The sequence below is a fragment of the Ruditapes philippinarum genome, unplaced genomic scaffold, assembly GCF_026571515.1.
Source record: "Ruditapes philippinarum isolate M1 unplaced genomic scaffold, ASM2657151v2 ctg9789_1_1_1_1, whole genome shotgun sequence".
Taxonomy (NCBI): domain Eukaryota; kingdom Metazoa; phylum Mollusca; class Bivalvia; order Venerida; family Veneridae; genus Ruditapes; species Ruditapes philippinarum.
Genome location: NW_026857762.1, coordinates 1 through 59,370, shown reverse-complemented (window position 1 = coordinate 59,370; position 59,370 = coordinate 1). Strand labels below are relative to the sequence as shown.

The 59,370-nt window shown below is 31.9% G+C and overlaps 2 protein-coding genes across 2 annotated transcripts; one reads left to right on the top strand and one right to left on the bottom strand.

The window, feature by feature from the left end:
• Positions 1–11,044: 11,044 nt before the first annotated feature.
• On the top strand, positions 11,045–33,623 carry LOC132750850 (U2 small nuclear ribonucleoprotein A'-like). The gene is made up of 8 exons (XM_060740906.1): positions 11,045–11,239; positions 15,413–15,453; positions 15,795–15,854; positions 27,656–27,849; positions 28,686–28,788; positions 29,577–29,729; positions 31,609–31,708; positions 32,599–33,623. The coding sequence occupies exons 1-8, from the start codon at positions 11,158–11,160 to the stop codon at positions 32,637–32,639; spliced, it is 774 nt and encodes a 257-aa protein (XP_060596889.1). The 5' UTR covers positions 11,045–11,157; the 3' UTR covers positions 32,640–33,623.
• An 11,719-nt stretch (positions 33,624–45,342) lies between these two features.
• On the bottom strand, positions 45,343–54,746 carry LOC132750852 (heat shock 70 kDa protein 12A-like). Its single transcript, XM_060740907.1, has 8 exons — positions 54,457–54,746; positions 51,604–51,690; positions 51,500–51,570; positions 51,214–51,365; positions 49,758–49,955; positions 49,392–49,548; positions 46,775–46,909; positions 45,343–46,415 (listed from the first exon to the last, which is right to left on the bottom strand). The coding sequence occupies exons 2-8, from the start codon at positions 51,675–51,677 to the stop codon at positions 45,484–45,486; spliced, it is 1,719 nt and encodes a 572-aa protein (XP_060596890.1). The 5' UTR covers positions 51,678–51,690; positions 54,457–54,746; the 3' UTR covers positions 45,343–45,483.
• Between the last annotated feature and the right edge of the window lie 4,624 nt (positions 54,747–59,370).

Here is a 59,370-nt window from a genome sequence, read left to right as displayed (position 1 = left end):
TAAACATATTAACACAGGGATATAAATCAAGATCCCGAAAAAGTGTATGCCTCGTCTATACGGTACATTCCGGTGGCGAGGACTTTCCATCCACCAACACAAACGCACGCACACAAGCACACACAATATGCTTTAGTACATTACAAACCCTGTACGTGTTTCAATGATTTTGCAAAATATGTGTTTCAAAGCTTTTCAAAAGTATTTCCTGAAATGCATGAAAATTGTTTGTTATTCGGCAAGATGTTTGCTTATAAAGTGAAAAGGTAGTTTCAATGGAGCTTAATCTGGCACATTTGTTTAGAATTATTCAAAGTCCTATGGAATCAGTAAATGTATATTATTATTATTATTATTATTATTGTTATTATTATTATTGTATCATCTTATGTTTGCTGTAAAATCCATGTTTTGATCTCCAAACATTGTATATAATACACTTTATACTTGTTATAAGCATTATATTTTTCCGTTATGCAAATAAACTATTCGTATTCGTTTTTTTTTAACAAACAAACAAATAGATTAATCGAGTTATATATACACTGCATAATGCTTAAGAAACGCCCCTTAGATGATCAAATAACATTCATTTGAGTACAGAAGTAAAAGAGACTTTTAGTGAGTATTAGTAAAAATTTAAATTAAAAGACCTTAACTAGGGACACATGTGAGCAAGTCGGATTGTCAGTTTATCAGTCACAAACAGAAAAGGCTGTAACCTTTGCAAATTGTTTATTTCAAGCAAATTATGCAATATTGGAAAATACATATACTATTAATTTCTGAAAGCTAATGATTTAAGACTGTTTCCAAATATTACTTTTCAAAAAGTTTTTTGTACTTCTTATTCCATGCGTGCAAAATATTTTATACCCTGCAACAAGAAACATCTAAAAAACTAAAGAATATACACTCGTACAATAATCCGTTTAACAACATAGATAACAAAGGTTATCATAAGTGATTGTCACTGTAGTACGTATATGTAAGCATTAGCATTCGTTCGTATAAGCTACACAAATTTCATTACAAATGCCAATGCTATCTCTCATCTTTGTCCTGATGGCGTTTGCTACATCGGTAATAGGAGAATAGACTGTAATGGTCGAGAAGCAATACAAGAAAATCATTGATGCAAAGCATCAAAGGGCGACGCCAAAAGAATTTGATCCAGATTTGCACCTAAATACTTAACAAAAGATGTGTACTTTATAGCAGTACCATTACATGTGACCTGGAGGCTAGGGCCAGTTTAAGTTGAAACTTAAACCAAAGAAGAATAGACTCTGTCTTGCCAAGATGCAAAGACAATTTATAGTCAATTAAGCAATCTTATAAGACTTATGCTATAAGAAAGAATTTCTTCAGATTTATTTATGAGACACAAGGATTCCTGAGTCATCAGCATATAATCACTGGCACGAGTATCGGACCTGGGAAGAAAAAATATGACCAGATGACCAGATTGATAAAAAAAACTGTGTTTATAAAAACCAAAACAAAAAATGTAAATAATGATCCCCTTTAAAAATATACTATCAACTTGAAGTATATTTTTAAAGGGGGTCATTATTTACATTTTATTTTGGTTGTTGACACTTTTAAGATGAACACAGGTTTTTTTATCAATCTGGCCATATTTTTTCTTCCAAGGTCTGATACTCGTGCCTGTGCATTATAATAAAAGCTTATTGCTTAGGGTTGAAGACATGTAATTGACATATATTAGACATAAAAGAGGACCTAAAATGAACATCAGGGGGACAGCATAGGTACTCCCAGAGCAGTAGTAGAATGAGTACCAGCCACATCAACCAGCTACTATCAGAGATAAGACTTAAACCATGTAAGAATGTCATTATATATGGCAGATGCTTGAAGTTTCATGAAGAAGAAGAAAAACAACTTCTTCATCCCAGATGTGCAGTATAGTGTGTTCAACTGTATCAAATGCCCTTTGTAGATCTAAAAGTATCATGCAATACTGCCTTTGTCCATTTCAAATAATGCAATCTGTTAAATGAATCAAACATGTGTCAGTTGAAAAACCACTTCTAAACCCTGACTGAAACTGCCTGACCATGACTCGAACCCATGACTTTCAGAAGACCAACTGAGCTATCCGGCCTGCTACACATTTTCTCTTTAATAATGAAACAGTTCTAAACCACAACATATTTCCCCACTATATCGATTTGTGTTCGTGAATTTCTTATGTTACAGAGCATAGGAAATTGAACTCATGCTTATATGCAGTCACAGGATGAGAAAAACTTTGAGCTTGACCAGAACTCAAACCTGTGACCAACATAAGAAATTTTACGAAGGCTGATTTGTATTTTGCATCAAGGGCACCGGGCAAAAACATGAAAATGCAACAAACAAACCACTTTGTGGTAGATTGTATTTTCATGTTTTCATCTGGCGCCCAGTTACTTTTTATACTATGTTGGTTTTCATGTGGCACAAATCACCCACTATAAATTTAGTGCACAAATTTATTCAAGGGCAAGTAAACAATCTACTCTATGTACAGTCTGTTGTCGGGTTGACTCAGGAGACCTGGAGGTTGAGACCGGTGTCTCTTCATTACAAATAGATAAGACCGAAGCTGTTTTTTTCAAACTATGCACATGTTAGAAAAAAATAGAATAACTATTCAGAATATGATTTTTTTGAGACTTTATTAATTACATTGCTTGATCCAAGTTTAAGGACATTTTCAATCAATACATGTTTTATCATTTATAACTTTAAATGAAAGTCTCATCCCTTTAATAATAATGACATAACTGTATCTCTTTAAATGCAGAAAATATAAGTCTCAACATATCAATATACTTACTGTCTAAGATATACATGTATGCACATAACATTAATAATTCCAGTTTATATTAAATAAATATGAAATCCTAACATTAACATGCTTTTGATGACCTTACAACTGGTGAATTATATACAACAAAAATAGTATTATAAGTAATACCTAAGATAGACAGAAAAGAACAAATAATTTAGTAAACATGAGTTACTTCCCCTTAAAATAAAGAAAACCTGAAACCCAAAAGAACACCCTAAACAGCAAAATTATGAAATGCTTGCAGGTTCAGTTTTATCAAGCCATGCAAATTAATGGTAATGTATTCATAAAAAAATAGATGGCCATGTGTCAGCAGTAATTGCAGAAAATCGGATAGCTTTCAACATCCGGATACTGGTACACTTTGTAAAAACAACCATTCTGCGCAACAGATAAATGTAATAAGGATAAAATCAATAGGATAATCGTTTACAACAGTTCCATTACCTATCCTTATACTCAATTGCAGGTGAACTTTCTTCTTGTAGGAAAATTTTGAAAATGTATAAAATGAATGAATGAACTGATACGGCCTCAATCTAGACCACAACGATATTCGAAATCCGGGTTTAGTATTGTCATTAAAACTAAGGGACAAGCTGTTAAACTTAACCTGAAATTTCGTGAAAATAATATCACAATGCACATGCTTTTTATAAAAAGTTATTAAATACAAATATAATAACACATTTGTTTACTTGATTTTTACGAATCAAAATAAAAAAATTAAACACAAATAATTAACTGCTAATAATAACGCCCCTTCCATAGGAAAAAAAACTTTTGGGGGTACGGGTCCCAATGATGATTTTTTTCTCAAGAGGTATTGTTGTTTTGTTTATTATAGTGTAATCCGGATGTTGTAAAATTAAAACATGAATTTTTAAAGATACCAAAAAAATAAAAAAAAACCCTAAGAATCAGAATATTAAATTTTTCATGAAGAATAAACATTTTTTAGATAGAAGCAAAATAAAATACCCTTTTTTTTTAAACATCGGGCTAGGTTTCAAGTTAAAATGATGTACAATGACGGGTTCAGTCGGGAAAGGTATTATTTGGTTTGCGCCACATTTATTTTAAAAGTTTTTTAAAAATGAAACCATTTTGAGGGGGTGGAAAGTTTTCCCCTTAATCACATTCCCTTATCCCTTAAATTACATGATTTTTAAAATTTTTAATTTGAATTTGCAAACAAAAAGGGTTTGGAACACGGGAACCTTTATATGTTCCATATACTCTGTCGTAAATTGAAATTGTTTTCATATATTTTTTGGGGAAAAAGGTGTTATACGGTCTTTTTGATAATCATTATTTTACTAAAATTGGTATAAGAAAATTCTTATCGAAAACCCGACTATTTTAAAATTCCCCCTCATGGCTTTGTAATTATTTTTTTTTTATTTTATGTCTGATTTAAATACTTTGTCCTTTTTAAAAAATGGGGGTTTTTAAAAAAGGGTAAAAAGCTTGTAAAAAAATTTTAATTTTTTGCATATTCAATCTTTCAAAAAAAAGGATAAAAACAAAATTTTTTAAACAGGGCTAATTTGTATTTAAATGTTCCCTTTTTTTCATTAAAGGGATGTTGGAAAAGGTTAAATAAAGGCATTTATTTCACGTTTAAAAGTGTGTTATTGTAAGGATTAAACTATTTCTGTAGTGTACGGTTTAATCTCACTTGGTTAAATGAGTGATCACGTTTGTCAGAGTTTTATCTGTCGTCACAAGTCAATAATCTTTGTTCTACACATTTGATCATACAAAAAAAAAAATGGCAGATTTTTCTAATGTAATATCAATAACTAAAATCTCCAAATATTGTATTATTGCATAGAACAGAATTTGTTTAATGTGACCTGGTCCTACAGCCACCTGGATATATCCTTTCCATTGAAAATAAATATCTTGACCAATATTGTTAAACGATAAAAGCTTCTGAATAACCAACTTAATTATTTAAATTAATGATTTGGTACAAAGTTCCTTTACACGCTTTAAATCATTGAGATATCTTTTATAATTTTTCTTATCTTAAAGAGTTTTTATATACATGTATAAAGATAAAAAATGTAAAAATTATCATAATAAGTATTTCAAAAAACCGGACAGTGCAATTCTTTAAAAAAACAAAACAATTGAGTTTTAGTATTTATATATATTTAAAATATCATTTAAAAAGTCTTCCGCTTCATTGTAAATTCCTGTTTCCTAGCTTATTAGTTTCCCTAATTGCTATACACATAATATCTTAATTAGGCATAAGGTGCACTCGTTCTTTTTCTAAGTCCATTTTAAATACACAGTGACATGCTTGTGATAGGAAGACTAAAACACACATTTGGAAATATGTAATAATAAAATCTCTGTAAACGGTTTCAATTTTATTTGGAGAAGCTCTGTTATAAGGGTGAAACGATTCCTCAAGCTTTGGCACAGAGTCTAGCTTACTAAGGAAATTACAAACAGCGAATGGGATTTTTTTATGACTCATCGCAATGCAACAATTAATACAAGAATCTGGGGATTATGTCAAATAAGTGCATAGAAGCTGACATGAAAAAAACTTGATCCTTTTTTTGATTTTCAGCACGCCCAATAAAATTTTCTGCAAAGAAAATTATTTTTTACTTTTTAAAAAAAAAAAATCGTTTTTTGTTTCCTGTCAAAAAATTAGAACAAAGTAAAAAAGCAAACGAGTTCATTCTAAAGAGCCCCCACAAAAGCCCCCCCAGAGGGGACCCAATTAAAAACAGGGGGCAAAAAGGGGGAAAAAGATATTTTAAAAAGTAAAAGATGAACAAAATTCGATCGGGGATAAGGGAAAAGGGTTTTGGGGCGATTTTTTTGGGGGACCCGCCCAAAAAAAGCACGACGGCGCGTAAAAAAACGCGTCATCTCGGGAAAATACCCCGGCGCCCTAAGCTTTTGGAGGGTAGCATATTTAATATACTTGTATACTTTATACGCGATAGTAGATCAGTGCATAACTACAGATGCTTTCAAAAAATCTAAATTTATCGTAAAACAGTCATAACGATAGTTCTTAACACTATCTATAAAGGTAACTTATAATGTTTTCAGTATATTTTCACTAGCTCATTCGATGATTGAATGCTACAGTTCAGGTCTAAATTATTACTTTTATGTAGATCTGATGACGACCGTATATGTTTCGCCTTCTTGATAATTCGGATTTCCAAGCATGCAATTCAAACCGGTTCTTGCATAGGCAATTAGAAGATCTCGAAGCATCAAAAATAACCGTTATCCGTGGAAGTTAAACAAATTGTTGATTTTTTATTGTAAAAAAAATGTTTGAAGTAATTTTAAACAATTTTTAACATGAAATAATAGAGTCAATTTTATAATGGGCAAGAATTGTACCGATTTTTTGATGTCTGTCCACATTTTAAGAGATTTGAGAATAAATATTTTAAAACGCATTACGGGCCAGGGGCCGGATTTTTGGAATAAAATGGGGTTTCCAATTGCCCAAAAAAAACCTACAAAAGTTTATTAAATTTAGTAATTTTTAAAATTTGAAAAAAAAAAAAATTGGGGGAAAATTTTTTTAAAATTAGAATACAAAATTTATTGTTAATTTTAAATGGGGTTAAAAATATATTTAATGAACTTTTAACTTTTTATTCACTTTACAAAATCATGAAAACTTTTTTTTTAAAAATTTTTCATTAAACAATCCTTCTGAAAATGTAAAAATTTTATTATGAAAAAAAATGCATTTTTTTTTTGCTTTTTTTTTTCTATTTTTTTTGTTACACTGTAAAAAAAAATTTTGAAAAGGCTAAAACTTTTAAACATGTTTAATGCTGAAAAAAATTTTTCGTTTCGATTCTATTTTCCCATTTTCCGGGCCGGGCTTTTAGGGCAACCCATGTTGTTTTCCCAAAACGGGGGAAAATTACCTACACAGTATTTTTTTCCCCGGGTTAAAAAAATAAAAAACCCACTCATTTTAAAAAATTAAGACAGCTCGTCGATGTTTGGGCTGTGTGAAAAGAAAGCAAAAATAAAATGACTTCGTAGGGGGCCCGGGTTGATCTAAAACGGACCCGTTTTTTTAAAAGCAAATTTTTTAAAATAAAGTTTTGGGAAATTTTTTTCAAAATTCAAATTTAATATTTTTTTGGGATAAACCCTAAAGAGTCAGTAGGCCAATAAGAATCCCCAGTTTATCCCGGTCCCCTCTATTTTTAAATCAGGCCCTCAATTAGGGGTTGGTCCTTTGGGCCGAGACCATTTTTTGGAAAGGCCCAACCAAATTTTTTAAAACCCACTGGTCCGTCGGACCACTTGAATTTTTCTGGTTGATACAAGGCTTATTTGGGAGAATGGCGATTTTGGTCAAAAAACATGTTATATACTTTTGTTTAAAAATCATTAATCTATGTCCGATGTACATGTATAGGTTCATTAATCTCTGATTAGTTACAGAAGTTCTTAAGTCATCAAAAACTTTCATTTTAAAGTCGCCTAAAATTTTGTTTATGCAAGTTAAAGAGTTAAGAATTTGTGATATAAATTTAGGTACAAAATTCATTCAAATGGTGCTAGTAATTATGCCATTGTCTGATTACCACGGCGGAACCATTAACATTTTATGTTATGTTACATATTAATCAACCCGGAGTATCCGATGATGGTAATTATATGATATTGGATAAAACTTAAATTTCAGATATTTGAATAACGGCAGCAAACCGAAAGGAACTGGAAAAAATACATCTAGTAATTCTATGCTATTTATCTTTATTTTAACTGTTTAACGATAAGAGATCTGTTTCTTCTAGAGTTAAAATTATTTTAAAAGGTTAAAAATACCTAATGTCAAAAATGAATATCAAAAAGCAAGCAACAGGGAGGTAAAATTATGTATTATAAATATGTGAGAAAATATAAATATCTGAGAAAAATAAGATAAGTTATAGTAAATAATAACGTTGTCATTATTTTAATAATTTAGATATTTCCTTGTTTTCAAAGACAAGAATAAGATAATTTATTAGTTCCATTAAAAATGTTAATCTATAAAAGATGCTATGTTATTTATAATCATGATTATAAGACATACCACGTATCAGCAATGGATATTTGAATAACAGTAAGAAAATAACAGACACAAATGGCTTCTCTATATTACCTAACTTGAGTTGAGGGAGAAATCACATTAATATAAAAGTTAACATAAATAAGAGCTCTGCTGTGTATTTTTGACTCAGATAAAAACAAATAAACAAATAACTCTACGATAAAATACCTACTGACTTGCTCTCCCTTTTCTGATTAGATGAAAATTATATATCTAAAAATATCTGCTCTCTTTAAAGGTTAATAATACATCTTTGTCATAAAGTTTAAACATTTGTTTGTACATTTGCAGTAAAATGATATAATAATGATAACTGACCACCTGACTTCTGGAAGGACCACCTAACTTTCAAATCTAGTGGTCCGGCATACCACCTGCTAAAAAAGTTAGTGTCGAGGCCTGTTAATGTATAGAAATTTTAGCGCAGATGTTTATTAAGAATACATAGAATTTGTTTGTACGCACGGGTGTACAGGAAACGCCTCGTTACGCCCCTGTCAATAGACTATTGACAAAACATCCTATTTTTTTCTAAAATTAGTTTATTCAATGAGAGCAGTGGCCTAGTGGTTAAGGTGTCTACTTCTCAATCCAGAGATCATGGGTTCGAGCCTTACTCGGGTCACGACCATGTTTCTTCATATATGACACCAGTACTGGTTAATTATATATAGTGTCAGGAAAGTGATTAATATAAGTTGCAAGAACTTTTGCAATGGAGCTTAAATAAATATGAGTGAACCAATTCAATATTATTGAGTACACTGAATTAAGTGACCATTCACCTAATCAGATACTCTACTGTAGACTAATAATTATGGTAAATCAGACACATGTGACGCTTAATTATTATCTTTAACTTTAAACATCAACACTATCAAAGGCAAATGAGGCCCGAAATATAAGATGCTAGTCGTTTACTTTTTTTCAGAAACCTGTGACACTTTTTTTAATTGTCCACTTTAACACCTTCAGTCTAATGTCGGGTAGTACATCAGGACAGAGACGTTTTCTATGTCTCTGATCAGGATTTTCCCTTAATCATTCCCCAAGAAGTGAATAAGCTTTAAATATAACCATTCAAACTAGAGATTGCATTCAATCATGTTTACAAAATATGAAAAACAAGATCAACAAGGAAGGGCGGCGTTTAATGAATGCTACTTCCACACGACCCAGCAACACATGTAGGACTACCGGCGAGGAGCACCGGTCTATTTAGGTGTCACCCCGACACGGAATAAGGCACAACCCGTTGTAGTTTAGAAAGTAGTTATTTTAAATTTTGAAGTCATCCTTGGTAAGACTGATTTAATTTTAAGTATATTTTTTGTAAATGTGTACATGAAGTTTCATTTCTGAGTACACTTTAAAGGTTGTTTTTTACGGAAGAGCATTGGTGCCAGGTGTGTGTTTTTTTATTAACCCGAAATTTCGAGTTACAAACTCGAAATTTCAAGTAACTTATCTCGACATTTTGAGTTACATTATCTCGAAATTTCGACATACTAACTCGAAATTTCGATTTACTAATCTCGAAATTTCGACTTAGTAACTCGAATTTTCGGCTTAGTAACTCGAATTTTCGGCTTAGTAACTCGAAATTTCGACTTAGTAACTCGAAATTTCGACTTATTAACTCGGAATTTCGACTAAGTTACATTACTAGAATGCCCAAAGTTATGAGTTACCAAGAGTTAAGATAATATGAAATATAGGAGGGAGTGCGATTGAACGATGAGAGATGGAGAACCGGGTGCCTGGGCAAACTATTAAAGTTAACCTTTGACAATGGCATGTACACGTCCGGCCTCAAAAACACAATGCTTCCTTTAATTTGTACTTTCAGGCGTTCTTCAGTCGTTGTATTGTAACCCAACTGTTCGAACATATCTTTTCACTAATCATATTCTTCTCATCCCTGTGAATAAAACAATCCTATACTTCACGTACATCTGAGGAAAGTACCGCGGAGTGGCCAAAATAGGGCGTTCTGATGCCTATGTCAAACTTGTTTGGCTGACTATGTTTCTTTTAAAATCGGATGCTTCAATATTATTCCTAATATTACATAACAACAAGTTCCACTTTTATAAATTTTTATCAACACAATATGAATCAAAGTTTGAGTAAATAAATGAATACCGAATATTGACAAACATCTTTTAAAAAATGTTACAAAAATATTATTAGTATAAAGAAACGTGATAGACTAACTGGCTTAAAACTTAATTAACACGTGAATATTGCACAGTTTACAATAGGGTGGGTTTTGGACTTGTACGTATCTCCACATGATGGTTGTATGTGTGCTTTAAACACAAGAAACATTCGGTTAACATGGAAATGTGGAAAGTATGATTTTATCTCCCCCCACCCTCCCCAAACAAAAAAGTAATCACAGAAAATGGGAAGGATATTTTCTGTCTGTGTGGACAATTTGATCCTATTAATTGTTCTGTTAAATACATAGGTGCTCTGTCAATGTGCAAAAGCTACATATGAAAGAAAGTATCTTGAATTCAATCCTTGCTTGCCCCGGCAACCAATGTAAGTCGTGATATTTAAGTCGAAATTTCGGGTCAATTAGTCGAAATTTCAAATAAGTAAGTCGAAATTTCGAGTTAATAAGTCGAAATTTCGGGTTAGTAAGTCGAAATTTCGAGTTAATTAACTCGAAAATTAGAGTTACCGTAGTAAGCCGAAATTTCGAGTTAGTAACTCGAAATTTCGAGTTCATAAATACACACACCTGGCACTTATGCTCTTCCGTAGTTTTTGTGTATCTTTGAGGATTCTTTTTCTTGGTCAGAATAGGCTACACCCCAGTTGTTATTTGCATGGTTTATTTTATAGTGCTTACACATATTAAAAGCTGCAGAAAAGTCCAAGGGCTAATGTATTATTTTTTGGTGCTAAATTTAGTTGGATAGTATTGTTGTTGAATGATACAGCCACCAAATGCCTATCAGAATTTAGTCTTAGATGTGATGGATTTACTATAGGATAAAGAGTACGAAAATTCAGTAGGCCGTCTCCAGTTTTGCCAGTCGACCGGAGAACGGCGGACGGGCGATTAGTATATTCCAACAGACATGCGCAGAATAGAAAACTCGTGTTGCCGAAAAATCAAAAATACTCATTAAATGTTTACTTTTATATTTGATTTCTTTTCAACAAAATGGTGAAACTCACAGCAGAACTTATTGAACAGTCCGCCCAATACACAAATCCTTTACGTGATCGAGAGTTAGACCTTAGGGGTACGTTGACAATACGTGTTTCTATTATTTTTTGTGGGTGGGGAAATTAATTGTTTAATCAGCTTATGTTTGTCTAGTCCAATATATTAGACGTTACAGGCTTGTTATAGTTTATGTCGGTCAAGCCTGACGTCTAATAGTTATTGCTCGAAAACGCATAGCATCATAAAAAATTAAAAAAATGTCTATTGTCTTGCCTTTCAAGCTTTATTCAAAAGCTTATCTTCTTTTCTTTCAATTTCATGCTCAATCATACACCAAAACTCTCAAACAATGTACTTATCAATTTAAAATAAAATATAAACATCAATCTATTTTGTCTATCAGCCATACTGGTTAAGCAAGGTGCTTTACAGATTAATTCCAAATTTTTGAACGGAAAAATATATTCGAACACACTGACGGTGCATGGGCAATTATTTCGTTAAAAAAATATTCCGTTAGATTGTTCTGACTCAATTAAACGCTTGCATTTGAATTAGCCAATCAGATTTCGCGCACTTTATGGCAGCCATTTGTTTATCGGCTGTAAAAAGAATTGAAATACATGAGAGGATTTAATCATGATTTTTCGGATGTGACAGTTTAATTATTTTGATAAAAGGTATTTATTTTTTAGTTTTGTTCATAAATAGGTCAAAACTTATGTAAATACACGCTGTCTTCATTGTTTTTCGTTCCGCCCGATTTTCTGGCGGAACATGCTATGGGTTTTTGAGCAATTTCGATATGACGTTGCTTTGCCCAGAAGCAAAAATATCTCAAAGCGACGTCATATTTATAGGACTAATGTTTGTCTTAACTTTTATTCTTTAAACGAATTTTGTCAGCCATGGAACTCAACAAAACATCACATTAACAAACTACTGAATTACTATAGATCAGTTAAATCTTATCAGATGCTACTGAGTGGTCCAACTCAGACTTCCCGAAAGTTGAAAAAAACTGTCAGACATTCGGTCTGACAAACCATGAAAATCTGTCGGACCAAATAAAAATGATCAAAATAAAAAAAAAAACTTGCGTTAGTATTTCTTAGACATTTTCCGTTTTTTATTTTTTCACCGTAAAAATCGGCACAATCCGTACAGCTCATTTTCATCTCCTCTCTGTCATACACCAAAGATTCATGGTTCTGCCTCCATTTTACATTAAATTTTATCTCAGGTCTCTTCTTTTCATCCTTTTATTGCTGTTCTGCGCACTCTTCTGACGTAGAGTTTCGGTTTTTCCCAGGTTTGACACCTTTAGCGACGCCATTTTGTATACATGCGGCTTGGATAAAAGCCGGACAGTCGGACCGATCCGGAATAAAAAATTGTCGGACCTGATCAAAATTTATCGGACATGTCCATCGGACCGACATATTTCGGGAAGTGTGCAACTTAAAGTCCAGTTTATCAGACGTTACAGGATTGTTAACTTATAGTTTATGTCGGTCAAGCCTGACGTCTAATAGTGGAATTTGGAGGTTACGTACCATGGAGGTTACGTACCACTGCATAAATGTACCATTTTTGGAGGTTACGTACCACTATAGAAATATATAATAAAGTAATAAGGGATAAGGTGTGAAACTATATCACGTTTATTGTTCAAATTCGCGCATTAATTGTATTTTGTAATGAGATTAAATATGTATGAATATATAAGAATAAACAACAAACCGCAATTAACGATAATAACAAGTTTTATTTACAACACCAAACTTAAAATAATTAATAACACTAATATAATTACACGCACTAAACTGAAATGAACAGTACAATGAAACAAACCACAGCTAATATATAAAAAAACAAACATTTTTTTTTCATTTATAGTATTATTCATTTTTTTTTGTTTTATTTATACGCATTTAACTGAAATTAACTGAATAAACAAAATAATCAAAAGCAATAATAATATGCATGTTAATATACCGGACAAAATTACTTACCTTGAATAAAAAAAACTAAACACGTGTTACATATTTTATCATTTATTCATTACATTAAGTTTCATTTACACGTTAACTGAACCGTGCATAAAATGAAAATAACAATAATTATGTTACACGCTCTGAAATGAAACAACAATACACAATTAACAAGTATTTTTAAAAATATGTGCCAGCCGTTGCTCGACTTCCATCATGTCAGCTACAGCACTCGTAGTGCCGTGTATCATTACTGGAACTTAAAGGTGGTCTACTTCTTATTGCGAGTTGTCAACAACCTGAAATTAAATATTAATAAGTTTTCTTATTAAGAAAGAAATTATGCATGCATGCTTTCTGTAAAAGTTGATCGCCGCAAAATTTCATTTTAAAAAATTAGTATTCTACTTAACGGAGACTTGCAATTATAAATCAGTGTATTCACTCATGCGTGAATAGTTTGTAATTTGTTTGTGATTTGTTAGATTACTCATTTCTGAATGTGTGATAATCATACATAGATATCGGTAAAACGTTTGCATTTATATTAATTGCTCTTATGTGATTTTTAAAAAGTAATATTAAAGTTATAATTCGGTCCTTTTTTATAATTGTTATGCTCTATATTATTTGTATTTTATATAAATTATATATATGGTACGTATCCTCCAAAATATATAAGTGGTACGTAACCTCCAAAAATGGTACGTAACCTCCTGGTACGTATCCTCCGTGGTACGTAACCTCCAGTAATCCTAATAGTTCTTTCTCATAAATGCATAGCATCATAAAATTTTAAAAAATGTCTACGGTCTTGCCTTTAAAAGGCTGGTGAAAATGCCAGATCGAGCTTATCAAGCCTTATGTCATGAAAAATCATATTTCTAGAAATGAAATAAAGATATTTCTTTTAAACTTTGTTTGTTTATTGAGAATAATATTTGACATAAACAGAAAGAAAAATATTCAGCTACTGTCACTTTTGTGAGAATTATTTCCTCTTTTTCATATTTTTATAACACATAATTTTTGAAGTCCTTTAAAAGTATGTTACATATGCAAAACTTGTGTAAAACAAAATAAGTTAAATAACTTCTTGATGCTCTAATTCATTGCGCCAACACCTGTTAGCATACATTTCATTCAGTTTTCAGGGAAAACTTCAAAGTATAATGTTCAGTGTCAAAGAATTGTCAAAATATAAATGCTAGAAACAGAATATTTAATTCAAATATATAGAATAAAGGTACTGGCCAAATTATCTAGAGTCATATGAAGTTGTTGGACACATTTCTATTTTCAATTTTACATTACAATATAATTTTTATGAACTTCAAATATTTTGTTTCTAGTAAATGGAAAAATGGAAATAGCTCTATGAAAATGAAAGATAACCAAATTATTTTTATTTTTGATTTATATCATATATCAATGCTTAACAAACAAAACAAATGAGAAAGAAATATATTAATTATTTTTCTAGAAATATGATATTTTATGTCTTACTCTTAAGCCCGATTGAGCATTTTCACCAGCCTGTTTAAAGCTTTATTTAAAAACTTTTCTTTCAATTTCATGCTCAATCATAAACAAAAACTCTCAGACTGGTCCCCTCTCAAACAATAACAATGTTAGTTCTGGCTTCCATTACTTTTAATGTCGCTTTTATTTTGACATTGCGACAGTAAATAGTACTATAAAACCTGTTCGCTGAAGTTTCTTTAGCTATGACAATGTATGCCTTTTTTCTTATACATTCGTGCCCTCTTAAGTGGTAAATCAGCGCATGTGCAGTAAATGTTTACTACATGAAAGTAATTTTTGGTCAAACATGTAAACTCAACTTTCATTTTGGTTATTTAAATTCAAAAAACTTAAAAAAACAATTATCTAGTTTTAATGTCTTACAGGGCTCTTAGTAGGATCAGAATTTCATGAGTCAAAGACTCTTTGACCAAAATTTTCATGAGTCTAATCAGTTTTTGCTTGTGTCATTTGACTACATGAATCCTTTGTATGTTAAAAAAATATTGTATAGGAAGTCCTTTTTCATTGAAAAAAAACATGGAAAAAATGCCTAACAAACAAACAAACAAAAAACACTTGAATTGCACCTTATCTGTGAAAGAATTTCACAAAATTCTAGCAGAAATTAATCTAAAAAAAAGAATGACATAAACAGAAACCTCTTTTTTGTTTAACAGATGTATATCAATATGAACATTTAATTTGAAATGTCTGGTTATCTTTTTCAGGGTACAAAATTCCTGTAATTGAAAATTTGGGAGCTACTTTGGTAAGTGAGATGTCTTTTACATGTTTATATGCCATCACAAAACAGAAGTTAGAGATCACATATACAGATATATAGCTCAGAAAAAAATTAAAATGAATTTCTTGATTGACTAACTCAGTAACTGTATATGCAACAATTGTCTTTTGAGAATATAGTGACCACTTTGTCCTTTCATTGGAGCATGAACTGAAGTGTACAGTTTGTCGTTTGTTTGGAGCAGATAGTGACAACTTTGTCCATTCTTTGGTAGTGGCCACTTTGTCTTTTCTCTTTAGCAATGATATTCTTTGACTTGTTTATTTATGGAACTTGAATACTTGAATATTGTATTATTTTTGCAGGACCAGTTTGACACAATAGACTTTTCTGACAATGACATCAGGAAGATTGATGGCTTCCCATAACTTACCACAGGTTAGAAAGCACTGATATTAAAATAATAAACATTGTTCAGTTGTGTAAGCTGTAGGGTATTTTGATTTCAAACTTTGTTATATTGTGCTAGTGGCCTTGATATATCAAGAGTCACTACGATCCTCTTCTCCTAATGTGTCTCTTCTTATTATCGATTTGTAACTTATTTAATTTTTCTTCATCTACATATATACGTGGAAGAATCATTTTATAGCGAGTCATCTTAATTTCAACAAATATCAAAATTTAGTATTAAATGCAAATTAATAATTCACTACGGAAAGAGTTATACATATTGGCGATTTATTAGATATTTGCTTACTAATCGACTCTAATGATAAATAACATGCTCGATCTATTTATTCGTTTAGAAATCAACTATCATTTCATAAGTTTTATGAGTTAATTCTAAAAATTTTCGTAGTTCTCTTCTTCTACATATTTATCAATACTGAAATAGATTAGCAATGTTATTTTATTCTTTTTTAGACTCTGCGTAATTTTATTCAATATAGCTTGAATGTAATGTGTATTGACAGTTGGTAATTATTGGATGGCATTCTTTTAACAAGATCTTAACATCTTTTCTCATCTAGAAATCTGTATCGTACAGTCTAAGTGATGTGATTGTTATATCACTATATACGATACTTTTCTTGTTACTAGTGAGTTTATATAGGAATATGTAACTATGTTTTAGATTCAAGAATTGTTGACTAAATTCACTGAGGATAAGGGCATACAATAATCTATAATCATATACAATCTTAGTCATTATTAAAAGAATTATTAGGTTATGTATCTATTACTTATACAGAACTAAAGAAAAACATTCGATGGGCTTTTTAATAGGCATGGGTTCTTTCGAAATCGTCCATTCAATGTTACTTTTAGCATTATCGCTGAAAACTGCAAGGCAGTAATATTACTTGTCATGTGAAATGGAATATATGATATTTTACAAGTACTCTCTGTTAGAAAATTACATTTAAATATGCAAAATAATGCAAGAGCATTTTTATTGATCATAATCGTTGTGGTTACTGAATGAAGGATAGCCATGATAGTTATTATCCAAAGGATAGGCTGCAATGTTACGTTATTTGGGTTATACTAGGTATATTTCGAAGAGTTATCCTAAATGAATTAATCATTAAGAAATAAAGATTTTTGATTGCTTGTTAAGGTATTTTACATTTAATATCATCCTTTTTGCGGATAGTCTCATCTAAATAATGAATGTCAATAGATAGACTGAGTCAGAATGTAGTATTATCATATATGGATATAGTGGCTAACAATATTAGATGTTTAAATGGATGTCTTAAACAAAAATGGAATCAAATAAATGAGATTGTTGGATAATAATTTTTGAAGATGATTAGAGAAAAATATTTATATGAAAAATAATTAAGGCTTCTCACTAGGAGTCAAAGTTGGATGTTCGCTAGTTTTGTATTTATCTTCGCGTTGTGCTATCATACACAAAGATAAGAAAGCTTACAATATGGGTCAAACCACAGATCAAGATACACCATGATTTAAACATAATAGCAGCATTAAGTATATCAGTAATTGACAACATCTATTAGTGCGCAAAACGCATTAATTATATGCTACGTGTACTGGTGTCGGTGTATAGGTAATGCTATATTGGAGGGTCCCAGTAATTATGATGAGTATATACATTTAGTTTAGTACGCATTAGGAGTTTGGTACAGCGTTACAAATTAGAATTATGGTTCTTTAATTTATAGTTTGCGCACAAGTATAATAGTACTTATAAGGTTAAAGAAGTTGAAAATTAATTGCATCGTTTTGATGAGTTTATTCTTTAGTTTACTAGGATTCCATTAGTACAAGTATAGTATTGCAAAGCTGGAGTGATTACTGTGATTCTATATATCATGCATTTATTTGTTTTGGATTACCAAGAATTTATATATCAAGTTTATTAGAGCTCTAATTTACCGAAGGGGAAGATTGGTTCAGCCATGTCTTTACATTTTCATAAGGAGTAATGTTCTACCTAATAGGAAAATGACAGTTTCAAACATATACGGTGCAGTGAATAATGGCGTTTCACGTCTCTTGTTTTGAACATGAAAGAAGTGCACAGACTATATGCATAGTACGGTGGGAAACCATCTAAACAACAAGTGATTGGTGACCAGACGTGAAGGTATTCTGTTTGATTTATCGCTACTGAACATTAGATATATTATCACGTGTCAGGTTTCAAAGTCGTTAAAAAAGGGTAGCTAAGCATAATATATTTAAGTGCATAAAATAGGATGTGTCTAGATCTTTAAGCATATCATTGACTATGGTAGACAACAAAAGTCATTAAGTGGAGAATTTAAATTTACAATTGATGATATATATAGTATCAACTAGCGGCAGGGCTTTCACTGATGATTCTCATCTTAATAAGTAAAGGTGTAATGGATTTACTTCTTTATTGTTTATGAGGAAATTCGTTAGAGGAATCTAAATTATGATCTAAAGAATGATATGTACTTATCTATATTGTAAAAGTGTGTGGTAAAGAGATATTTGTTATTGATTCTGTGAGGAGTTATAAAAGCTGCATTTTCATCATAAAATCATTTTATAAAATATTATTCCCTCTGTTTAACGGTAAATTTATCAATGAAGGATTTCCACTTATCTTCAACTTATGTTGTTACCAACAGTAGAGATAAAAATTCCTTCCATGACTTTATATTTAAAGATTCCCATATAGAAAACATAGCCAGACAATCATCTTTCCGAATATTTTGATGTCTTCAAATTTATTTTATTCCTATACAATCATGAATCCAAGGTGTCTCATTGCATTAATAATAAGGACATATTCTAAAGATACAGCATTTATCCTCGGCTTTCACTCTTATAAAGTACTCTACCATGTAAGTGTAAGGCTGGTAAGAAGATGTAGATCAAACCATTTTTACATGGCTGCTGTCTATAGAGAACGCACCATATTCTCCCGAGCAAGTATAGAAGGAAATCAAACACGCATAATGTTTCCTTGCTTTGTCTGAAATTGTATTATTTCATGGTTTCTTTTATCTTTAGTCAGGGATATAGTTGATTCCATGAGAAAATATTATTATCGGGTACTCTATATTAATCAAAGCGTGTAGGAGCTAGGAACGATACAACTGTTACATTATTAAACTAGGTGATTAAGTGTTCTATGCTCAAGTTTTAATATTCTGTATTTGTCTCACTCGCTGTTAAGATTAACTTTTTGCCAAATAGTCAATACGTCTGCTTGGTCTATCGATTGTTTGACATCTATATAGTAACTTTGAATACATTTCTATATGATCCCAAAGATTTTCCAGCTCTCGTTACGAAAAATAATTACCCTAAGGAGTTGTAAACGGATTTCCTTTCAAATTAGTTTGGCATAGTGTCATTCCATGGTTATTATTTTTCCATAATCCGATCCAAACTGCAGTTTGTTTTTTCAATCATTATACATGCAGACCAGATATTTAGCATCAAATTTTATGACCTCTTCATATAGGATTATCTCGATTTTTTCTGAACCATAATTAACGTGTCAGTAGATCGTACTGCATACTGTGATATTATAGCATCTTCCTTTTCTCTTTCACGTCTTTAGAATATTCTGATTTGAGCTAGCATGACAAAATTTTGATTGTCAGGGACTGACATAATAGTGCGTTGATTTAGGTGGCTTCACCCTTGTCTACAGCCTCTATGATGACGGAACCAGTTTGGCCATTACAGTGACAGCAAGTACGGAATGTCTATTGTAGAAAATTTTTATCCATAGACTTGTAATGCTCTTCTACCAAACATTAAAAAAACTCTAAAACCTTTGACATAATGCCATCGAAAGAATCAAAGCTGTGGCAATCAATAAGTAAATATCATTGCGTGGCACGTCATTTTTGTTGCAGTACATTTCATTAGAATAAGTCTATTATCTAACGCTTTTCACAATGGAACCGACTGAATAAATCCTGTTTGATCTTTGCTTATTAAAGACAACTACATAAAAAGGTTTATTCTGTTAGACATTTTGGCAGCAGAAAGCCATTTTCTATTGGACATTTAAAAGTGATATAGGTCTCCATTTTTTATACTTTTGTTATCTTTATTGGTGTTGTTAGGTGATCACACCTTGTTTTGGAGTTGAATAAACTCTCACCCTTTGTAAAAGTGCTTCATTGAACGGGGTTTAAAAATTGACAAGGTTTTTGACCAAAATACTTTATTAAAAGCGCAGTAAATTCCCAAACTTGCGCTGGTGCTGAATAATTTGACATGTCTTTTAACCTCAATAATAAATCATTGATTTAAATGTCCTTCCAGAGATAATTTCATTTTCTGATAATATTTATTTTTGAATTAAGGAGAATGATTATGTCAAGATCTTATCTTCAGTCTCTTTTTACTAAGCATATAAGTTTTTGTAATGATTTTCCGTTTCTCTCAAAATTTCATTTGATTTTGTAACAATTTATGTGATATCTTAGAGGTATATCGATCTAGTTTTGAAGTGTAAATTTTCTATTTTTAAGTACAAACAGATGAGTTGGTTTTTCACCTTCTAGAAGTCCATTTGTGCTCTCTGACCCTTATGTAGTGCTCCTTCTAATTTCTCTTTTGATCTATTTATTCAAACCAGTTCTTTCTTTTTCTTCTTCTAGCAGGTTAATTACTTGGAATTTGAATTTTGGAGCATGAAATGTCTTTTTCAATTTTTGTAACGTCCCTTTGGTCTTTAGTTTTTTTTGTAAGAAATATTGCTCACTTCGGTTTTGCCCCGTTTTCCACAGTAAATGTTTGGCAAAATATTGATCCTTATATCCTCAAATAATATCTGTATCGCTTATATATCTGGGTGTCTAAATTTCAGATGTTTGAAACTCTGAAGTATATCTGACTTCTTAAATTTAATCAGTTATTTATTCAGAAAATATTGATGATCTTTAGCAGAGAGTTATTAATTTCCATAAACGAATTTACCTTTTTTAAATTTAACAAGATCTAACACTAGAAACTACAAGTAAATGAATCAATACCTATAACAGGAAGGATGTCTGTGCTGTTTAACACTTTATATAAATAACTTGAGAATTAAAAAAGAATCAGACGGCTTTTTTCGACAGGGTTATTTTTGACCTGTATATTTAGTTAAGTTCACAGGTTTTTCTTCTCTCAGTCAATCAGTCTTTTCCAAAGTGTCTGTAAAACTACTTTATATAGACTTTTAGGGATTATAGTATTGATTATGTAATTAAAAAATCTATTGATGGATCTAACGTATAAAGTTTATTAATACCTTTCCAAGTATACAAAAGATCAATGTGGTATTAAGTTTTCTTGTATTTGACAATTAAAAAGTCTGGGTTGTTCTATTCTGAACCATAGAATCAAAAAGCTAAATGTTTTTGAGTAAATTTTACAATCAAAATACAAGAATTTACCATCAGTATCAGATTCTCAGAAATAAATTCAAAATCAACTTATTATTTTTCTTATTTATATGCTACCCTCTAGACTATGACTCGTTAAAACTGTGCAAATAACTTCAAATTCCCCATTGACTTCTTATCTATTTTCCATTTCTTTATTCACTATTTAGATTAATGATAAATCTGAAGAAAGAAATGACTACGTTGAAATGTTTGAGCCATTAAATAAAACTGAACATCTTATATCTCTGTTTAGATTTACTCCCAAATGTCTTTGCTACACTTCATAGTATATTATAAGGAATTATATGAGTGGTCTAAAATCACTATTATTATACTATATGTGAATCCTTGGACATTCTAGCATTCATCACATATTCGAGTACGCCGTTCCTTTTTGCTTCAGCATCTTCAAGTGATCGTTCAACTATGATCATAGATGTTCTGCTACTGAGGATATTTCTCATTGTATATCAAAATAATACGACACGTGTGCTAATGCACAATTATAGTCGATCATGGCTAATACCGACACATAAAAGCTATCTCTCTCGTTTAGGCTCTCTTAATACTAGAATACTCGTACTCCTTTCCAGTTACCTTGTATCTAGTGGTCTATATTCCTGTGTACTAATCTCATAGACTTTCAATTACCTCTTATGCTCTCTTTCCTATAGATCTATTACCTCATTACACATATTGCAACACATCTGTTACTGTAAATATAATAAGAATCTTTCATTCACTGAGTTATATACCAAGAAAATTAATAAGCAAATCTAGTGGTCTGACATTATATTACTTCTGATGTGTGGCTGACAAACAGAGAACGAGAATAAGCGCTCAATTTATCACTGAATAATCTAACCTATAACATCATCATAAAAATCTCTAAAGTTTATTATGTCTGCTCAGCTTACAGTACACACGTAACATTTTAGGTAATTTCATTCTGACAAGCGACTGCGTGCGTCTCACACTAGATCTGTACAATACATGCTCAGATAAACACAGAAATATTACTCTACCCAGAGAAGGCATATAAAGCATGTCCAGATAAGAGTAAGATTAACCTCATACAACTGTCATATATAAACTTAAATTATAGAGACATTCTCATTGACAGTCATATCAGTGTTATAGCATAATCATTGACATTATTATGCATGGTCAGATCTGTAATAGATTATCAACTACGAACATGTACAGGGTACAGGTATTATGTGTAATTACCGCTGATATGTATAACATATACTTTTCTCAGGTACTACGCTGCACGGGCTCCCATTAACTAGTAAAAAAAAAGAAGAGGTTTACACAGGCATACATCGTATTATTAAAAGCCTCCGTCGATCACAGAAATAATTGTTATTATGCTAATAAAATACAAAATATGTCCCTCACAAAAAGTCTTCGCACATGATCTAGATGCACGCTCTCGCTATACTCTCTCACTGCTCTGCACACTCTCTTATCGCGAAGATTCTCCGAAGTAGACTGCGCGTTTCTTATTCATCTTCGTATACGTCGAAGATCACTGCCTTACGTACTTGGCTCTTAGCTGTGCGTAATGTGCATCTCGATTGACGATCATAAGAAAACAATGTGTTCACGCTAATAGATTAGAGAATGGTTAATTCTCTCATAAAACACGACTCGAAATTGTAATATCCCTAGAAGATCCTATTGAGTCTAGATATACATAGAAATTATATAGAAAATCTATCGTTTGGGAATGTGGTCGTGCTATACGTTCTCATTAAAACATATTTATATGCTCATAGTACTCAATAGAGAGTAATACACCTGATATATGTCGTATAGTTTCTTACGCATACTCACTCTGAAGACGGACAGCAAACGTAGGGCCTCAATTCTGTGGTTCCGCAGGCCCTCATTAGACTAATAGAACTATATAATTAAGTGTGTGACAGTATGTATCAGATACTATATACAGACAGGATACTGGCACATTGTGCATTTATAGTAAGCTAGCACTAACTAGACAACGTTAACATCTCCGCTCTATAATACTGAATTTATGTGTCACTGTGATTTGATGTAGGCATATTCGAGCTTGTTATATTATTACACATTTTCACTACTCGGCGAAGCAGTCTACGTTATACGGTCCTGTGTCAGTGAAGTCACGAAGCGTTCTGCACACGCCCAGTTTGGCTACTCTCTCTCAGTGTGCAGATGTAAGAATCCTCTCTGCTGGTTATTTACGCTCGTTACCAGCCATTCTAGTGTTGTCTCCATTATGCCGGCCACTGACTGTCCACTACATACTATTATACTGTGGTTAAGACAACTTCCTTAGAGATAATAATAATTCTGAGAGAGTTCTCCGCATTTCTTCCATCAGTACTTACACTGGGATTGACTAGACAATTTCATCCTCCATAGAAGCAGATGTCCCTCGCCCGTTTGTTTTAATTATTTTGTAGCCTTTCGTCATTCAGTTTGTTAATAACTAATAGATACAATAATCTCGCTTTTCTCCGGTCGGTACTCGTCATTGTTATCTTCTACTTGTCCAACTCAAGCGAGGGCAGAGTCCCCGATTACACTGACGCTACTGTTCGCGACTGTTATTGTTTATCCAAGTTCTGTTATCTCGATGTGCATGTTTTCTTATTGTCGAATTGAATATTTCATAGAATAAAAGTAATTACATTCATTTTGTCAATCACTCGACTTTTAAGCCTCTCTCTCTCTTCATCTTCTGATGCACGTTTCATGTAATATATCACTTACTTCATTTTTCAACGTATTTATTTCACTCTTTTGTTCCGAGATTTTTGATTCTAACTTTTGAATTTTCTCATAGATTTTGTTTGTTTCCTTTTTAATTTCATGCTTTATTTTGTCCACACTTCTATCTATCACGCTTTCCATATAATCTTTCGAGGCTAATTTATCAATCTTCGTTTCAAATGAGTTCATGAGATCTTTCAATTGTAATTCTTGTTGTTCTTCTGATTGTTGAATTTTTGCTGCTTTATTCTTCGGTCTACCTGACATTTTGACGACTTTCTAGTAAATATTTACACTCAATATTTATCTTTACACACAAGATAGTTCTGTGTTAACGCCTGTGTGATAATGGCGCCGGTAAAACCGGTTTGGTCAGTTTATGGTCAGATAATAATTCACAAAATTTAAACTTCAAAATATACCTCAATTTGCATGCTGCATATTTTCACAGTTCCATTGCGTATTTTCAAATGTTTCCCTAAATATACGTGTGCTTTTTCTGCTTTAAGTCCGTTGTATTTATTGAAAAACTGTCGATGAAAAACAAGCGATAAAAAACACGTCTTCCTCCATTGACTAACCTTGACCTTTTCACTAGATCTTTTTATAGTGCAGAGCTCCAGATAGCGTGCGTATAAGCGTAAAATACGCATAGAAAATCTAAAATACGCTCGTATGTCAAAACTTAAGCGTGAAAGAATAGAAGTGTAAACATTTGATATTTAGAAAGAGGATGTTTGGAGCATAAAAATACAATATATTTCCATTTTATTGCATTGAAAACTAAAAATTCTGTTGTCAACAACGCATGTTAAAAACGAAAGTAGCAGGAAGTACAGAAGGGAGGTAACTCCCGTAGATCAACCTGTGAAATTATTGATAAAATTTGTGCCAGATAATCATCGTAGGAGTTAACATAGTATTAAGTTTGTTTAGGCATCTATTGACATGCTTATGCCTCAATATAAACAAAAATATATTTTAATTTCTTTCACTTTTGTTGTTGGAACAAAATAACATGTTTTTCACTTTTGTACTCAATATTTTCGTACCCAGTCTACAGTTACGGACAATTTTCTCTCGGACCAATACTTTTTTTAAGGAAAGATTAAAAAATCTTGTTTATTCTTCTTTAATTCTAATTTCAACTATAATTGTTCAAACTTGAGTACATGATAAGGTACATGCCAACAGAAATAAAGAAAGAAAAATATTTATTCCTAGAAAATAAAATAATTCAGGGCTTCCACTACTGGCACTAGTGGAAGTTTGGGAGTCATTTACTCCTTCATTTTGGCCTGTGACTTCCGAAAAGCTAATACTTTTCTTTCTTTACCTATATAATGTGACTTCCAATATCAGAGATTTTGAAGTCTTTGACTTCCAAATTTTGAAAATGGAAGCTGTGTATCCTAAACTTGAGTTCAAGTATATTCTGGAAGTCTGACTTTACAGGGCATGTTTTGTATTGTTTCACATTGAATCAGTATTTTATTTGTAAAGGGTTTTCTAAAAAAATAAAATAAACAAACAAAACAATAAGTTTAATTTGTTAAGAAAAAATGCAAAATGCTTTTTTGACAGATTTTACCCCTTAAGTTTTTCAGAATTTGCATTTTACCCCTCACTCTAAATTTTGAGGGGTAAAAACCCCTTGGCCAAAAAAACTATCTGGAGCTCTGATAGTGATGCTAGATACTAGTGGACAAATTCTTTTTTCCAACATAATTAGTAATTTACTTTAAACTTATCTTATTATGATAATTGTGACAGAGCTTGTTATACCCCCCCCCCATTAACAAAGATTTGCCCTTGTCTGTTGGGCTGTCCACCCATAGACTGACAAAGCAGTGGAATATATGGGTATCAGTGTCCTATAGACACATTTCTTGTATATAATTCTGAGTTCATTTTTGGCCGGGTTGCACTGGTGCAAATCCGGGTTATAGTATGGTGAATGTCGGGCGGCGGGCGGGCAGGCAGGTGGGCGGGCGGGTAAAATATTTTAGTAACAGTTTTCTCAGCAACTACTTATCACAGCCTCTTGATATTTGGCATACAGCATAGACACATGGTCCCATACCGTGGGATATAATTTCAGGTCTGTCGCTCATCCACTTCCTGTTTATCCACTTAGTTAAATTAGTAAGATTTTTCGACATTAATGGTCAATGGTAGGAAATTTTCGTAACAGTTTTCTCAGCAACTACTTATCACAGCCTCTTGATATTTGGCATACAGCATAGACACATGGTCCCATACCGTGGGATATAATTTCAGGTCTGTCGCTCATCCACTTCCTGTTTATCCACTTAGTTAAATTAGTAAGATTTTTCGACATTAATGGTCAATGGTAGGAAATTTTCGTAACAGTTTTCTCAGCAACTACTTATCACAGCCTCTTGATATTTGGCATACAGCATAGACACATGGTCCCATACCGTGGGATTTGATTTCAGGTCTGTCGCTTATCCACTTCCTGTTTATCCACTTAGTTAAATTAGTAAGATTTTTCAACACTAATGGTCAATGGTAGGCAATTTTCGTAACAGTTTTCTCAGCAACTACTTATCACAGCCTCTTGATATTTGGCATACAGTATAGACACATGGTCCCATACCGTGGGATTTGATTTCAGGTCTGTCGCTCATCCACTTCCTGTTTATCCATTTAGTTAAATTAGTAAGATTTTTCGACATTAATGGTCAATGGTAGGAAATTTTCGTAACAGTTTTCTCAGCAACTACTTATCACAGCCACTTAAAATTTGGCATACAGCATAGACACATGGTCCCATACCGTGGGATTTGATTTCAGGTCTGTCGCTTATCCACTTCCTGTTTATCCACTTAGTTAAATAAGTTAAATTTTTCAACATTAATGGTCAATGGTAGGAAATTTTCGTAACAGTTTTCTCAGCAACTACTTATCACAGCCTCTTGATATTTGGCATGCAGCATTGACACATGGTCCCATACCGTGGGATTTGATTTCAGGTCTGTTGGTCATCCACTTCCTGTTCACATTAATGGTCAATGGTAGGAAATTTTCATAACATTTTTCTCAGAAACTACTAATCACAGCCTCTTGATATTTTGCATACAGCATTGACACATGGTCCCATACAGTGGGATTCGATTTTAGGTGTGTAGCTAATCCACTTCCTGTTTACCCACTGAATTAAATTTTCGACATTAATGGGTCAATGGTAAATTCTTTTCGTAACATCACAACCTCATATTTGGTGTACAAATGCAACCCGGCCTTTTCTGTCTTTGACCCATTTTTATGCATATACATTGATGTACTTGCAGGGGAGCATATTCATTCAGCAAAGTACATGAAATTTTGACCATTACTAGACCAGAAGATAATGATATGTAAACATATCATAGGCCTGTGAGACATAATGATTGCAAACTGATTATGTAATTCAGCATTTTTCCCAAATGGTGGAAACCACAAAATAATCAATCTCAAATTGGTCATGTTTTTGGAAAATTACTGACTGTGAAGAAGAAAAAAACAATGTAGATTATAAATCTGAGTATACATTGGTAGATTAATAGGTAAAGGTTGTGTTTTGGGGAAGAAATTATTTCATTTTTTCACTGATTGTTTTTGGCTTTGTTTGCAGACGAATAGCAGAAGGGTTGGAACAAGGTATACCAAATTTAGAAACACTGGTGTTGACAAATAATGGTTTACAAGAACTGGGAGATTTGGATGCCTTAGAATCTCTGAAAAATCTTAAATATATCAGGTTTGCTCTAGTACTTTTCTTATAAACATTTGCTAAATTCAGGAGTTTTTTTTTCAGAGGCCCTACTATTTAACTTAAAAATAACTAAAAGAGAAGAGCAAAATACTTCAATTTAAATTGAATTTCTGGGGAAAACTGCATGGTTTTGAAGCATTTTGCTTTAAGTATATGCCTCTCAACACCACTGTAACTGAAGTAAAAAAAACTGATTGTTATTTTTCTTTACATTAAGTTAAGGCTGAAAGTTGATAATGATTTTTAATTAATACTGGTCTTTTCTTACAACTATAAATACAAATTATATTGCTGATATGAAAATATAATAAGTAATATATTCTGCAACAAAAAGTTACTATAAATGTTTGCATTTGAATAGAAAGGTATCAAACAACTGTTCTTATTACATGGATTGGAAATCTAATTTAGCTCGTACTGGTTGTGTGGGTAAATAATTACTTTTAGATGTTTATTCAAAAAGTCCCAAGATGAATATGAAATTTCCAGCACTTAATATAATAACATGGTAATGTAGAAATGTTTACAGAATTATATCTTTTGTATGTTTACTTATCTAGCTTGACATGCTGATCTGAAGTAATATTATAAATATTTATTTTGATATACTTGACACAAAATAAAGATGAATATTTTTCTAGGAATAAAAAGAAATGATTTGAAGTAACAGGTTTTGTATTTTACTCGAGACATGATTAAAATTCAGTGTTTTAATATTTATGATTAACATTTAGTGTTTTAATATTTTTAAGTCTTTTCTATATTTCATGACCTAATTGTTCATATTGACAATGATGATATATAATGTTTGTTTCTTGAAGTTTGATGAGAAATCCAGTAACAACAAAGAAACACTACAGATTGTACGTGTTACATAAAGTACCTACATTACGAGTGCTAGATTTTCAAAGAATTAAACAAAAGGTAAAAAGTTTTTTTCACTGTTGTTTCTTATAATTTGCATTTAACATATTTTGTTTTGCCCTTATATGTCCTTATTTTATCATTTGTTATTTTGAATTTTGAGGTCATATCTCTCCCCCCCCCCCTCATTTTTGTGAACGCCAGAAGACCTTTGGGATGTTTTGTGGTGTGGCCTCTATCTTGTTTGTCTGTCTGTAGACAATAGGTCACCACATGATAACATTTGAAGGATTTCAACATTATTGTTTTAATTTGGCATGTTTGTTACAAGTACATGTATATCAATAACACATAAGTTAGATTTAACTACAATCAAATTATTTTTGATAGAGTTGTGCCCTTTTGTAGTTGGTTTCCAAGATTATTTCTGAAGGATATCAATAATTGTTATTACATTTGCATGATGCAAGTGTGTTACATTAAAACACAGATCAGGTTTGATTTTCTCTGCAATTTGTTATTGCATTTTCTCTGCAATTTGTTAATGATTTTGTTCAGTTAAAATGTAAATAAGTAAGTTCTTGTTACTTCATAGAATTGAAACCTAATATTTCTTTTTATTTTATGTTCAACAGATAAATCATAATTTGTGTCATTTACAACATGAATAAATTTACTATCTATATTTAAGAGAAAAATTGTCTATCTTGTAAATTTGCCATCAGGATTATATTGTCCTGCTCTTATTTTAAATGTAGTGTCAGGAACAGAATAAAAGTTATCCACAGTGTAATAGAATTAACTTTGATAGAATTTCTTTCAAATATTTTTCTTATTGCTGTCTTCAGGAAAGAGATGCAAGTTTGAAAATGTTTAAGGGCAAGAAAGGTCACGCATTGGCAACAGATATTGGGAAGAAGAGTAAAACATTTGTACCTGGTGAACATTTACCTGAAAAACGAGCTGATGGTCCATCCAAGGAAGATGTAGCTGCAATTAAGGTATATGCCTATTTGTGACTAAAATATAACTTTTATTGAGGGGGCATATGGGTTTGCCCTTGTCTATCCTTTATATTCAACCACTAATGAGTTGATATTCAAAATATGATCTTTCAAACATTTACTTCATACTTTGATGTGACCAGATGCCTACTTGGTTTTATTGTGTATATTGCATTAAGCTTGTGGTTGTTGCATAAATTTGATAAGCTGCAAGTATTCTAATTGATGCATTTAGTTAGTTATTTGATGTTTGACAAACGTAAAAGTTGTGTAGTTCTTCACTTTTGCAAGTTCAAGAGTTGACAGAATTTAGTGTGCAGATGGTATAGTCATTATTTGGTATCAACTATTGTCACAGCACTTTCAGGGAACATGTCCACATATGGAAGCTCAAAGTTAATTCAGTCTTGAAGTTAGTCATGATTAATGGTTAAAGATAGATTACCAAATAACTGCATTTTTTAGTCCCCTACCGGTTTAACCGGAGGGGACTTTAGGTTTACCCTCCGTCCGTCTGTCTGTCTGTCCGTCTGTCTGTCCGTCTGTCTGTCAGTCCGTCAGTCCGTCCGTCCACAAAACTGGATCCCGCGATAACGCAAAAAGTACTGAAAATATTTTTATGAAACTTGATATATGGATAGATGGCAGTATGGAGATTATGCACGTCTTTTTTTTTTCTTCCTATGTTGAAAATTCTGGTTGCTATGGCAACAAATAGTCTGAAAATATGGCAAATTTAACACATAAACTGGATCCAGTGATAACTCAAAAAGTACTGAAAATATTTTTATGAAACTTGAAATATGTGTAGATGGCAGTCTGGAGATTATGCACATCTTTTTCTTTTCTTCCTATGTTGAAAATTCTGGTTGCTATGGCAACAAATAGCCTGAATTTCAAGATTTCTGATTTAAATTTTTCAGCTTTTTCACTATATGTTCTTTATTTCTTAAGGTGTTTACTTCAAACTTTAAATTTAAGTTTCTGGTCATCAACCACATCATATGTGACAAGGTTTATAACTCTAGCACAAAAAATATCAGTATTACCTCCCTTGAACTTAGATTTTTTAGGGGAAAAAATGTTGTCTTTTTTAAATAACTTCTTTATTTCCTAATGTATCTACTTCAAACTTCATATATATGTTTCTTATTATCAATCAACATTTTTGAGAAGGTTAAATACTCTAGCAAGACTATTTCCAGAATTATGTCCCCCTTGAACTTAGATTTTTTTCGAGAAACTGGTATTTTCACTCCAACTTCTTCATTCCTTATAGGATTTACTTTAAAATCCCACATCGTAATAATATGACAAGGTTGTATAAACATAATTTCCTTACTAAGCATGGAAACTTCACACATTACTGTGATATAGACAAACTTATTTTATTATGTTTTGTGGTTGATATTTTCAAATACAGACTTCATCCTCAAATTCATTATAAATGGCAATACACAGGAGTGTATGACAATTAAAGAACTTTTTGAGGGACCGGTAGGGGACTCCTGTATTGCCCGCAATACTATCAAATGCTTGTTATTTTTTTTTTTTTTTTGAAAATCCTGTCGATATTTGGAATTCTTTCATACAAGAATTATCCATCAAGTGAAGATTGGCTGGTTTTACTGTTATATATGTACCAACTTTTGCCCAAAATGAGACATGGAAGGACACCTGAAGTCACAATCCAACAGTAAAGCTAGAAAGACTTTAATCGTGCTGATGTTTGTCACCTTAAAACCCAACAAAATATTAGTTACAGGTACATGTATTGTGTCCATAGCCAGTTAAAAGTGATTGTTTATACATAGAATATGTAGAGAACAAAGTATTGAATTTTAATCGAAATATTTCTCTGTTTATTTACAATTAGGCTGCTATTGCTAATGCAAAGACATTAGAAGAGGTAGAGAGACTAAACAATATGCTGAAGACAGGTCAAATACCAGGCCGAGCTGCTCTCAACAAAATAGGTATATCATTTCTTATATTTTATGTGTGTTTTTATTCCACATTTTTATTGTAGTACGAAATGTCTTAACTTGCATCAAAGTAGTATTGATGCTTGTAAAGTCAGTTAGTTGATAACTCTAATGCCAAGTTAATGTTAAATTCTGTAATATTTTATAATTTGTTCAAAGTAAATTGACTTTCAGATGTAGTAGCTGGAAATTGGTTCTATATTTTAGGCATCTAGAGATGTCCTGGTAAAACATGAAAAAGGAGGGTTTACACAAGTTAGCCATTCTTCAGTTGATATCAAACAAATTCTTTTTCCCTGAAAACTGTTTGGTATGAGATTGACATATACTGTTAACCTACTGGTCATGCCATCATAATCACATTGAACATGTTCATTAACATATTCATTGAACAAAAAATAATCAAGTTACTTTAAATTTAATGTTGTAAAAAAAAATGTCCTTACAAATTTGAAAAAAAAAATGTCCTTGATAAGTCCTGGAAAAGTACTTAACTTTTCAAAAGTGGAAACACTAATACTGTTCTGAGAATACTTCATTCTAAATGTAATGTAATAATTTTGTCATCATTATATAAGACAAATGATTAATGTCATTAAGACTGGCATTTAAATTAAATGATTGATAAAAAAGTATTCACTTACAGAAAAGTTAGTGATATTTCATCTTTTTTTGGGGGGGGGGGGGGGGGGGGAGATTCATCAATCTCCAAGATGTATATTTTCGACTGTAGAAAATCTTCTGGTAAATATATCATGAAGAAAATCACATGTCACATGTTTTCTGAGTTCAGGGAAAATATAATATTTATTAAAATATTTGTAAGAATTTATTGTGATCATATGAATGAAATCATTATGTTTCTACTTTTATTTTTCCAGCACGAGGTGAAGATGAAGAGATGGAAGTAAATGGGACATGATTACCATGGCAACAACATTATCATACATAGACAGTTTTATCATCATCATCATCATAATCTTCATCATCATTATTATCATCTATGCTAGTGCTAAATGCTTGTCTGAAGTTTGTTAAAATTGAGAAATGAGGAAAAAATCTATTTAAGATAGATTGTTGATGTCATTCATCAATGATAACATTTTAATTATTTCTATTGCATTATTGATGATTTTAAGGAAAATTTATGATTGAATGAAATGGAGATTTAGCGAAAGAAGAAAACATATTTTGTATTATTATTATTTCTTGAAGTTCTTGTATTGGAACAGTTCATTATTTATATTTTACGTTACATTTTACCTAAAATTAGTCTGTGGGTATATGACAAGATCATAAACAAAACATTGAATTACATAAGAATGATTATTTACCACACAACTATATTGCAAGATTTGGATAAGATAAATGTGTATATATTTGTGGGGAGTAAATGAATACTTCAGACTGGCATTTGATACTAATGTGGTCTTTTTCTATTACAATGATTTGAAACAAAACTATCAGTTGTTAAAACTGATAAGAATGATACACACTTATTATTGAAAATCAAAATTGAGCCAGAAAACATTTATATTGAAGCCATGCATTAGGTTTTATCTGATATTATTATATTTGGAAGTAGCGACTCTTGTACTGCTGGACTAAATCCCCAAAAGTATAATATATAATCTAAGCATGCGATTGTTTTGAATTACATAAATTTAAGTCTATTCTGTTGAAAAAAATATGCTGTACGCAATCCTATCTTGGATGTTGTTGAATTAATTAATCCAAGTTCAGTTATTTATAAAAGGAACATACTTTTTATGATAAATGCTACTTTTCAACAAAAGATTAATGAAGTCAAGATAATTGAGTGTTTTCTGGCTAGCTGTATAATTTTTTCTGATATTTTGTAGTTATCTATACATTTGTCTTGTGAATAAAAAAGGTTGAGAAGCGATTCAAGTGTTTGTTTTTGATCTCTAGTACAAATACATCTAATACTGATGCTTTATACATTTCAGAAGAGGTAGCTTTCTGGCCAGAGGCGTTGATATTCACAGGAGATATATAAAGGCAACGTATAATGTGAACGCCCCTGGCAGGCGGTCGGCATCCACTTTAGTCTGGAATATATCTCCTATAGGCATGGAGTCATTTTAATGAAGCTTCATAGAAATGTTCACCACTATGAAAAGCAGTGTCACGGACAGGAATCAGGTCTCTAGGTTAAAGGTCAAGGTCACACTTAGAGGTCATTGAAAAATGCTTGTCCAGAGCAAAACTTCTACATTCATAGAGGGGTTTTTAATATAACTTGGCACAAATGTTCAACATTGTGAGGCAGAGTGTCTCACAGAAAATTTAGGTCCTTGCAACCAAGGTCAAGGTCACACATAGAGTTTAAAGTTCAGATAAAAATATGAAGATGTGTATAGGGACCATTTAGTCGTCATTTATTGATGTTTTGTTACACAAATGGTAAATATCATGACTGACATGTAATTTAGGTTAATTTTTCCAAGGTCACTAGAGATGATTAGATATCCAGATATTGTCCAGAGCATGAAGGAATTTTAATCTTACTTTATAGAATTGTTCACTGCCATGACACAATGCCCTGCGCATGAACCAGGTCTCTAGGTTAAAGGTGCAACCAAAGTCAAGGTCGATCATAGTGGTAAAATTTCAGAAAAAAATACGAAAATATGTAAAGGCACCAACTTGCATGCCACATTTTTTATCGTCCACATCTGCACCTTAAGCTTTTGTGTGGAGCATATTTTGTGACAATGTCACCAATGTTTATTCCATGACTTCAAATGAAGACCTGCCTTTAAGATTAGATGTGCTTATTTGGAGAAGTTATTGAAAAAAATTGTGCCGTAAGATATAAGTACAATGTATTTCTAACAAATATTTCAGGAATATTTTCCATAACAGAAAACGTTTATAATTGGAGTAATCGACAAATTAGATCAAGGAGTACCAGTGTCCATCTTGAAATCCGTTTTGCTTTGAGATATGTTTATGTTTCTACACTTGATTGGCCGATATGTGGTATACTTCTATCAGACACATTTTATGACAAAGTTATTTGTATCAGCGTATTTCTTTCACTATTAGAAAAAAATAAATTCTGCATTTGTTAGACTGTGATATTTGATTAAATATTAGGAATTCATTATCTTTCAACTTGTTTTAGAATAGAAGCTATAGCACAGCTATAATAAAATGTGTGGATTGTTGTATGTTACTTTGCAGAATAAAATTTAAAATGTGATTTCCTTGTTTGTTTTCGCTCTCCAGAATTACAATAATTTGTTTCAGAACATTTTATCATGTTTACATACAATATTCATGTGAGACATTGTATGTTACAACTCTTCCGATAATCCACCACACGATTGTACTGGATTTTTAGCTCACCTGAGCATGCTCGGGGTGAGCTTTTAGGATCGATGATTGTCCGTCGTCCGTTCACATTTAGTTGTTAACACTCTAGCGGTCGCATTTTTGCCTCAATCATCATCAAACTTGGTCAGGATGCTTATCTAGTTGATAGCTCGGATGAGTTTGAACATGGGTCATCTCGGATGAAAAAGTAGGTCACCGGAGCTAAAAATAGAAAAACCTTGTTAACTCTCTGGCGGTCACATTTTTGCATCAATCATCATCAAACTTGGTCAAGATGTTTGTTTAGGTGATAGCTCGGATTTAATTTGAACATGGGTCATCTCGGATGAAAAAGTAGGTCACCGGAGCTAAAAATAGAAAAACCTTGTTAACACTCTAGCGGTCACATTTTTGCATCAATCATCATCAACTTGGTCAGGATGCTTATCTAGTTGATAGCTCGGATGAGTTCGAACATGGGTCATCTCGGATGAAAAGGAAGGTCACCGGAGCTAAAAATAGAAAAACCTTGTTAACACTCTAGCGGTCACATTTTTGCATCAATCATCATCAAACTTGGTCAAGATGCTTGTCTAGGTGATAGCTCGGATGAGTTCGAACATGGGTCATCTCGGATGAAAAAGTAGGTCACCGGAGCTAAAAATAGAAAAACCTTGTTAACACTCTAGTGGTCACAATTTTGACTCAATTGTCATCAAAATTGGTCAGGAAACTTGTCTAGGTCATTGCTGGGAATAAATCGAACATGGGTCATCATGGATGAAAAACTCGGTCACAGGAGCTAAAAATAGAAAAATATTGTTAACACTAGTGGCTACTGTTGTGATCCAAATATTCTGTTAATTGGTCTGAAAGTTTGTTTTGATGATTTCTAAGTCAAGATCGAACATGGGTCATCTTGGATGAAAAACTAGGTCACACCGCCCAAATATGGAAAAACCTTGTTAACATTCTAGTGGTCACATTTTCGACTCAATTATCATCAAACTTGGTCAGGATGCTTGTCTAGGTAATTGCTTGGATGAGTTCGAAATTGCATGTGAAACTAGGTCACCGGAGCTAAAAATAGAAAAATCTTGTTAACACTCTAGTTGCTACTGTTTTGACCCAAGTATCCTGGAAATTGGTCTGAAAGTTTGTTTTGATGATTTCTAGGTCAAGTTTGAATATGTGTCACCAGGGTAAAAAACTAGGTCGCACTGCTCAAATATGGATAATCCTTGTTAACACTGTAGTGGTCACATTTTTGACTCGCCTGTCATGAGACTTGGTCAGAATGCTTGTCTAGGTAATTATTTGGATGAGTTTGATAAGTCAGGTGAGCGATCTAGGCCCATCATGGCCCTCTTGTTTAATAGTTTGGGGGAAAACATCTATTAGATGTAGCATTTAGGTCAAAAATCATTTAATTGGCTTGACCCGGGTTGGTCATTGGTTTTCCATATATGACTAACCAATTCTTCTGAAACTTCATTGGCTTCAGCTTAGATTTTTATGCCACCGCAGCATCTGCGATGCAGTGGCATATAGCCATTCACCTGTGTGTATGTATGGGGCTTCCAAAGTTGTTCAAAGAATTTCATTCCATGCAGAAATCTGGTTGCCATGGCAACCAAAAGGAATTATAAGAATAAATTTAAAAAATCTTCTTGTAAAGACCCAAAAGGCCTAGAGCTTAGATATTTTGCATAAGGCATTGTCTGGTAGACCTCTACCAAGATTGTTCAAATTAAAGCCCTGGGGTCAAAATCGGCCCCGCCCAGGGGGTCCTTGATTTTCACTATATGTACATATAGTAAAAACTTAAAATACCTTCTTGTAAGGACCCAAAAGGCCTAGAGCTTAGATATTTTGCATAAGGCATTGTCTGGTAGACCCTTACCAAGATTGTTCAAATTATAGCCATGGGGTCAAAATCGGGCCGCCCCAGGAGTCATTGGTTTTCCTTATATGTATATAGTAAAAACTTATAGTCAAAACTTTAAAAAAAATTCTTCTAGCAATTGACAAATGCTAGAGGTTAGATATTTTGCTTGAAACATTGTGTAGTGAACCTCTAGCAAGATTGTTCAAATTATAGCCCTGGGGTCAAAATTGTCCCCGCCCCGGGGGTGACATGGCTTTTCAATATATACATATAGTAAAAAATAAAAGAATCTTATTGTCTGAAGGTACATGGCTTAGAGCTTTAATATTTGTTGAATGATATCATCTATAGGTACTCCGCCCCGGGGGCCATAGGATTTCCTTACATGTATATATTAAAACCTTAAAAAATCATCTTCTCTAAATTTACAAAGGCTAGAGTTAAGATATTTTGCATGAAACATTGTGTAGTGAACCTCTAGCAAGATTGTACAAATTATAGCCCTGGGGTCAAAATTGGCCCCACCCCCAGTGGTCATTGATTTTCACTATGCACACATAGTAAAAAATCTTCTTGTCTGAAGGTACAAGGCTTAGAGCTTTGATATTTGATATATAATATCATCTATGGGTCCTCCTATTCCAAAGTTGTTTATATTATGCCCCTGGTGTTAAAATTGACCTGCCCCAGAGGCAATAGTTTTCCTTATGTATATAGAAAAAACTTGAAAAATTTTCTTCTCTGAATTGACAAAGGCTAAAGGTTACAGTGTAAATATATGGCATGAGACTTTGCGAAGTGAACCTCTACCAAGATTGTTCAAATTATAGCCCTGGGGTCAAAATTGTCCCCGCCCCTGGGTCATGGCCTTTCAATATATACATAAAGTAAAAATCAAAAAATCCTACTGTCTGAAGGTACAAGGCTTAGAGCTTTAATATTTGTTGAATGATATCATCTATAGGTACTCTACCAAAGTTGTTCAAATTTTGCCTAAAGTGTCAAAATTAGCAAAATCATCTCTAAATTTACAAAGGCTAGAGTTAAGATATTTTGCATGAAACATTGGGTAGTGAACCTCGAGCAAGATTGTACAAATTATAGCCCTGGGGTCAAAATTGGCCCCACCCCCCGTGGTCATTGATATTCACTATGCACATATAGTAAAAAATTAAAAAAATCATCTTGTCTGAAGGTATAAGGCTTAGAGCCTATGATATTTGGTATATAATATCATCTATGGGTCCTCTACTAAAGTTGTTTTAATTATGCCCCTAGTGTTAAAATTGCCCTGCCCCAGAGGCGATAGTTTTCCTTATATGTATAAAGTAAATCTTGAAAAAAATTCTTCTCTGAATTGACAAAGGCTAGAGGGTAAATATATGGCATGAGACTTTACGAAGTGAACCTCTACCAAGATTGTTCAAATTATAGCCCTGGGGTCAAAATTGGTTCCGCCCCTAGATTTTGATGATGTGACCTACTTTCTTGTCCAATGATGTACAGCTATAAATTTGAACCATGTGCACAGATTAAGATGTAAAGTGAACTTTGATATCAGCTGACCTAGATTTTGAGTGTCTTGCTGTGTTGTCCTTTGATGTAGTCATGAAATTTAAGCTGTGTGAAATATGACCTTCACCACCAAATTCACTAGACTCAAGTGCATTGATATATTCCTACTCTGATCTTTTATTGGATTAACAATAGATTTAACCACTAATCTGATAATAAGAATTAGATAGGTCAGGGATCTATGCATTATGACAATCTTCAATTGTATAGAAACAAAAAAATCTGTTCCTACACAACTATTTAGTGTTGTATTAATGCGATGGCATAGCATTTTTCTCAAATGCAATCTTGTTGATATGAAGATTGTCTAATTGTCCCTTTAATGAATTTTATTTTAAAGTTTGTCCGGACTATTTCTCTTATACCACTTAAGTAATTTTGATGGAATTTTACAACTCAAGTACTTGCGCATATAACACCAGGTTAAATGTTATGGCTAAATAATAAAAAAGCTTTTTTGTGTGTGTCTCGTCCTTCACAAAATCTTGTAGAAACGACTTTCATGAATGATCAGTATCAAGTCATATAATTGTTTTCTTAGTAATTGATGGATTTCGATCAAGCATGATTATTATATATTGGAAGGCTGTGGCAAAGGGGTAAGATGCTTGCATAGAAGGTCTATGGTTTGAACTCTTGATAAAGCAATTGAAACATTTAAGCTCGTCTGTTCCGTCATTGTCGTCGTACACAAACTTAAATGTTGCCCATTATTTCAAAAGTAGAAATACAAGAAAAGGGGCATATTTCTGAAAGTAACATTTAGAGTTACGTCTCTTTTTTAACGCAGAATTTTTAATAGACTATGCAAATGTTGTGCTCTTGTTAGTGTCTACTGTAAGTCATTGGAATTTACTCGAGTAATAAGCAAAATCCTGAATATTTTCTACTGATGACTATAATTTCATATCCAAATATAATTATTCTAAATATGCCATGGTTATTGAAATATGACCAAAATACAAAGAGGGGCTGTGGCAAAAAAAAGGTAAAAATCTAAGTAATTTGATTGGTTTGGTTTTACGGTACACCCACCACACAATTTAGGCCTCGTGGCGCCGAAACAGGAACATGGTTTTAGCTTATCACGGGTGTTGCAAACTTAAAAGCAACACCAGTGGTAAAACACCTCGCCTTCTGGATAGACTCAAGTAAATCGAACCCATTTAGTCTCCTCTTGCCATCATGCAAAAGATAAACGGTACCTGCAGTTCTGATGCCTTAATCCTTAAAGGCAACCCCTACGCCACAGGGGTTATTTAAATAATTAAAATGTTACAATTTTCTTGTATTTGAAAACAATCTGACAATAATGAAAATGAATAAACGCTGGTTCTTTTAGATACTTTTTAGGGTGTAAAATCCTTAACACGAAAATTGAAATGTAGGACACTAGTATATATGATTTTGTCGTAACTGACCAATTGTAATTGGTGTTTTAATGTTTTGTTTATCTTTTTCCAAAATGAAAAATAAAAATATATAAACTGGGCATCTGTTTCATGCTAAGAAGTGTTAAAGTTGTTTGTCATAATTATCCTTAATGAAGACCATGTTTTACAAAAACAAAAGTAAACAAGCGCCAGAACCCAAGATCTTTTACAAATAATACTAAATAATCTTCAGCCGAGACATTTGCTGTGAAGGTTTGGTTGAAATGTCATGAGAAATGAAGAAGTTTTGTACAGAGAAGTCTGTATTACCATTGGGAACTTAACATCAACACCCGCGCGCACGCGTGCATGGAAACAAATGATGGAACCACAAAACCACGATAAAAGGGATGTCTATTTATTTGATAAATAAGTTGAAATCCCTAGCTGTAGGAATGCTGAAGAAAGTGCTCCCAGAACAATATTCATTTTAATGTTACCAATGTTGGGGAAAAGCATCTGTTGAAATATTTAAAGCAGTTTGTTTTTAAATTAAATAATCTTTCTTATCTATAAAGTTCAGTATTCATAAAAAGCAATTGAAACACCCGTAAAGAAGGTGTCGTCAGACATTTAACGGCTACGTGAACCGTGTGCATGCAAACAAAAAGTTCAAGTATGTAGTCATGATTGCGGAGAAGCTTTTAATAATGTTGAAGAAAATAACCATAAGGGAAACGAGAAAAAATGCCATTTAAAACATAAAATCCAATTAATTTACAAATTCACGGAATCATAAAAATTAAAACGTACGCTAAAATAGTTCGGCAATATTGGTATGTATTTTATCACACGGATAAAACCAGCATCTTAATGGTTATAATTAGCATATACACGAAGCATAATAAGAAGCATCCATTTTGATGAAAGGAGCTCTGTCGGACGTATATGTCACTGACTGAAAATGGCACACTCTTCAGCCGAAAATAGAACATAAAATGTGCCATATTCGGTGGATGCTCACCAAAACGTATTTGTCATTTATCAAAAATGGGAATAAAAAATGAAAATACCAACGTATATGTCACCTGTGTGTGTGGGTATTTTTTTTACTTGAATAAGTCCGTTTAAAGAAGAAAAATTAACGTAATGACGGAATCGTAAATATCAAAACCTCCATCTTCATCACCATCATCAATCAACAACAACATTATCATCATTATTATCATCATCACAAGTGTATTACAAACAAATATTTTGTCGAATTTTTTAAAAGTATATATTATGATAGACAAATATTTCACTGATTTTTGTAAAGTATATAGTTAACAAATAGTTCACCAAAAAAGCTCAAAACATTTTTCGTGGGTATCGTATTGCAATATCCCTGTCAACAAGAATATAATTGCATCAATTATCAATAATAGTATTAAAGCTAATATTTTCCCAGATTTTAAATCCCTATTTTAAATCGGGGGATAAGAATGAAGCAAATAACTATCGACCGATATCAATTTTGTCAACTATACCCAAAATATTTGAGCGCCATATTGCCAAACAAATACACTCATTCTTTGAGAAAACCAACATAATTCATAATAAACAATCAGGATTTCTCAAAAATCATTCTTGTAATACTGCACTCATTAGTTTAATAGATACTTGGTTAAAAGATGTCGACAGTGGATAAATTATCGGGACTGCATGTATTCTTAGATTTAAAAAAAGCCTTTGATTTGTTTGATCATGAAATACTTCTGCACAAACTTAAGCTTTATCATTTTTCTGAAAATGCCTTTAAGTTTTTTAAGTCATATCTTTCTAACAGAATACAAGTGGTTAAGATAGGCAATCTTCAATCTCAGACAATGAAAATAATTTCCGGTGTTCCACAAGGCTCAATATTAGGACCTTTATTATTTCTAATGTACATAAATGACATAGCTTTCATTGGTAATGATATAAAAATTGATTTACACGCAGACAATTCTACTTTTTATGAGTCCGGAGAAAATTTATCAAAAGTAGAAGTAAAACTTCAAGATCATTTAAATAACATTGAGAAATGGTGCAAAATAAATGATATGGCCTTAAATCCAGATAAATCAAAATGTATGGTAATAGGAACAAGACAAAAAGTAAATATTATGGGAAAATTGTATCTTAAGATAAATGAAATAGTTCTTGAAAATTTAACTGATCAAAAAGTCCTGGGTATTTGCATAGATAACAACTTAAAATGGCACTTGCAAATTGACAATGTTTGTAAAAAACTGAACGGAAAAATTGCCTTATTGAAAAAATATCAGGTTTTTTGCACTTTGATATGAAATTATTGTTTTACAATGCATAATGCCGACTTATATGACAGAACTGATGACTTTATCCGACAACAAAATATATAACTTAAGATCTAGGTCACGAAAAGATATTGTATTATGGACAAGACCTAAAACAAATTATATTAAAGACACATTTTCTTATTATGGCATGAACATTTGGAACAATATACCTTTAAATATTCGTAATGTTAATAATCTTAAATGTTTTAAAGAAAAATACAAATCATGTCTTGATGTTCATATGAATGAGTAAATGAATGAATGAATGAATGAATGAATGAATGAATGAATGAATGAATGAATGAATGAATGAACGAATGAATGAATGATTGAATAAATGAACAAACGAATGAACGAACGAACGAATGATGCAATATACGTATATGTTTAAACAAATTGTTGAGTGTCTGTCGAAAGTATATGAGTTGTCTTATGCTAAAAATTACATATTATACATTCATTTTTCTACCTATGCATGTCCTGTTGTTGTTGTTGTTTTCTATTTCAGAAGGCCACATTGGAAATAAGATATATATGATTCCTATTGTATGTTCTTAATGTGTAACCTTTTTTAAATAAAGATATTATTATTATTATTATTATTATTATATATTTTCGTCTTGCACTAAAATATGTTTTGCATATTTCTTGCTGCTTGAACGAAATGATTCCAGGGCCCTCAATTAATCTACAAGCTATTAGTTTAAACATATTTATTTCTGCTCGATTGCGAAACACGTTCTTTCAACTAAGAGTCCGCTCTCTGGAATTAACCAGTATATTGGTGTCGAATGAGGAAACATAGTCATGACCCGAGTTGGGCTCGAACCCAAACATCTTAGCCAAGAGGCCACCACTACCCTTATCATCCGTACTTTGTGATTCATCAGGAAAAAAATCACATCTTGCTAGAGCTTTAATGGCATATATGCTGCAACCATGCAAAAAGCAAACGTGGAATGCATGTTAAAATATGTCAAACAGTTTGTTCGAAACAACTTCAACGCGTTCATTCGTCATTTCGAAAATGACCATAATTGTTTTATGCAAAACATAACATTTAAGGAGCAAGCTATAAATATGGTGTGAACAAAGCGCCATTAGGTCACCACTATCCCTTATTGAATCATCCGTACTTTGTGATTCATCAGGAAAAAATCACATCTTGCTAGAGCTTTTATGTTGCAACCATGCAAAAAAGCAAACGTAGAATGCATGTTCTTTCAAACAGTTTGTCAAAACAACTTCAACGCCTTCAACCGTCATTTTCAAAATGACCATAATGGTTTTAAGCATAACATAACGTTTTAAGGAGCAAGTTATAAATGTCGAGTGAACAGAACTACCATCTCCTCTCGTGTGCACCACTGTATCTTTCTCCCATATATATCAACACAAACAAAAATAGGAAGGTGTGCAGTATAAAATAGCCTGCGAAATTCCTTGTTTAGGCGTAAATGAATGAACTTTAGCGTTCAATTACACATATTTTACCTGACAATGCCAATTGAGTGTATTTTCCACATATATAACAATCAGCTTTTGTCAAGAGTTGAGTCGTTATTTTTCAAATTCAGTGCTTTTGCAATATTTAGTATACATTTATAAATTTTTAGGGTGCAAATTTGTTTTTTCATTAGAAGGTCTAGACTATATGGATGTTATTATTTTCACATGTGAGAATATGTTCCAATATCTTGTCGAAATAGTGATAAGGTAATTGTATTTCTTTCAATGAATACAAATGACTTAATGCGATTTTGTTAGCACCAACCTATAATCACATCTTACAAATCAAACGCCACTATCTTCCATGCACAATTTAACTCGACATTTAGATTGCAGTACTAGTGCAATCTTTTTTACAAACAGTCACGTCGGTTGGTCTTTTTTCATTTATCTAGAAATTGTAATACTGGATAGATTAAGCGCCAATATCTTTAAGGCTCATTATGCCACAGAAATGCTTTTAGTTTTATGTCTCAAAACATTTTTTTGTTTTAGTGTCCTATTTTATTTTCCAGAGTTACTCATTCGTCAAAAAAGCTGGGCTATCATTTGCTTCAGTTGCCTTATGGTAATTAGTACAATTACAGTGATTTAGTAATTTGTAAGGAAGTCAAATAATACTTTGCTTACATTTTGCTACTTTTATGACAAATAATGTCACATTCTACGTTAATTTCTTCGTGTGATAAGAATCTGATATGCTCATAAAACATTACAAAACTTTGTTTGCCTCTTCTTATGAAAGAAAAATTCATTTGTTTCCAAAGGATAATGTGCCTTTAATTTCATAAAAAAAAACTTATCTGTTTATATTTTCCTAAAGAAATCAGTGTTGGAAACAGAAAGCAAGACATTCCATACTTATTGCAGTCTGTTAACTTATTTGTCATTTCAATATTTTATTGACAATATATCTAATTAATCAGATAAAATATCTGTTATTTTTCTTACTAACAATAGCCTTATAGCCTTATGTAGAGGATAGCTGTTTGTTTTGCATGTAATCTTGATTGAAATATAATTTCACTGAGTGAACACCAGATGCAATATTTTCACGAGTGGCGTAGCCACGAGTGAAAATTTTATAGCTGGTGTTCACGAATGAAATATATTTCAATCTTATATGTAAAACAAATAAATTTTCTTTTTATTTCATGCGTTTTAAGTGAATTTAAGTAATTTTTACTGATTTTGCCGCGTAACGTCGCGCATTCTCCCTTGTGACGTCATCACATCATGACGTCACATCATCAATTTTGAAAAATGGTTCTGTTAAATTTCTCTAATTTTGTTACATTTTCAACATGATGATGGTGACATCGACTGTCTTTTCCTAAAGAAGCAAAATTTACGCATGACGCCTGTTGTTCCATTTAGTTATTTTCTTTTCATCCGCATTCAGATATAGTCCGGCTACAGTGAAAAATATATTTTATATATTTCACTAGTGGTTTATCAGAATATAATCATCTGATATATTACAATAAAACACTCGAAAGCATGAAATAAAATTAAATATCTAACTGATTGTAGAAATATGCCACAATAAAAGAGAAACCTTTTAGTTATATGTAGTGCTTGCTGAACGCTTTATACCACAAAAAAGCCATTGTATACATTTCTGAAATGGTTGCATAATTTTATTCACTATTATTCATATTCTATACACTTTCATGTACTTAATGTTCACTTTATCAAGAAAATAAAATTTATTCGTGCTCGCTTGAGTATCTAGAACTATTCTAAACAGTTAACTGACAACAAATATACTTCCTTTGATACTTTATCAACTACTTTTACGATAATCTCAGTGTCACCAAATATAAAACTTTTCTCAAATAATCTGTTTCTTCCAAAGGATGTATCCGAAATTGGAATTTTCAATCGTCCTAATTCGAAACATTTGTCTTCCGTCGTTAACAAGGGATTCTCATTTTCAGATGCGTATATAGTGTACCCAATGTTTGTTTGATCATCATATCTTGGACATCCTAAATAAGTTGAACGCTCTTCTGTCAATTCCACAGTCTCGCCACATCTTGCATATATCTTAAACAAATTTTTACAACGCTTTATTCCATCTTTACCTTCAGTTGTTTTTGTTGGTGGATGTTTACACTCCTCAGACGTCCGATGGCTCCCTTTAAGACCGTATGAGTATCGACATACTCTCTCTACTATGGTTGCTGGTCGATGACCAAATATAACGGCGCCTTTCAAGACAACTAACCCTGTCCCATTTGGTATGATCAATCGCATACCCTTGAATGCATCTCGAATAGCTTCTTGCAGTATATAGGACTCTGCAAATCCACCTGCAAGAACTATTGTTGAGCAATCATGACATTTCTCTTCCTGTAATAGTGAATTCATATGTTTAATGATTTTTGCAACCGTATCCTTGAAAAGAGCTATAAGCAGTTCCGGGTATACTCTGATTTTCCCACTCACGTACGTTATGTTTCCGTTATATTTGGATTCTGTTATGATATCCTTTAATTGTTTTCCCCGGTTCTCCTGTACTATATCAATCAATGAAGGTGGAATTCGAATTGTGACTTTATTCGCTCCCTTTAGTTTGAGATCTCTCTTTTTTATCTCAAATGCTCGCATCATATCAAAGTAATCATCCATATTCTGTTTTTGGAACTTCTTCATTATATCTTGTCCTGATCGTAATTAATTAATTATTATTATTTTAATCATCATCATCATTCATTTAAACATTCAATAGGTTTAATGTCTGTATTGTACATTTTACATATGCAATTTACATGAATATAAGTCATTATTTATATGGAATCCAAGATGCAGTATGAAGAAAATGTTATGTTTATTACCAAATGAAATCCTTACCATGATGCAATCAAGAGAATTAAATTTAATATTAAAACAAAAATACTGTGAGCTTTTGTTTCATGGGTAAAATCATTTATATTATATTACTTTGTGTGACATCTATCTATTTGCCTATTGTCAAATTCATTTTCAAGTCTTAACAATCAGCTAGAAAATTTAAATGACCCACCAAATAGGGAATCAAGGAATTTCTCGTATTCATCATCAATCCTTGTTCCTCCCCAAGCACCACCGCTAGCTTTATGTATCTCCCTCAACTTGTCATCAACAATTACCTGATGGAACGTGATATCTACAGTACCACCTAAAATATATACAATCTGTCATTTAATATTATTTGATTTTTGTTCTTATAATCATGAAGCATGAAAATAGATTATCTAAAATCACAAGAAAAACATACATATAGAAACAACTATTTGCGAATGAGTTGATGTTTCTTTCAAAACACTATTGAATATAACTGGTGTAACCAAGTACATTTAAATGCGTCCAAACATAAAGACACATCCGACAATTAACAAACAACAATAAACTAATACGTTAACTTATTTTTTATTATAATTATTTAAACGACATCTTTCAGGCAATGCTTTAAATACGGGTCTCAAAAATATGATGACCAATGCATATGTCGTTAAAAGTTTAATTCGTTGAAAAAACATTGACACAAAGAAGTCTTTCGTCTGTTATACTCACATGAAGCTTTAACATAAAGAATTTGTTCAAGGACTGTATTTATATTTAAAATGTATGTAAACATACTTTTAAAGGAAAATAGCAGCGAGAAAAGTTCATATATTAGATTTTGTGTTTTTGTAATTGGTATATATAGCATTAACATTTTTCACTATCCAAAAGTGATCAACATTATTAGATATTTCAAATATTGGCATAAAAACATATACAATTATATTTTAGTATTACATACAATGATTGCTTACCTAATATAATGATGGAAAAGGATCAGACACAAACACATAAACGCTTATATAGAAGTTTTCTTAATATGTAAAATTAATACATGTAAATTTAGATGATTCTTCATAGATATGTTGAAAAATATATAATAAAGAATACTTTATTGACAATGAATTTAAGAAAGATGCAAAGTGCAATAATTATTGAATGTAAACAAAATGATTTTGTGTTATGGTCAAAATTACATAATTATTCACTATATATGTATATTGAAAGAAGACACATAGGTCTTTTCACGGGAAGTTATAATAAGAAAAAATAAAGATCTGGAAACAAAGTGATCCCTCGGAAGCATTAATCACAACACAATTACCAGAAAAATAAAACAACACTGAAAGAAACCATTATGTAAGTCACAGAGAAACTGTTGATGTAATTGTCTTTGTTTGTGCATAAGAAAAACAAGAATAATACAGCAACACAGTGGGAAATTGTAAAATGGTGAAGAAACACGAGTAGTAAACAATGGTGGTTTAATTAATAAGCATGAAGTGAGTATAGAGATAAAAAGTAATATATACAGAACTATCAACATGGACACTGTTTTGGCAAGGTAACAACAACTTGATTGTTGACCCCTACCCAAAATCATTAGGGTAATCTACAGCCAACACAGGTGCACGAATGAGTTTGAGAGCCGAGGTAGATTGGTCGTCGAGTTATTGGTTGGAAACTGTTTTGGCATGCAAGGTCAATGTCACTTTGACCTTTGAGCCCGCAACCCAAAGTAAATAAATCATCTACTGCCCAAGACGAATGCTCCTACAAAGTTTGAGTGCCTTTCTTGTCGAGGTTTTGGTAAAAAACCGTTCAAACATTATAGTTCAAGGTAACCTCTGACCCTGCGACCCAAAAGCAATAGGAATCACCTCCGGCCAAGACCAATACACCTATGAAGTTTGAGGGCCGAGGGCTCATCGGTTGTTGGTCGGAAATAGATTTGACATACAAAGTCAATGTGACATAGAACTTTGATTCTGCAACCGTATAAATCAATTGGGTATTTTAATGCCAAAGATCAATGCGCCTGTGAAGTTTGAGGGTTGATTGTCCATGGGTTGTCGAGTTATTTATTGGTCGGAAATCGTTTTGTCATACACGGTTAACGTGACCTTGATCATTGAGCCTTTGACCAAAAATCAAGAGGAGCCATGTTCTGGCCAACACTGATGCACCTATAAAGTTTCATGACCGATGACTAATTGGTCGAAAAACATCAGGGGTCATCTACTTCCTAAGATCAATGCATATTTGAAGTTTAAGGGAAATGGACCAATGCGTTCTTAAGTTAGTGATCGACGAACAGACGTGACCTTGATCATTGAGCCTTTGACCAAAAATCAAGAGGAGCCATGTTCTGGCCAACACTGATGCACCTATAAAGTTTCATGGCCGATGACTAATTGGTCGAAAGACATCAGGGGTCATCTACTTCCTAAGATCAATGCATCTTTGAAGTTTAAGGGTAATGGACCAATGCGTTCTTAAGTTAGTGATCGACGAGCAGACGGGCGACACAAGGCTGCAAAACAATATGCTCCCAGTTTTTCGAAGGAGGGGATAAAAATATATTCATTGAAAAATGTTGGTCTCTTACTACCGCAGGCTTGAATCCCACCTAGGACTTTAGGTTCTTTTATTGAGGAAGCTATCCAGCTTGTTTATGGAACGTCGGACCTGAAATAACACATGGAGTGGCACCTGAGGCCTTTCTCTACCAATTAAGCTGGAACATCGCCATATGTCCTTAACAGTGCTGATGCGACGTAAACCCCAAACAAACTAATGCCGTTCTAAACATTTACCGCCAGCATCAACAACCATATATTTTGTCCCTGCTTTCATAGATGCAAGTGATACTTCTTCTTCCCCTTCTGCCTTATCTACTGGAAGATGTCTACAGAATATAGAGGCAGCCTCTGGCTCTAATGCAATGAGCAAGTGTTCTTTCATGATACCTGCCTAAATTAGAGAGCAAAAAATAAACGAATCAAAGATATTTAAGTATATTTGTCTGGGTAAAATTTTAGTCAATACAAACATATTATTTACATCACATCGTAGGAAATACCTAAATAAGTGATAAAAGTATCATATATATTACAAAACACACTTCAGATCCCATGCATAAATATCATTACAAAATTAATACACCAAACTGAGTATAATACCTTTATGGCAGCTTCTCTCATAAACTGTTTAGCGACATCATTCCAAATGGCAGGGACTGTCAACACCCACTTTACATCTTTATCATTGATTGAATCACCAAGCTGGTTGCTGCATTCTTCCAACAGGTCGTCTTTTAAAAACTTTATCACCATCGAAAACACTTTTTTAGCCGACAGCTGTTTCCCACAAGCATCTTCAATATATTAGCTTTGCGGCTAATTTTCTTGTAAATTGAAACAATAGATTTGGAACTTTGAGACCCAGTATTGATTATAAAAAATCGAAATAGTAAAGACAGCAAATTTAAATTAGATGTTAATTTGAATGAAATGTTTTGTAAACTTAGTAGTCACAAATTCACAATACATGTGTTACCTTACATTAAAGATCGATTAATTACAAATTTTACTTGGCATAATTTGGACAAATTTTTAAGATGAATCGCGCATGAGTCTATAGTTAGTTTCTTCACATATAAAGGTTGAAATAGTTTTCTCTGCAGTTTTGCGAACTACTCAAGGGAACCTCGAAACAAGGTTTTTTTGTATGATTTATTGAGCAACATACATTAACATTATAGACCGATCAAAAGACCAAAAATAATTATACCTTTGATTGTTAGGAAATTGTGTCTAGCAGCATATGACAAACCTTTTTGCGATCTTAAAAGCTCGCAACTGAATACTTGTGATTGAAAGGAATCTTCAATTACTTCAATGAATTCAACATTTTGACAATGGAAAGAAATTATGATTATTACAAAATGCAAAAGGCTTGATGCTTTAGGAAGTTACCGAATTTGTATTGAAATTTTTTTGTCTGCATTCCAAAACACAACCTCATTTTCGAACAAAAACTTTTAAAAAAAGTAGTGCTAGAATATAATGATATTCGATATACTTTAAAGCTAAAATAAAAATATGTGATTGATTATCTGTTCAAAAAACAACGTCTAAGTATTTCTCTTTATTGCTCAATGCATACAATTATTTACTTATTTACCATTGTGTATATAAAAATATAATTAATAAAATTAGATATAACATAGAAGGCAATGTTTTTGTTTTCAAATTGCGTTAAAGGAAAAGTTAACACATGTGTGGCAATTGATAAGATCGGATTTTCTTTAATTTTGTACTGTTCTGCTTTACATTTGACTAAGGCAAGGAGCGTATTTTACCTTCTTATTGGAGGAAATTTGCATTAGACCTGAATGTCCTTTGGAACTATTTCTTATTGATAAAATCGTTTAAATAACACACCATTTCTTAAACAATTTTGAAACCCAAAATATTTTTCTGCAATCCTGAAATTGGGATTAAACCAATGGTAAAAAACAAACCAATTGTTTGTAGCAACTTTACATTCAAATGAACAATGTGCATCTAAAACATTTATGCAACATGATAATTTTACTTACAGTACAGGTAGTACTTTTGTGAATACAAAACTTACAATTTTATCAAAGAGCATCATCTTGAATCTTCTGAAAAAATACCATTGTTCGTGCTTCTCCTCTGCAACCAGCTCGGCATATTTACTTTCTGCAGTATAACCGAATGAGTCAAATGTTCGTCCGTCTGGTTTTATCAATACACAAGTAGGGGCTAAAAACATGTAAATATGAAATATGAAAATACAAATTTCTAGTAAAAATGTTATTGTATTTCTACCTTGTTATATGTCATCAAACAGTTTTGCAAAATGATACTCAATGTAATTAGAAATTGGTAATAAAAACCTTTTTGGGAAATAAGTTGATCCCCATGCCAGTTCTTTGCAGTTATTTTTGTTGGGTCACGTTCGAAGTCACGTTTGACAGACGGAGGAGAAATGATCCCTATATGTTTGAATGAGAACGCCCACCCAGAGAAAGTTGTTCCAAAATCAATGGCAGCAACAAGAAGATAACTCATCATGTACTCACAATACCTGTTATAATAGATAATCTTATTCTATTAAAATGATTTAACATTGATGTATATAAATAATTTACTATAACATAATCTTTGACCAGAGTTTGATAATCCATACATACATTATGTTTACATAAAAAGGGTACACTTTCAGCTCACCATAAATAACATTGCTGCTAGTTGACTGCTTAACACATAACATGAACTTACCAAATTTTAGATGTACTCGTTCAATTTATTTACAATTACTAAATACAATGTTCCCATATTTCACAGGCATAATTTATAATAAATACAACAAAAGCATTAAATAATTGCAAAAAAGTACTAACGTTAACTGGTGTCTGTTTTAAATCGAACAATTATACATGTAATTCCTTTAGGGCTTTCCCTACTAAACTATTTTGTAAGTGTTCGGGTTATTTGCTTAAAATAACAATACAATCAGCAAATAACACGATAATTAATGTAATATAATCTAATGTTAAACTAGAATTAATATCATTTAATAAATACATTTCTAAATCTTCTAAAAACATAGAAAATAATATTGGGGACATTACCTCATTTAAGACCAACTGAACATTCCAAGAAATCTAAATATGACTTACAGCCCCTTATTCGTGTTTTTACTTTAGAGTTCAAATCTAGATTATTCTTAAAGTTTTTCCACGTACACCAATATAATATACTTTATACCATAAACCATTACGATAAACACTATCAAACGCCTTTTGAAAATCTATGAAGGCACATGGAAGACGTCCAGTTTCAGTTAATATTCTTTACAACAGCATTTAAAATAAATATAGCATCAAATGTGGAGCTACCCTTCCTGAAACCAAATTATGCATCACTAATATTGTCATTTTCTTCAGATCTTTTTTGTCAATCTTCTATTTAAATCACATGTAAATATCTTCGAAAAACAACTAACGAGACTAATTTCTCTATAATTACTAGCAAATTTATGGTCATTTTTCTTAAACAGAGGTACAATAATACTTTCCATCCATGAATCTAGGAAAATGCTATTTTAGAATACCATTAAAAATATCAACTTAATGTGATGAAAAATATCCGACTTATTGATAAAATACTCGTTTAATAATAACTATTACCAGCAAAAGCCTTATTTTTCTTTAAAAAGCGAAAAACATAATTTATTTCATGAGCTGTTATAGGTTCATCTAGTTCCTCGTTCAGTACATCATTACTAATAAATTCAAAAATTTCACATACAAAATCACTTTTCGGTGGTAATTTATTACTTGGGGTAGAAAAGTGCTCATTAAAATCTTATTTGGAAAAACAATTTTTACGTATCGTCTTTTTAGCAAACAAATTCCAATAGTCCTTAGGTTTATAGATACACATGCGTTCAATGTCTCTTAATTGTTTTTAACTCATAGCTACTTGTCTTCTATTTAACAACTACTTTATAATTACTTTATGATTACACAGTTCTATTCTATTTATATCTTTTTTACATAATATAATATTTATAAACAGAACTTTAATATACCTCTTTTGAACGTTTGCAATCTTAATCAAACCACTCAGCCATTTTACATAGTTAACCATTTACACGTGGTGTATTATATTACAAAATAATCGATCTGCTACGCCTGTCACAAAATTTACAAAAGATTCAAGACATGAATTTAACTGTAATCTATTGTTGAAATCAACATTTTCGGTAATAGTATTTTAACGTGGTAGTTGCAATTTAATGGTTTCATGCATGCGTTATGTACATTTTTCTATTATCCGAACATTTTGGAATTATTCAGTTTTTCAAAATTTCAAAATCAGTGTTATCTTCATTTATATTTATTGTTCGGTTGTGTGCTTTTTTAAAAAATAGATTCGCTTTTTGCAAAGCATGAATAACATGAAAATAAAGATATGAATTATATGTTAAACATGTAGGCCCCTTGTGAGAAATTCTGTTAAACACTATATTGTTTCAAACTTTAAAGCAATCAAACTTATCAATATGTATGTATAGTCATTCAACTCTATCCATATCTTAATTTACAATTATAAACGTTCATAATATTTGTCAGAGTGAAATAATCCATATCGTTATCAACGACATTCAAATATAGACCACATTTACCCTAACAACACATAATCAAACAAAATACAGTATATAGTGTGATATTCTTCATCATTTATTTGTTGCAGCGGGTAACGCATTGTAGAAAATAATCAGTTTAGACGGTGATGGGGCGGGATATGGGTCGTTATAGATGTTATACTTTCAATTGTCTCTCACAAACTGACTCAATTAAACCTGTTCTGCAATTCTCACTTACAAACTTTGTTCTCTTGAAGGATTTTTAAAACAATTTTAGAATTAATTTTGTTATGGCAATAACATTAATTGAATCATCGAAAAACACGATTAGACGATTACATGACACAGTTTTTAATGATTTAAAATTATAGATGTCTTAGAGTCGTTTTTCTTTACACTATGTTACAGAATAAAAAATGTAGGTTAAAGAAATATGTTTATCTATTTTTTTTCGCATATTTTTCACAAAGGACTTTCTAAATTGTATTCATTGAAACTCCAATGGTTTTGACGGACATGGACTAACATTTTGTTCTAGATTTGATTTAAAACATTTATTAAATTCCCTTTGAAAAAAAATGTTTAAAGTACTCTGTTGGAATCATCTAGGATAATTATATCAAAAAATATTCCTTTGTTTTAAAATGAGGCTTATCGCTTATAACTCGCAAACACCTTTATAATTGAAGTTAAACGTACCTTTACACAAAAATGTCCGACTACCAGGAAAGGATATAATTCACTTCCCTGTCAGCATAGAAATATTTTACACGTATTTCCACTTTATTAGCTTTATTAAATTGTAATTATACATGTATTGTCAATCACTTCTTTGTTTAATTAACTACTGAATCTTACAATAAAAACAAATATCATTCATTACATTTTTGTGGCGATATCACAATATTTGTTTCTATAAAATAAATTGTTTTAAAATAATGTATGAATGATCAATTGGATATTTTTGGCTTGGATCCAAAAAATTAATTTGAAACAGATATCAGTAGGACAAATATACTGCCAACTGAATTCCTTGAAATCAACAATAAGAATAGAACGAACTATCTCTTTCGCTCTTTTCTGAAGTGTAATAATTAATTTGATTTAACTTCCTTTTTCTAAGGGCCGGTTTCAAAATATTCATTTAAAATTGAAATGATCGATCAAATTGATAAAATACATTATATTATATTCGATTTTTAAGTCAAATATACCTAAAATCGAACATTTTATTGGTTCTTCCATTTTTACGCGTAATGCAAACTCTTTTTGAAATTTAAATAAAGATATGTGTTTCTTTCATTTTTCTGTAAATAAATAAAGACAAAGATGAAAACAATTGTTCTCACTTAGATTATGTTATGTATATAAAATAGATATTATACTGAATGCAAGTTATATTTTATTCTTGAACTCGAAGGGCGACATTAATTAATGTTGGATGCATGAACAGAAAATCCAATCCAAAAACATTATTATTTTTGTCATTGATATCTTTCACACAATTAATTTTTATTATCTATTATGTAGTTTTTTTTTAATTACTTTTAAAAGTAAGATTAATTCCTCCCAAAATAAAAACGTGGCAAAATTTCACAAGTTTTGTTTTATCATTGTGGCTACCCTCTTCGAACTGAAATTTAAAGGGATTTTCTGAGTGTGATTAGATTTAAAATAAATTATAATTAAACACATTAGAGCATAAAATCGCATGCTACCAGCGACATGTCGAAAAATAATTTTGCTATGCAACCAAAAGCAATTCTACAGAGCATAATACGTGCATATTATTAGAAAGATGGAAAAAGTGAACACACGGATAGAATTTTTCAACAACAACAACAACAAAAAATAATGTATTCACACTGTAATTTAAAAATTAAAATTTTTGAAATATCAAGTCAAAATTCGAACTAACTAGCAAATTCAATATTTACTATAATAATTAAAAGCCTAATTTCTTACAGTTCCTATATCATAAATAATCTATCCCGGCTTAGAACTAATGCAAAACTGATTTACATATGAAGCAAAATGTTAAAACCGGGTTTACAACGAATATCTTATTTTAAGATATTTCTTGTTTACACATTTGATTACATATATAACTTCCTTGTCCGAACTTCTTTCGTGGAAAAAAAAACAAACCTTCCTTGTTAGAGGGCGATCAGACGTTTACCAAAGAGGACGTCTATAAAATGGTAAGCATAGTGTTTTTCGTTGTTTTGTTTTAGGTTTAGTGTAGTTGTTGTTTGTGGTGGTGGGTTTTTTTGTTGTTGTTTTTATTTTATTTTTGTTCTTGTTTGTTTTTCGTTGTTTCTTTTATAATTATTGTTGTTGTTTTTATTTCGTCAGAAAATCGTTCATGTCATTTTTCAATTTCATTTTTTTTATTCATAGGAACATCAAATTAGATTTTTTTATAATACCAACGAGTTAAGGAAAAAAAACAGGAAAATATTTTTTATACATTGAATTTTTCTCATTAAATCAATTGTTTAAAAATAAGTTTACGACAATATAACACATTTTAATGGCACTGTTTGGGTTCGAACCCAACACTTCTTTCTTTATGAGAAAGATTTTCAACTAAATAATGAAAAGCCAACGGTTCTTCAACGTAGGCTTCTCTTGTCTGAAAAAAGAAATTATGAAAGGTCATCCGAGTTTGTCCCATATTGAAGTTTGGAAGTCGCTGTATGACCTATGAAGTACCTGTTGGTCTGTTTAAAACTTTTGCTTTACAATACATTGTGATAACAGTTTTAACAAACGTCAGGACATTTTTATAGTTGAGATTGATTTTGAGGTAATATGATCCTAGGTTTGGGTTTAACATAAACCTGGGTGTAATCATTGTGTCTGGTATTGTTTCCATAACTTCGTCACTTATTGGCGAACGATTTTAAGATCGATCGCAAATAACAGTCAGTATTATCAGAACTGTCACTCATATAAAAGCAGATCATTATGAATAACCAAACACAATTATGGTAATGTTATAATATTATTTTGCTGGGGAGTTACTACGAAATGTTCTTTTCAACCATTTTTAATGCTTAAATAAATATAAACAGACTGAGTCCCTTACGTCACTTTTAACAAGTAAAAAAGTTTACAATTTGTATCGTTTGCACATAACAGTCGGTACTTCATAAGCTATTTTGAATCTATCTATCATCTATCCTCTTCGCTCCGAGCGGAGCATTAAGTCAACACAAGGTCTCCCAATTCAGTCCGATTCTTTGCCTTTTTCTCCGCCTCACCCCATGTCATTTTCATCTCTTTTAATTCATTTTCCACTGTCTTGCTCCATGTCATCTTTGGTTTTGATACATGAACATAAAACTCAAACATACATGTTTGTTTTAACTTAAAACCATGATCTACCCAGTTAAAATCGCAATCATAATATATATCAATACAGAGACTGTTGTAATTGGTTAAAAGATGTTTCATTATCAATAAAAAGGTCAAGGTATTGCTGGCTTGAGCGAAAATGTTTTACATTCTTTGTCACAGAGTCTCTTGTAGTATACTAGTATTTGTTACAAGATCTCTTGTTTAGTTGTTGATATACACAGTTTATGTTTACATACGTAAGAAAAAAAACGTTTACTATTGTTTGAATTGACTGCAACATGTCGAAAATAAACTTACAATCTTGATCAGAACAATGAAACATTTACTCTGTTAGGTATTAAGTTTTCAACAGATTTAAGCCAAATACAGTAAAAATTGTTTACAGTGACCTTCGATTGGAGAAAAAAAAGTCATTATAGACAGAGAGTCACTGTGAACAGTCTCTACACAATTCGGATATATGAACAATATTGCAAATATTTTGTTGAAAAGCAGGACAGTACCATGCATAGGGTTAATTTATATTTTTTTATTTATTGTAAACATATATTTAACATACCACATATCATTTATATTTAAAAAAGACAGTATTAAAATTGCATGCAAAATTTGTTAAAATTATGAACTACACCATTACATTAGTATTTTAAAGTTTCATATTGACAAAGTACATAAGTTGGGATTTTTTTCCATTTCAAACAGTCTGTTCCTTTACATGACCCCTTTCGTCACTCAATCAAATGATATACTATTTCTGATGTTAAAACTTTGTAGCCTTGAATAAAAATATAATCTACCTTTCATACAGACTGTGTTAACATTCATCAAAGATAAAAAAGGATGCCTTTCTATCTACTGTGAAATCATCATTATTCGTGGGGCACGAATTTTCGTGGTTTTCGTGGATAGGTCAATCCACGAATTTAAGACCCGACGAAATTTTATCCCAACAAACGCTTCTTACCATGTCTCTGTTCCATATATCTCAACATGCGTTGGCGCTTTTCCGGCCGATATTTGTGGTATAAATGTATATTCTAATCAGGTCAGTGACAAATTAAATCCATAAATAGTTTAATTTTGCAATATTTAAGAAACTTGAAAGAAAAATCGATTGTATGTCTTCAGTTTGCTGTCACAAATGTTCGTCGCATGTAAACATCAGGGGACTACTTGATCGTTGTAGGCTACTTGATTGTGTTAGCCAGAATACGTGACATAATCGAGTAAATATGGGAACCAAGTGCATTAATTATCCCCGATAAAACTTTTAACAACTAGTGTTTATATGATCCATTTAAATATATTTTTTTCAATATGTTTTTGTGCGACTGCTATTCCGAAAATATCAAAGAAGCCGTCGTCTTTACACTAGATGCACACATACATGTATGTAACTGTATTGAGCCATTTACTGGTATTAATTTATATGCATATAAATTTACACAGTCGATGTGATGTAGTGTGTAGTTTTGGACTAATTCGGGGTGTTAACTTTTTTACTGGCTGGTTAAAAATTGGCAGATGTCGTATAATTTATGCGATGTTTACATTGGCGAATTATAGGGGCATATAATGGAGCTGCATATCATGTCACACAAAGGTGTTAATTGCAGTCAATTATCGGCAGTAATTGTGTTACTGCCAGAGGCCAGGATTAAATTTATTGACAAGAGCTGTGTTATATACACGGGGTAAGTAAAACAGCGCAGTGATTAAGTGAAAGATTACTTTCCATTACTTATCTTTTTTTTACAAGAAAATGAAAATCCACGAATTTAAGAACCCACGAAAATGCCTGTTTTGATAAAACCACGAAATTTCATGCCCACGAATACAAATGATTTCACAGTATATGTCCATGCACTTATCAGAACAATACCCAAATACTGTATGTCGTATGGTCCTTTTTCAAATGTATGAATGGTCGTTTATGCCTGTAAGGACATAAAACATACGCCTTGATAAATAAATAAACAAGATAAACAATTTCTGGCGCAAACCAAGAGAAATATTTATACCAAAGTGCATAAATACAGATCCGAAATACATAAACGATCAATGGAAATATGCATGATAATGAAACATAATGAATAACAACAATTACCTGTAAGGACATAAAACATACGCCTTGATAAATAAATAAACAAGATAAACAATTTCTGGCGCAAACCAAGAGAAATATTTATACCAAAGTGCGCATGCGTGAGGTGGATTTTCCGGGAAGTTTGTAAAAACTGAGGCCCGGCA

Bases quoted from the DNA above. Each gene is read 5' to 3' on its own strand.
- LOC132750852 (XM_060740907.1), bottom strand. From the start codon at position 51,677: ATGATGAGTTATCTTCTTGTTGCTGCCATTGATTTTGGAACAACTTTC. The intron at 51,366-51,499 runs GTTTTTATTACC...ACATGTTTTTAG, and splicing joins TCAACTTATTTCCCAAAAAG to CCCCTACTTGTGTATTGATA. The intron at 46,416-46,774 runs GTGGGTCATTTA...AATTACGATCAG, and splicing joins ATTCCTTGATTCCCTATTTG to GACAAGATATAATGAAGAAG.
- LOC132750850 (XM_060740906.1), top strand. From the start codon at position 11,158: ATGGTGAAACTCACAGCAGAACTTATTGAACAGTCCGCCCAATACACA. The intron at 15,454-15,794 runs GTAAGTGAGATG...TTATTTTTGCAG, and splicing joins AAAATTTGGGAGCTACTTTG to GACCAGTTTGACACAATAGA. The intron at 29,730-31,608 runs GTATATGCCTAT...ATTTACAATTAG, and splicing joins AAGATGTAGCTGCAATTAAG to GCTGCTATTGCTAATGCAAA.